A 72,089-nucleotide genomic window follows, 5' to 3' on the forward strand; every position below is an offset into this window, starting at 1 on the left:
GCCAAAATGTATTAGATTTTATGTTCAGATTGTCTTTCTCCTTTCTCAACAAAACAAAACAAAAACAAATACATCCCTCAACTTGGGCTGTTGCTACATCTCAGTAGACCAAGAACTTGCTTGCCTTGCTAACACAAGGATTTAAGTTTGATTCCCAGAACCCATTTCTTTTCCGGAAGAAAGGAAGGACATATGGGGCTCTTTGCTCCAAGAGCACTAAGATTTTTGTTTTTGAGAAAGGATCTCATGTGATCTTTAAGAGTTTTCAGAGAGTACCCTGTCATCCGCATCCACATCCACCAGAGAGTGCTCCATCATCCACATCCACCAGAGAGTGCTCCATCATCCAGAGAGTGCTCCGTCATCTACATCCACCACCAGAGAGTGCTCCATCATCCACATCCACCAGAGAGTGCTCCATCATCCACATCCACCAGAGTGCTCCATCATCCACATCCACCAGAGTGCTCCATCATCCACATCCACCAGAGAGTGCTCCATCATCCACATCTACCAGAGTGCTCCATCATCCAGAGAGTGCTGTCATCCACATCCACCAGAGAGTGCTCCATCATCCACATCCACCAGAGAGTGCTCTGTCATCTACATCCACCACCAGAGTGCTCTGTCATCCACATCCACCATTACAGAGTGCTCCATCATCCACATCCACCACCAGAGAGTGCTCCATCATCCACATCCACCACCAGAGAATGCTCCATCATCCCGAGAGTGCTCCACCCAACCACCAACATCTGTGTGAGCAGCCACTATACCAACCTCATGATGGAAATGGATGGAATTTATACTGTGATGAGCCATCAGTCACTGGTTGCTTGCCATAAAATTTATAAACTACTCCCCATCTCCCAGTACTAAGGCCTGAACCAGTGCCCTGTATGCTAGGCAAGACCTCACCTCCCAGCTACAGGCCTCTACTGACTTTTGCTTTTACAGAGGGTCTCACCGAGTTTCCGGGAAGGTCCTGAACTTGACACGACTTCCTGAGTACTGGAATGCAGGCTTATATAACCAGGCAGGGCTCACATCACTGTGTCGGTGGGACCTCCCACGGCTCCCCGCCACTCCAGAATTTGACCTAGGCTCTACCTTCATAGAGAAGGTAGCTTTGGAGAATTTGGTTGTACAGTTCTTCATGTACAGTTATGGGTTACAGCAAACAGAGTAAGACCACCCTGAACTATCTTACTGCCTGAAATCACACTGTCCCCAAACAGGATTCAACACTAAGCTCTCAGCTTCCAAGGAACTTCCCTGCCACCTCTGCTTTTGGGAGACAAAATTCTGCCTTGCTGTGTGGTAAGCGACAAGCCCTGCTTGGGTGGGCTTGCCGATAGAGCTCTGGGGGAGGAGGGGTGGCTGTGTGTATGAGTCTACATCTGGGCAGAGTGGGTTCACATCCAGCTTCAGCTCACAGGAAACATTCTAGAATGTCAGGCTGTTTGCCTGGGTGCACACAGGCCCACAGCCCTTGGCAGAGGGTAGAAGGGAGCACGAGACATCTTCTTCTACATCCAGGACCATGAACACACAACACACAAACATTATCTGAATTCTTTAAACAGAGACCCAAAATAATTTTAATGCAAATGACAAACATGGGTTAGTCTGTCTCTGTCACATGCCCCACCCATGAATTACAGTACTTTATAAAAATGTTGTAAGATGCGCAAACTAAAGTTCCTTTAAATACAGTGATGGGTTTGGTCCTAATACATGCTTCTTGGATATCCCGGCTGACTTTGTCATTGTTCTTTGGTAACTAGTGATAAGCACCAATTTAGAGCTGATCCTACATAGGAGGAGGGTGGATCTGTTCTCCCTCGCACCTTTTTCTCTTTTTAGCACTCCAATGCAGGGCACAGAGCGGGAGAGGGCACCTCTCATGTCACAGGGAGATGTGGGCACCGAATGCTGGCCAGAGTGGCAAGCAGCCAAGACAACCCCCATCCTATTCCCATCGCATCAGACGGTTTGCTTCTGCAGGCCTGGGCTTTCTGAGGTGGAAATTCATGTTTCATGCCTGTGGTTTGGTCTGTTTGTTTCTATCGTGACTACCAGAACATTATTACAGAAAAGTCCCCAAGGGGAAGGTGTAGAGGACACTTTAGACAGGCCTCAGTGAGCCGGGGGAAGTTCTCCATCAAGGCAAAGGGTGGTCACTTGCCCTATCTCTGCCCCATGCCACCTTGGCACTCTCCCCAAGGGAAGGACGGAAAGAAGGATAGGAGAGCCGGAGGGAGGGAAGCCAGTCTTGTACTGAGGAGGTGTCCATGGTGGCTCTGAAGCCACTCAGCCCCAACAACCCCAGCTCCACTGGAACTAAGCTACTGATAAATGGCCCCTCACAGAAGCCCACATGTAAACGTGTCTAAACAACGCAAATCTACACACCCCGCCCCAAAGTCACCTCTCCAACTTGATGCTAACAATGGTGAAGGGAACCAAAGGGAGAAGGTTGCCATCTTAGAGTCCTTGGATCTCTGGTGGTATGATCTTCTCATGGCCACATTTAACAGGACATTCTTACTGACTGGATTCTTACTTACAGCTGGGTTCTCCTCCTCCGGTGCCCATCTTGAGAGCCATGGCTCTGGGAATCCTTTTCTGCTGTCTCAGTGTGGGACATGTGGGATCCTCTACTAAAGTACCCTCTGGGGAAACCCCAATGAATGGCACCTGTTGAAGCTGAGTGGAACTCTGCTTGGAGCAGTGCAGGCACGCCGAGAGTGGGTTTCCTCTCGCCCTGGGAGGTTTTGACTGGTGACGTCGCTGCTGCTCCTTCACAGGTGGCAGTTTTTCTGAGTGGTTCTGGCGTGTTCTTCACTGGCCCGAGTCTCACCAGGAATGGTTTGAAAGGTAACCTTTGCACCTGACATGTGGCAAAACCCATTCATGTTGAATGATGGGTAGATGAACGGATGGAAGATGGATATGAGTCTCCAGAAACGGGGGCCAATGGGAGCACCCACTTTAGAAAGAACGGCAGGAAGGACAGGGCAGGGAGGAGGCTGCCCAGCCCACCTCGCGGGTGGAGGCTTATGGCCTGGGAGTAAGGCACAAGCGGTCCAGATATAAGCAGCTGTGAGAGAAGCAACAGGAGCCAGTGGGGGCCAAGATGTGGCTGGCAGCGGGGCCATCTTAGAGTGATGAGGCTGCTAACATTTACAGGGCGATTCTGCTCCCCTGGCTCTAGGACTCTGACCCCCCCCAGTTTCAGTGCATCTAAGCATATCGCAGGGAGAGCATCGGAAATTCAGACATACAGGTTCGCCCCTTTGATGGATTCTGAGGGTCTTCGAAGTGGATCTGAGACTCTGCATGTAACAGATGCCCTAAGGAATTACCTACGGAGACTCAACATGACCCCTCGGTTAAGGGTCACTATCCTTAAGGCAGACAGGCGACTGTCAGGAAGTCTGCATAATGACCTAACTCACCGCAGGGGGACTGGGGCTCTGGATCCCGGACAGACCGAAACCAGGGCTACTCTTTGCCATCTGCTTACATGAACTAGGGGTTAATATCTGAGGATATGTACTCCCTCACTTGGGCCCCTCATCACCCCACCTGTGGCTGCCAGAGAGGTGTGGGCAGGGGAAAAGGGCCGGGGGAGAGGGGCAAGGCAGAAACCTACAGAGAGCCTGTGCCTGAAAACAGGCTTTTTCCACCTTTGGCCACACCCCACCCCAGGTCCACCGGGGAGAAGCATCCTGCCGATTCCACATTGCTGGATCTTGCTGGGTCTTGCTGAGACTCTCGGTGGGCTTGCATTCTGAATGCCAGCCTTTGTGGTCTGGTCTCAGACTCCAAGAAGGCAGAAACTCCTCTTTCTCTCTTCTTTTTTTATAAAAGCTTTTAAAGGAAACAATATGTTTGCTAGAAAAACCACAAAAATGATTATATACAAAATGGTTATGTGAATGTGTATGCCATACTGTGGGGAGAGAGGCTGGGCTTCCGAAGCCTACTTGCGCTTCCTCAGGATCATGTACATGAGGCCGCTGATGAAAGTGAAGGAGAAGGATACCCAGGCTAGAATGAAGGAGTAGCCATAGCTGCCTTCCTGCGCCAGGTAATAGACTTTGTAGTTCTGTTGGTGGAGGTCTTGGCGCCGGTCTGTATAAATGGAAGCCCCGATCATGGCGCATAAACCTGTCAGGAACCAAGCCAGGGGTCAGATATATTGCAGACCACGGTGTAACTTGGAACTAGCCTAACACTTGGTAATGTACTCCCACCAGCTTAAGAGTCAGACCTCAAGTTCCTTCCCCAGCCTCCGAGAGCCCGTCTGGTCTGAGCCTGCACATTCTAGCCCTCACAGTTCCGGGCTCTTCATCTGAGGCTTCTACCCGGCACACTGCTCCTTCCGCTGTGTACCCAGACAACACACTGTAGATTGTGGTTGTCGTGCTCAGAAAACCCACGCTCCTGCTTCATGCTTCAGGGACACCTCCCCTTCCCCCCAACTAAATCCAAACTCCTCCATAGTAAGTGTGTGGCTCACTTCTCCCTTCTGGGTGTTCCCCAACTTCTCTCCTCCAGTCATTTTGATGGAGGCGCAATGCAGGCACAGCATAAGTTACATAAGAAGAGCACGTGTGTGCTCCTTTCTGCAGGATGGAATCTGCATGTACCTGCTGCTAATGGTCTGCTTGTTCTGAGTTAACCTTAACTCTAGATCTCATCCAAATTGCCTACTGAGAAGAAACGCAAGACTTGCTGGCCTTGGTGCCTGCAGGAGAGCTGATGAAGTGGGAGGAGGAGTCTTGGAAACAGGAACTACCCCGCAAGAAGGAGCCTGGGGAAAGAACCAGAAGGCCCGCTTTGCTCCGGCTCCCAAGACTGCCAGCTACTGGAATAACATATGGTTTAAAGATTCGGTTCTCTGCTGCAGGCAGTAGCGACTGCTTCCAGTTCCACTTACACGACATGAGCTGGATGATGGCGGTCAGGATGAACCTCTCTCCCTGCTTGAGGCGGAAGAGCTGGAGCAGGAAGATGAGGAAGGAGAGGCTGCAGAGAATGGTGGAGAGGATCATGGTGGCCTGCACGGCCTGCATGATGGAGTAATCTGTGGGCAGAAGGCGAAGGCATATCTGAGGACCGAGGCATCACAGAGGGGTCCCAGGACTGCTTACAGTCAGGCATGTCTGCCCAACCTTTGGACATGGCAACACAATATTGCCGTCTATAAACCACATTGAGATCCGCACAGCCAAGGGAAAGCTCACGTCTTAAGGAAATTTACAGCATTGATTGGACCCCCTCAACCCTAGCTGTGTGCTACAGGCTGCAGATTGGATACACCTGGCCAGCGGAACGCTCCCGCTGCTGTGGAATCTTGCACCCAGCTCCCTCTAGTGTCCAGCCAGGCACTTGACCAAAACACCAACTTGGCCAGAAGATGGAGCCAGAACTCATTACTCTGACTTCCTGCTCTGGGTCGAACTTGACCTGTTTGGCTCAGGAACAGAAGTACAGCCCCGGAGCTCAAAGGGCAGCTTCCTTGCTTACCCGAGGCTGGCTGGAGGGAGCGCCGCTCACTGAGGCCCGAGGAGAAGTTTACAGCAGTGGAATTTAATGCATCCCAGCTGCATGCACATCAGGGGCCAGCAGAGGACGCCTGGCTCAGGTTCCTTATTTTTTCTGGGGGACAAACATACTCTCCAGCACAAACGCATTGCCTGACTCCACTCCTCAGGGCCAAAATCAGGTGCAAGGAAGCTGTGGAATGTGTGTGGCAGGGCTGCCTGGGTAGAAAGGACCTTGTGGGGTGTTAAGAATGTTTCCTAGTTAGTTTTCAATGGTGGCTTGCTAGGAAGGAGTATATAAAATTGTCAAAACTCATTGAGCCCAGGAGCCCTTAAGAAGTGTATATCCCCATATTTGCTAATGACAACTCTGTTCTAAAATCAATTACCAAACTTCACCGGACAAAAAGAACAGGAACACCGGACACTGAAAACACTCATCTGGGGGCTTCTAGAGCCTCCTGGGGAATTTCAAAGTGGGCCAAGGCTGTGACCCTGTGGCTCTGAACATCACTTATTAAATTTTCCATGGAGCCACCAAGAACAGCTTGTTTGAGCTGCTGTTACTCTGGGGTGGGTGCCTAGAATCTGTATTTTTAGCAAGTGTCCCAGGTGATTCATGCCTGGTGATGAGGCAAATGTAGAAACTGGTTTTGTGAGGAAAATGACTCTATACTTTTAGAATAGGCTTTCTTGGCATTGGATTGCAAAGTGTGCCACTGGCAGCTAGCTGTCAGTACAGGCGAAGCTCAGCAAGGCACGGAGAGCAGAAACTCAGTGTGTGTGTGTGTGTGTGTGTGTGTGTGTGTGTGTGGTGTTGCCTTGCTGTGGCTTCTGCATTCCTGGAGGCCTCAGGACCTGGCTCATGCACAGGGTTAGCGCCTCATAGCACCTGCTAAGAGCCCTCCATATGCAAAACCTTCTGCATTTCTGGACTCCACAACCATTTTTGAGGTATGTGGATTGGGGGAGAGCCCAGAAAGTTCCAGAAAACAAAATTTGAATTTGTCATGTACCAGACCGGATCCACACAGATGAAATGACATACAGCGATTGTATCCAATGTCATAAGTCATCTAGAAACCAAAGCATAGAGGCGGGCATGCATAGGTTCCATGTAAATTTGTGCCATGTTACATCCTTTGGGATCCTTGGGGAGGGGCAGAGGGCGTCTCAGAGCCAGTCCTGCAGATTCAGAGGCACAGCTACAACTGCATGTCAGGCACTTATGTTTCTGTCTTAACACAAAGAAAATGGGGATGGACGGGCTGGAGAGAGCTCAGTGTGTTACAGCGTCCGCCGCCTTGCTAGACAACCTGAGTTATGGAAGGCAGAGAGAACTGACTCCCACGGATTGTCCTTTGATGTCCACGTGTGTGCCATGCCCTTTGATGCAGCCAGTGTGGTCAGACTTCACCGAGGGTCCCTGGCTTTTAGTCTAGCATTTTCTCCTGCTTTCATATGACACCAGTTTACCACCGATGGTAGGACCAGAATGAATTAACATATGGAAATAAATTTACGTGTGGAAAAAGTCTGAGCTGGCATGATTTTCTTTTTAGTCAGCAAAGAGTCAGGCAATACATAATTCAAGCTTCTGGTCGCATTTCTTCTTCTTTTTTTATCTTTTTTTTGCGGGGGGGGGGGGGATTTTGTTCCTTTCACAACTCTTAAGATGTCAGAACCATCCTTAGCTCCTGGGCCACACTAAAAAGGCCTTGGGCTGAGTTTAGCTGGCAGGACACAGATCCCTGCAATAACATGGAAATAATCCCACATGGAGAGCAAGGAACACAAACAACAGAGGCCCAAAACCACTGTCTCTGGGCACACAGACTGTCCTGACAGACCCTGGTTCCCACCGCAGCGAACTCTTCCCAGGGCTCATGTCAGCATGACATTCAGGGACGGAGGGCAAGAGCAGCGCCCTAGGTCTGCTGAGGTGGGCCTGCCTGGGCCTGCCTGGGCCTGCCTGGGTTTGTTAGGGGGGCACCAAAGCTCTACTCACCTGTGAACTCATCGCTGCCACTCAGGTCATTGATCTCTGTGCAGTTTGTATTGTTGATGCACACTCTCCAGATGTCCGCTGAGAAGTCTTCTCCAACCCACCAGGCCTGCAAAGGCAACGGGAGCTGCTGGTTAAGATGCAGATGCCCAGTGCTGCTGGCCTGAGGAGTAACTGAGGGCCCTTCTCAGAGGGCAGAGCACAGCGAGTCTCCTGGAGACTTCATTCAAATGCACACTCCTAGTCAAGAGGCCTCAGGTCAGTTCTGGGTCTGTACCAAGTCCCTTGGGATGCCAGGCTGCAAGTCCTCAGAAGGACCTGAGGTGGCCCATGTTCTCATGATGAGTTAGCAGCCATCAGAGTAAATGGAGACCAGTTCTACCAGAATGGCAGGGGCAATGTGTAAAAGAAAGGATAACGCCAAGGCATAGCCTGCTACAGTAGCAAGGGAAAGGAACCAGGCTGGACGTCTGGAGGCTGAAAATGTGGCACATGTACAAAATGGAACTGAAATAAAATCATGACATTTGCAGGAAAATGGGTAAACACACCAGGCTCAGGGAGACTGACACTCACGGTTTCTCTTAGATGAAGAACCAGATTCACGACTGTGTATGTGTGTGTATTATGTGTGTGCTTATAGGTCACAGGACTAGGACTGGGGTCAGAGCCCGGGAGAAGACTTTAAAAAGGAGGGAAATAGAAGGTAATGGAATTCAAATGATCAGACAGCTGAAGGGGCTCATTGGGGAAGAAGGAACTAGCTGGAGGAGGGGAGCCAAGGAAGGGCGGGAGGGGAAGGGAGCCAATGAGAACAAAGGATGACATCACACCTGTATGAAGATGCCATGAGAAAACCCATTACTCTGTACATTAACCCTAAAAATCAGTTCAGAAAAGCATCCAAGGCCTGGCAAGATGGCTCGGGGATGAAGAAAGGCTCTTGCTTCTGAGCCCGGTGACCTGATTTATTCCCAGGATCCACATGGTGGAAGGAAAGAATCAGCTCCAGAAAGTTGTCCTCTGACCTCTACACATGTGCCCCGCCCCCCCCCGAAGCAAGGAATGAAAAATAGAAATGCTTAAATTTTTTAACATTCAAACAATAAACCAATTAAAATAAAATGAAAGGGGGCATCCTGTGATGAGCAGAGGAGACTCCGCCTTGGCCCAGTGCCTTTATTTCCCCTTGTACTTCTGTTCCTGCCCCTTACCTTTGACGGTCCACCTCTTACTTTCTGTCCCTCAAAAGCTGGGTGCCTCCTTCCCACCCACTGGGCCCACAAACACCCCGTGTTCCCACTTCACATCCAGCCTCAAGGGCAAGCACAATTTCAAGTACATACCAAGCACAGGCTGACTCACTGGCTGGCACACCTCTGTCCATCATCCTAGTGCCATGCTAATATAAACACCTGGGAGTGGGAGCGCATTCCAGCGCTCCCCCCCGTACCCCCTCTTCCGTGCCCATCTAACCCTTTCACTAAGCCTGGGAAATCTCTGGGATCCTAAAGGACTAGCTGTAGGAACATACGTGCACACGCGCGCGCGCACTTGTACACACACACACACACACACACGAAGAACCTTCAGTTCATTTTTTTCACACTGTAGGCCCTTTCCTTGGAGGCTCGGAACACTTCAAACCAACACATCTATGTGACCGCAGCCTGGGCCACTCAGCAGCTTGGCAAGACCCTCGAGGAGGCTGTGTCCACATCCTCCGGCAGAGCCTAACAAGAAGCCTCTGGGATGGGTCAAGTCCTCGCTCTCCCTCTTACTACAGAGTACATTCTGGCAAGGGCCAGAACTGACTGAAGGTTCAGTCCATCTGGGAGCTATCAGAGGCAAGCCCCTGCCTCCCAGATAGCCCAAGATGATGCACACAAGAGGGCTGAATCCTGCCAAGGAGATCACTGGAGTGACGAATGTGAGACTTAATGGTACCACTGCTGTGATTAACCAGGAGGTAAACATGCAGACAGCACTGGGGGCCATGTGCACAGTGCACATCAGCTCTCGGGATTCAGGAATGTGGCTGTCCACTTGGTTAGACTAAGGGATGACTAGAGGCTAAACACACCTCTGGGTGTCTGTGAGGGATTTCCCAAGAGAGCTGACATGGGAGAGTAATGGGAGAAAATAGATGCCCCCGCATGGGAGGGGGGTGCTATCTAACCAATGAGCTGGGGGCCTGGATGGGAGGACATTGGAGGAAGGGCTGTGCAGTTCGTGGATGTGTCTGTCTGGTGTGGTGTGTGCGTGAAGGTGCTTTTCTTCATGAGTGATGCTGTCTGTCACTACCACCATCCTCCACTGCCATGGGAATGCAGTGTCTTTGGCTGTCCATCACGGGCTGATGACCTGCTCTCCATTTCTCCACACTTCAGTGCCAGCCTGGGGCTGCTGAGGCATCCAGCCTTGGGGACTTAGCAGCTCTGGGGCTCTTGACCTCTCCAGTGTGAACACTGCTGTTGGACCACTCTGCTCATATCAGCCGATCTAAAGCTCACATACACACTGCTTACACAACAGACAGACGCACAGCATGCACAAACACACACACACACACACACACACACACACCAGACAGAGATACACCATAGTAGACATACATCACACATACCAGACAGATACACACACCACACATACACCTACCAGATAGATACACATATACCACACATAAACACACACATACATATCATATAGATATACTCAACACAAACACACACACACACACTCCTATAGATGCCCAACTGGTTGGCCTTCTGAGCAGTTTTCTTTCTCTTAACAGTCTCTTTGGTTTGAAATGACCAGATGAAGCCAGGCATGGGACAAGACCAGATCTCCATTAGAAATATCACCTCCTGCCTGGGACAAGGGGCTATCAAATACTCTCTTGCTAATACAGCTGCCAGCTGGACCCTGAAGGAACAAGTTACATGTCAGGGGCCTGTGGAGAGTTTGGAAAGTTCCACTCAGGAAATTTGATGGGGAGTCTATAAGTGGGCAAGTAACTCAGGGCCTGGCTGGGAACACAGTGCTTGATTAGTAACATAGTGGCTAGTTAGTAACACAGAGCCTGGTTAGTAACACAGTGCCTGGCTAATAAGAAGATGCAGGGGACACGGAGGAGGTGGCTGGATTGGTCATCCAGGCTGATTTTGCTTCCTGCAGGACAGCTACGAACATCTGGAGAAAACATCCCTTCAACTATGAGTGGATCACAACGTAGTGATGAAGGCCAGGGATGTTCCTAGACCACTGCAAGGTGCGAGATGGCCTTCGGCATGAATGATCATGCCATTAGCCACCATGAATAGAGCAGCAGAGATCATGGCTGTGCAAGCAGCCCTGAGGTAGGATATAGGCCTTTGAGAATACACCTTCTGGGTATGTAGTATGGTTAGGGGAGTACCAGTGCTAATTTTAGTAAAATTTTACCTTATTTTTTTTAAAAAAATCAGGTCACACAGCATTAGGTGTCGCTCTGCCACTGTCAAAGTAAGTTTGTTCTCCCTGTTCCTCCTCCCCGTCTTCCTGCTCCGCCCTTAACCGTGCCCACACCCATAGCCTCCTTTCTCTTGCGCCTCGCACGTCCTGCCATGCTCCCTCCTTACCTCCTTACCTTCGAGTGGGTTGTTGTTTGTTTTTAAAAAATACTTTGACTATTTCATACATGTATACAATGTGTTTGGGGCCCTTTCGCCAGCATCACCGTCTCCCCTCCTCCACTCACACAGAACCTACTTCCTCCAGCAAGTCCCATCACGCTGTTGTGTCTTTCCCACTGAGTTTATCTGGTAGTGCCTGTGTGAGCATGGGTCACGGTTATTTGCTGGCACACAGGCACCTTGCCAGCAGCTACACCACTGAAGAGAATGCTGTCATTTGTTTTCTTGATGATAGTCACTCTGATAGGGGTGAGATGGAATCTTATAGGAGCTTTAATTTGCATTAATGATGCAATTAATGATCCTGATGGCTAAGGATGTTGTTGAACACCTTAAAAATATTTAAGATTTTAACTCCTTGTCTAAAGCAAAAGAGGCAAAACCTTAGAAAACATATTTTGTATCCTAATTTTAAAAGCAAAATAGAAAAAAAAAAAAAGCAAAATAGTAGCCGGGGAGATGGTTCAGTGGTTAAGGACATTTGCTGCTTTTGCAGAGGAACCAGGTTCAATTCCCAGCACCCACATGGTGGCTCGCAACCATCTGTAACTCCAGTTCCAGGGGTCCAAAGTCCTTTTTCTGATCTCTTTAAGGCACCAGACACTCAAAGGTGGTTCATAGACAGGCATGTAGGCAGATATCCAAATACACAAAATAAATAAGTTTAAAGAATAAAATAAAAACACTGAGTAGAAAAAAGGAATTAGGGTGCTGGAGAGATGGCTCAGAGGTTAAGAGCATTGCCTGCTCTTCCAAAGGTCCTGAGTTCAATTCCCAGCAACCACATGGTGGCTCACAACCATCTGTAATGGGGTCTGGTGCCCTCTTCTGGCCTGCAGGCATACACACAGACAGAATATTGTATACATAATAAATAAATAAATACTAAAAAAACAAGAAAGAAAGAAAGAAAGAAAGAAAGAAAGAAAGAAAGAAAGAAAGAAAGAATTATCTAGCTCTGAATGACAATGGTCCCGAGGCTGAGAACCACAGGGAGTGGGACTTACCCTCAGGGCTGCTGGAAGACACACACACCACATCAGCTAGCCCAGGCTAGCCCCAGCCAAACCTGAGCACAGGATGCTCCCAAAGTTCCATGCGTGCCCAGGATGAGAGCACCGAGGCCTGGGCTGGGGAGATGCCTTAGCAGAGAGGACACCCACAGATCCCAATCACACCCTCCCGTTCTCCACCCTGCTGTGTGGTCTTTACTGCCCCATGACTTCAGGGTGGTTGATGAGGATAGGAACTCACATTGTTAATGGTGGAAATAAACAGCAGCGCCGCACAGATGATGTGGAAGACGATGATGAAGGCCAGAATCACCAACATGTTCACAGGGCAGTGAAGGCCAAGGGGCAGCTGGAAAATCCAGAGAGGGATGAAGAGCCAGAGGATGGCAGAGGAAAATCCACACCTGCCAACGACAAGACAAAACTCACATCAACGACTTTTAACAGTTCTTCCTGTTTTCCTGCCTTGAAGCCCAGAGGCTCTGCACTGCTGGACCCAAGTGGAACAGGAGGGTGAAGACGGATTAAAACCTCACATTCAGAGCTGGGACAGTAGCTCAACGTGTAGAGTGCTTGTTTAGCATGCATGAGGCCTGGGTTCGATTCCCCACCACTGCATAAAAATGGAGGCATATGCCTATTATCCCAGCACTTCGAAATGGAGGAAGCAGCACAGTGAGTTAGAGGCTAAAGGCCAGGCTCAGTTGCATGAGAAACTGTCTCAAGAGCAACAGGGGCCAGACACATGGATCTACAAGTCCCTGCCGCATCAACATGCTAGTCTGATGACCTGAGCTCAATCCCGGGAAGAACTACTCCACAGAGTTGTCCCCTGACCACCACATGTGTGCTGTGGCATGCATGCCTACACAGAGCACACAACAGACATGTACGCATGTACATTTTGGTTTTTTTTTTTTTTTTTTTTTTTTTTTTTTGAGATAGAGTCTCACTATGCAGACCAGACTAGCCTGGAATTCATGGAGATTCACCTGCCTTTGCATCCCAAGCTCTGGATTAAAGGTATATGCTACTGAGTTCAGTTTACATATACATTTGAACAGTGTTGGCTCCTGACAGGTGTGATTTCATTTTCATCGCTGATCCCACAGGAAGGCTTCACCTCCCAGAATCTCTTGCATTTAGGGTGGGCCAGTGGAGCTAGGTGATGTTGAAGCCTCACACCTTGGACTGAGATTATGATTGACAAGACTCTGGATGTTCCTGAGATTTCTAGATAATTTTTATAAACTGGAGTAGGACAATCTGAATAGTATAGAACACGAAGCAGCTGCAGAAGAAATGAAAGCCGTGTGCCGCGCTCAGGAAAGACAGACCTGCTCAAGGGAAAGCAAGACACTCGGCGTGTGAGAACCTGTCGAAGCCAGGCTGCTTCATGCAAAAGAGGGAGAGTGGATACAGGTGACGTGTGAGGTGGAAAGAAAAACAGCATTCAAAGGAATGATTTGAATATTCCAGAGTTAAAGGTCACATGCAGGAAAGTCCATGAGACCTCTGAAGTGTTTTACAAATGTGACCATTGTGTTGGTCGACAAAACCCAAATGTTATGTGAACGTGTCACATTAATGGAGTTGGAAAAGTTCACCCCTAAATCAATACACGGCTCCTTTCATGTCAGTAATTTGCAACTTAATTCTATTATTAAAATCTGTAAGAAATAAAATTGACTTTTAATCTCTCTGTTTAAATACAATGCAGACTAGGCCTTATTTATGCTGCGATGAAATCTTAGTTTTTAGTGAACATGTGCATATCTGCACACAGTGTTTCTGAAATACTTGAAAGTTGCTTAAACCCAACCTTCTTTTTATCTAAATGCTTTGCTGTGTATTTCTGAAAAATGAAGATATTTCCTTACATAGCCAAAGTGTAAAATCATAATTAAGAATTTAATACAAGGGCTGAAGAGCTAGTTCTGTGTAAATGTGCTTGCCAGGCAAGGGTGAGGACCTGAGTTCGAATCTCCAGATCCTAGTCAGAAGCTGGACCAAGTAACACAGTCTATGCTCTTCCTGGGAGACGTGAGACAGAGACAAGAGAAGTCCTGGGGAAGCTCAGGGACCAGCTCCTGGCTCACACAGCGGAAAAGCAACCAAGGGGCCCCAATGGCAAACAGGGTGGAAAGCTAGCACTGACCGCTGAGGTCCTCTGACCTCAGCATGCATACTATGGCACATGCGAGTTCACTTTCACATACACAAATGCATGCATGTGCATGCGCTCACCACCAAATCTACCATGACACAATGCCAGCATCTCATTTATCACCCATATAATAACCTCCAGAGAGCCCGTGCACACCTCAGTAATTTTTCTACTCCGAGATGATAGTCTCCATTTGCCCCTCACTCTCTTCACTCTAGAGTGGCCCCTCACTCATTTTCACAACAGTGACGGGATTTGAGAGCGAGCATTGGCCTTCTTTGTGGGATGTCTGCATGCTGGTTGCTGTGGTCTGAGTATGAAGTGCTTGGCTGCCAGCTGGAAGGCATTTGGGAAGTGACTGGGTTTTAAGGGCTCTGGCCAAAGGAGTGGATTCATCCCTGAGTGGATTCATAATATGATAGCACTGGGATGTGGAATCTTTAGGAGGCGGGGCCTAGCTGGAGGAAGTAGATCTCAGAGGGTGTGTGGAGTCCTTAGGCCTCTCTTCCCTGTTTCCTGTCTCTGGGAGATCCTCTCCCTCCATAGATCCTTACTGCCACAATGTTCTGTCTCACCATAGGCCTAGAATCAGCAAAGCCAGATAGAGCCCAAATGAAGCCATTCTCCTTCAGGATGTAGTCTTGGTTACAGAAACAGAAAGCCTGACCAACATTCTCAGTGCTTCTCCATTCCTTCCCTTTCCTGTTGCTGTGCTAAGGTAACAAAAGCAGTTGATGACGGCTCACAGTTCAAGGTTGTAAGCCACCACACAGGGAAGCCAGAGGCAGGAGCATCTGAGGGATGGGTGCCTGAGGGAAGCCACAGTGGTAGCAGCATCTGCGGTGAAGACACAGAAAGGGATGGATGTTGTGCTCAGCTCACTTTCTTCTTTTTGTGCAGTGGAGGATACATCCCAGGGAATGGTGCCACCCAGAGTGGATGCCTCTTCCCACATCATTAGCCTAGTCACGATAACACCACAGGCGTGGCCAAAGTCTGTCTCCCCAGGGACTCTAGATCTCAGCAAGTTGCCAGCCAAGACTGTTATCACACCCACGATTCAATGCAGGCCGTTTTCTTAGCAAGAATGCTATATAATGGGTGTGACTTTGGTACACCTCACCAGCAACCCCAGAGTGTCAATCTGTCCCATGGGTGATGTGACCAGCTGCTAAGCTGGTTACGGCTGCCACATTCACTTACCTCTCCTTTGTAATGGCAAAGCCATCTGGGGCTGGAGGTCTAGCTCCGTGGCAGAGTACTGACCTAGATGTGCCAGATCCTGGAGTTTGAGCCCCTAGCACTGTGTGTGTGTGTGTGTGTGTGTGTGTGACAGAGAGAGAGAGACAGAGAGACAGAGAGGCAGAGACAGAGACTGACAGAAACCAAGAGAGACAGGAGAGAGATAGAAAGAGACAGGTATAGAAAGAGAGCAAAAACAAGAATAAGGAGAGGAAAAGGAGAGAGAAGAGAAATACAAGGCTCCAACAGTCGTCTATAGGCCAGGGAGCCATGCAAACATGAGGATTTGAGTCCAGATCTACATAAAAGGTTGGGTGTGGTGAAGCACACCTGCTAACTGCTCCCACACCCCATGCAATGGGGAGGGGATGGCCAGATCCTGAGGGCTTCTGGGCCAGCCAGACTAGCCAGAATGGTGGACTCCAAGTTGGTGAGAAACCCTGTCCTGGAAAAATAAGGTGGAGGAAGACAGCTGATATTGACCTCTGGCTAATACATGTGTGCACATACACCGGTGAGTGGGTTCACATACATTCATGCACAACACACACAATTATTTTCAGGGAAAGATGCTTTATTGTGGTAAAGTACGAATAAAATGTAATTGGTCCCTGGTGGCACTTTGTCTAAACACTGTATATCCATCACCACCACCCAGTTCTAGCACAGCCCGTGACTCTATCATGAAACTGTTACCCGTTACACAGTCATCCCTCCCAACTCAGCCCTAAGTCTCTGGATGCTCTCCTGGACAGTGACAGTCGAAGGGACAGCTGCTGAGCTTCTGTGCCTGGCTTCCTCCACTCTGCCATTTGTATTTTCGACATGATAACATGGTCACAGGGGTTTCCTGAGATGAAGGAAGGGCCCAGCTGTCATGAAGCTTTCACCTCAATAGTCTGAGTGCCCGCAGGTATTTGTGAAATGGAATTGTTCAAGATTTTGTGGCACCAACTGTCCTGCCACCTCCCTCTGGTGGACACGCCCCTTGGACAAACCCTTTACCCTTCTCTGCCAGCTCTCCTTGCTGATATTTTACCACTCCTCCATTATTCCCACGGGGACTGACTGAGGCTCATGGGCTCACACGGGCGGGCTTATCTCTGAGACCAGGACTCAGCACACGAGCCAGGAGCTGTGCAGTCACAGAGCACATTGAGGGAGGTCCAGGCAGCCATTCCTGCAGCAGCTGGCTCACCAACTCAGATTCCTCCAATTCTTTACTAGGGGACAAGCTCCCCTTTGTTGATGCCTGCGTCATGCCCAGTGTCACCACACACTGCCTCCAAATAACTGTACTTCTGACCTTCCAATAAAAGCGCACCCGCCAGGCTGAATGCCGCAGCACTGCCAGACGCTCAAAGCCCGTTCACCAGGACAGAACTCGAGGACTGGACTGGTGTTCTTCAGCGTTCTGCTCACATAACACAGACATACACACGAAGCTGAAACTCCTAAAAAGGAACAAGAGCTGTAGCCTGAATCCTTTCAAATAAACCCGTTCCGGTTCTAAAGCAATTAATTGAGGAAAATGACAATGTTAAACTTTTCGTTCAGATGAAGGTGGGAGGACCAGGAATTCAAAAGCAGTTTTGGCTGCATAGATAGTGAGTTCGAGGCCAGCTTGGACTACAAGAAAACCTGTCTCAAAAACAGAAAAAGAGGAGGAAGAGTGGGGGGGGAGGAGAGGGGAGAGGAGAAGTGAGGGGAGGGGAAGGAGGGAAACTGCTGAACACTGGGATTGCAGCTCCTAACCGGTTCCCCCGTGGACTCTGAAGAGCTGAGCTCAGTTCCTCACACTCACAAGGCAGACATTTTATCCAAGCTGTGTCCTCAGCCCCATTATTAACTTCCTTTGAAAAATGCTTGTTAGCTTTATCTATTTATTTATTTTATGTGCGACTGTGGGCATGTTCATGCCACAGTGTGCTTCTGGAGGCCAGAGGGTAACTTTGGTAGCCAGTTCTCTTCCCACCATGTGGGGCCTGGGGCTTGAACTCAGGGAGTTAGGACTGGAAGCAATCGCCTTTACCCACAGAGCCATTTGACAGCCTGTTAACTTCTTTGTGTTGATGTTGTTTGTCTATTTATTTATTTATTTATTTAGCATGTTGGATGCACATATGCTGGTCAAGGACATATTTCAGGAGTGAGGTGAGTCTGCCTCCTTTCTGCTGCACAAGGCTCCTCCTCCTACACATACACCCGTATTAACTCCATGCTTAGAGAAGTGTTCCCTTGTGATCAATTGCCTCTCCCTTTCTCTGTCACCTAAGTATCTCTATGTAGGTGACAATCATCATTGTCTGGTCATCATGCAAACATCCTGCTCTCTTTCCTCCCAAGAATGCTACCCCTATCTCTCTGTCTCTGTTCCTCCATCTTTCTGTCTGTTCCCCCCCCCCCCGTCTCCTCTCTCCCTCACTCCCTTTTCTCTCTCCTCTCCCTCCTTCCCTCCCTCCTTTTCTTCTTCCCTCCCTCCTCTCTCTCTTTCTCTCTCTCTCTCCTCTCTCCCCATGTTTCTTCCTATGTTCTTTCTACATTTATTTTAAGTCACCCCAGGGCCTGGTTGCAGAGCCCAGACACGAGTCCACCCCTTGCAGAGCGCATTCCCATCCTCTCTGTCCCTCTCCTGGCTCCATCCTCCTGGGCTCCCTGCCATTGGGAGCCTCAGCAGCTGCTGCTGCCGAGGGCTGAGCCATCCACACACAGCGTTTTTCAGGGAAGACCAGCAAATCTAGGCGGCTAGAACTCTAAGATCTGTAGGAGCTGGAGCAGATTCCAGGAGATGGGTGCCCAGAGGGGCCACTCCACATGAAAAACAGACTCACTGGGGTGAAGGGTGGAGCTGTGTTTACACAGCATGTCTTGGTGTCAAGCCTCGTGAAGCTAGCTGAGCAAGGGCTCATTATCCCCATTTCACAGATGACAAACTGAGGCTTCAGAAGAGGGCCCAACCCTTGGTTTTACCATCCTGAATCCAGGGCACTTTTCTGTCCTGTCTCCTGCTCTTTCACATATTCAAGGTCTTAGACAAGCATAGAAGGGCTGCTGACTCAGTGGCCCTCCCGTGCCCAGACACCACACTCATCTTGCCAAGAATTGTGGGATATTGCTAACAGGGTTCTGACGAAAGCAGCCTGGGCTCCTCTCCTGTTCTTCCTTCACATAACCCAGGCCACGGGCCCAGGACTTTGGCTTTCGCCAAGAGGAAGTGGCTTTGGCATAGGCCGCAACCGTGCATAGGAACCAAAAGTCCAGAGATGTCCTGCTGATTGGATGACAGCTCTGTCCATCCAGCTCCATCCCACCACACCTGACCCCCAGGACTGGGCTAGGCCCATCCCCAGAAGGACAGGCCCAAGGGCAAGGCGGAAGTGGGGGGCCTTGCAAGGAGACCTGAGCTACTTGATGAGGTCTGGGCAGTCCTCCAGTCAGAACCCTCCACCCACAGTCCTGCTTCCTGGGCACTGGCCTAGCTGGGGAGACGCTAGGCCACACTGATCGAGGAAATCTGGTACCCACCCTGGAACTGGTGCCTCCACACATGTCTGGAAACCCAGGCCTCTCCTGCTCCTTCAGTATCCAGCCAAAAGTAACTTCGACCTCTGTTTTCAGGAAGACAGAGACCAACTCTGCCTCCTGTCTTGGAGTTTGGAAACCCGCCAGAAGGGAATATTGAGGCTTCCGGGATGCACTGGGGACAGTGGAAGCCCATGGATCCCGGGCAGCCCGGCTTCACACTCTGGCTTCACTCTGGGGCTCTGGGCTAAAGGCCAACACTTGGCTCTGTCCGGAAATGGCCACAGGCGGGACACTGGGATTTGGCAGATCCCCAGTGCAGAAGCCATAGAGAATGAATGGCTTGTCTGCACCCCTGCAGGTCTTTCAACCCGGCGGCATAACAACCATGCCATCAACGGTAAAGGTAACCAATGTGTATTGCCTACAGTGTACCAGCCTCCCGGAAAGGGGTCATTATACACACAATGAGCACGGGTGGAGCCGCCTGCTGTGCTCTATGCCACTGAGAGACACGGATACCTGAATCCAGGGGCTCTGTACATCCTAGGAGCATTTGGGTCCAGGAAGTTCAAGGGTGTTTAAATATACAGATATGGCTTGGCAGGCATGTGTAGTGGTATGGCAGGCCTAGGTGAAAGAAAAACAGTCCAGCGTGGTCTCCGAGGTGAGCAGTACCAGGCAGAAATATAGAATACCCACAATGCCAAGATGTATCCATGCAAGGGGAGCATGTACCCAACAGGAAGTGAGCCTTCTGTTGGCAGAAGCTTAATAGGTCTGAGGAGTCATGAGGCAGTCACAGGGAGAAAACTCTGGGCCCAGAATTTGGCAAAACATTAAAGGGGGATAACGCCAAATCCAGGGGGCTGAAGAGGGGTCCAACAACCCTCCCTACCTTCACAGTCAGTCTGTGAAGCCAACACAGATCACCGACCAGACTAAAACATTACAAGAATGATGAGCCCTTAAAACATACATACAAGTAAAATTGTATGGGATGAACAGGTTATATTTAAGAATATATATGCATATACAAATACGAATACAATAACACTGGAAAAAAAAGGCTATGAATTTGAAAGAGAGTAGTGAGGGATATATGGGAGCGTTTAGAGGGGGAAATGAAAGAGACAAATGTTACAATTAAATTATAATCTCATAAAGGTGGCAGACCAGAATCCCTCATGTGCATGAAGGGAAAAGGTGAACATTTCTGTTCTGTGATATTTTGATTTCATTCTGATGCTCCTGAGACTGACAATAAAGCTTGTTTTGACTCAGAGGACAGAGATAGTTACTAGCTGACCAAAATTAACCATGGAGGTTTTAGAGGACTGAGGACAGATAGAGAGACGGGCAGTATCAGGGCAGGATTTAGAGAGGACCACAGCCCTTTTGGATAGAGGAACCAGGGAAGGAGGTCGTGGGTCACTTCTCCACTGCTTCTCTGATCATTCAGGTTCTTATCCCATTATCTAACTCCTGGGTTTTTATTGATAAAGAATAATTACATAAGCACATGATCTGGTGTTCAACTCAGGTCACAAAATCACAAAGGAGATGTTCACTCCTGGCTTTGCAGCCATCTGAGCTCCTGGTGTGGCTGGCTTTTCCTCCCTCATCCCAAGTCCTCTGAGCAAGCCTGGGATATTCCTGTTGCAGCCACTCTACAACAGCCCACAGGTGCCTGGGCTCCAAATCCTGCTGGAGTTAGGCTCTGACTGCCACCGCAGGCTCATGCCCTCACTTCCTACCACACATGCATCTTCCACACGTTCCAGTGTCGGCTTTTCAGGCAGCTGACTCCCTCTCACCATGGGTTGCGAGCTTTCCCTGGGCCCTCTCTTCATCCCCTACCACACCAGATCAGTTGCCTCAACAGCTACCTGGGCTTCTATTGTTCTGCGACTGCTACACACTCTCACCCCCTTGCTACATGCGAGCTGCTGCAGCTGCCCCTCGGCCAGGCTGTGCTCCACCTGTGTTCTCTGACGGCCAGGCTGTGCTCCACCTGTGTTCTCTGACGGCCAGGCTGTGCTCCACCTGTGTTCTCTGACGGCCAGGCTCACAATTCACTGCTGTCAGCAGATCTTGTAAGACGCCTGAGAAGTCTTAAAGTGGGGGGGGGGGCACATTTGTTTTAAAAAAAGAAAAAAGTTTTTCCTCACATTGAAAATGGGGAACAATATTACGATGCAGGGAGGTAGACCTCTCTAGTTCTACAGGGGATGGTTTGAAAATGAAACAATTAAATGAAGGGATAATCAACTTAGCTGGGATTGACATAATTAATGTCAATTATAATCATTATCAGATTGGTGATTCATGTTTTGTTCCCTAAATGTGGCTTGATATTGGTACCAAATATGAAAAATTGACTGATAAGACAATACTGAGAAAGATAAACTAATGAAACTAGGAAAAATATTCACACAGAGACAGAGGTGTATAGAGCAGAAAGCTACTGCGCCACTGCATTATGAAACTGAAGAGGAGAGGCCCAAGGTTATCAGAAAAACCAACCTAGTTTATCCAATTGCCATTCAAAACCACCCGAGGCTATGCATAAGTTAACTGGGATTCTGTGGAGATGTTACTTGAAAGGTTTAAGGAAGCAATAATTTCATATGGTATGCATTCAACTTTTGTAAAGCAGATGTTAAATTCATGGGCCACTCACAACAGAATTACTTCACAAGACCAGAAAGGTTTAGTTACAGCAATATTGGAAGCTGGTCCTCAGTTACAATGGAAAACATGGTAGAGAGAGGAAGCTAGGGTCATAGAACAGCACGGTAGGGCTAGAGCTATGGAAATTTTCCAAGAAGGGCTTCTTGGTGAGGCCCAGTTTAGATCTGATGATCACACCTTGGTCCTATGTCATACAGCAGCTTGAATGCTTGGGACAGGGTTGAAGAATCTGCAAAGAGGACTGAGTTGTTTACTAAAGTTATACAAGGCCCAAAGAAGCCTTCACTGGTTTTTATTTTTTACAAAAATTTACTTCAGCTGTAAATAGAATGATATCAGATCCAGCAGTCAGACAAATATTAATTGAATCCTTGGCTTTTGAAAATGCTAATTCAGAAAGTAAAGGTGTGATTAGGGCTTTCAAAGCAAGAACAGCACTAATAGAAAAATGGATTAAAAATACAGCTGATATTGGATCTCATGATTATGATAATACTTGGATAGGAGAACTGATTTATAAAAATTTTAAGAAAAATCAAATAGATGTTTATCTGAAAAGTGATTGTAGGCAAGGCATGCCTAGGAACAATATTTTTTTCCTAGAGATAGTCCCAAAAAAAAAAGCCCTAGCCTTGTGGAATATCCAGAAGGTGTGGCTAAGGCCAACATTGGACTAATGAATGCAGATCAACATGAGACAGGCAAAGTCACCCTTTGATACTGGGAAACACCTTAGGGTTCCTCTTGCAGGTCCCTGTGTCAAATTTGATTCATCTTTCTCTGTCAGCACTGGGGAAATTCCTCCAAAGAGCAATTAAAACATAATGCCTATTGTAAAAACCATACTTCTCTGGATGACAGAACAACTTCATTTGATAAAACAAAATTTTCAGGAAAGACAATAAAACAAGTATTTTGACAAACTTCTATAAATGATCAAAGACTAAAGTTAAAAATACAAATCAATGGCAAGGAAATTGAGAGCTTAGTAGACATAGGGGAAGATGCAACAATAATTGCAACAAAATCTTGGGATCCAAATTGGCCTCTTCAGGAGGTAAATTTCAGCTTCTAAGGATTGGAACTTAATCTTGGGTAAAACAAAGTGCAAGATGTGTTGAGTGTATAGGGCTAGAAAGACAGAGAGGAAAATTAAAACCATATGTGGCTAACATAGTAATCAATTTATGGGACCATTTATTGTTAAAGCAATGGAATGCCCAGATTAGCATTCGTCCAATCTCAGAAACAAACCATAAATAAAATAACTATGAAATGAACTAATATATGTTTCTGAGAAAAATATTAAAATGTATTATCAAGAACAGTCACCAACCATTCAGGTTGTACACAGACATGGCACAACAGCTCCTGATTTACCAAAGGTATCAACAACCATACCTTTAAAATGGTTAACTGAAAAACCTGTCTAGGGGAAACAATGGCCTTTTAAATCAGAAAAATTGCAGACATTAGGACAATTTGCACAGGAGCAGCTAAATGCTCAACATACTGATGAATCAACCAGTCCTTGGAATTCTTCTATATTTGTCATTAAAAAGAAACCTGGAAAATGGAGAATGGCAACAAATCTAAGAGCTATTAATAAGGTGATTTGGCCAATGGACTCTTTATAGCCTGGAATACCCTTGCCTTCTCTATCACCTAAAAAATGGTCTATTACAGTGATTGATTTAAAAGACTTCTTTTTTACTATTCCTTTACAAGAACAGAATAGAGAAAAATTTGTCTTCACATGGCCTACTTATAATAATTCCCAAAATGTTAAAAGGTATTAGTGGAAAATTCTCCTGCAAGAAATGTTAAACAGCCCTATCTCGTGTCAATATTTTATACAACAACCATTGGAAATAATTTGCAATCAGTTTCCTTAACCTATAATTTACCATTGTATGGATGATATCTTACTGGCTGATTCAGATTCAGATACCTTAGAGAAAATTTTTGAAGTAAAGACAATTATTGCCATGTTGGGGATTACAAATTACTCCTCAAAAAATACAAAGAGGAGATTCTTTAATTACATAGCATATAAGATAGAGTTACAAAAATTTCAACGACAGAAAGCACAAATCCAGAGAGCGCAATTGTGAACTCGTAACGATTTTCAAAAATCCTGGGAGATAGTAACTGGCTACAGCCCACAGCTGAATTGGCAACTCAAGAACTAAGTAATTTATTTCAAACCTTACAAGGTGATAAGGACTTAAATAGTCCAAGAAAATTATCAGCTGAGGTTGAGAGAGACTTGGCTCTGAGTAAAAACCATTACACAATACACATGTGGATCATCTAGATTCAGAAACTGGATTGTATTCTGGCTATTTCACCTTCTACACAAGTCTCCAGAAATTCTAATGCAAAGAGAAGATAATATTTTAGAGTGGATATTTTTACCACATAAACAAAGTAAAAAAATTAAGACCTATGTAGAAAATGTTTCTGAATTTATCCTGAAAGGAAAATTAAGACTTCATCAATTAGTAGGAATAGACTCAGCAGAAATTGTGGTATCTTTTACTAATGCCAAATTTCCTCATTATAGAGAGAAAATGTGTAGGCCCATATTTCAAATATTTCAAATACAAAATATTTGCACCAGGCTCTCTGGCCATGCTACAATCCTGCCAGACAAGCTAGCCACTTAGCAAAGGCTCAGGATATATGGCTCCTTCTCTTTTGTTAAATATGTAGATTGCCTGGAGAGAGATGTTGATTCCAAGCCGGTGACTTAAGTTGCAGGTGTTTTGGTAGTCTCGCATCCCCCAGAAAAAGAATATTAATGAGTTTCCACCTTGGTTTACGGGGGTGGGGGGGTGGGGGGGGATAAAAGGTGTTAAACGCGGGTAGATCTTCATGAATGGATGAAGCCGGAGATGCCCTTCTGATATTGCTGTGTGAACTGTGTCTCATTATTTCCCACGCCTCCGTATTGGTCCAGTTAGGGAAAAATAGTTTCTATGTTGAGACTATGGACCCCGACAAAAATGAACATTGGCAAAGACCTTGCAGTAATTTTTGGGGGGAGAGATCAGCAACAAATATCCCCAAAACAAGAGACTGCATTTTATAAAGAGAACTAAGTGGATCCTTCCTCACATTGTACACAGAATGCCAATTTCTGGAGTCCTGGCATTCTATATTGATGCAAACAAATCAGGAAAGGCAGGTTATAAGTCAAGAAACTTAAATAAAGTGGCTCAAAGCCCTTATTACTCAGTTCAAAAGTCAGATTTATATGCTGTTCTCATGGTATTATTGGATTTTGCAGAACCTCTCACTATAGTTACTGACTCTCAATATGCAGAAAGAGATGTTTTATATATTGAAACTCCTGGATTTATTCCAAATGATTCAGAATTAAATTTGTTATTTATTCAATTATAAGGAATAACCAGAAATAGAAATCATCCACGTATATAACACATATCAGATACCATATGGGTCTACCAGGCCCTCTAGCACAAGGTAATTATGAAATTGATCAGTTATGTGTAGGAAATATGCTAGAAGCCTCAGAATTTCAAAAAGAAACACCAGAATTTCAAAATAAATAGGAAGAGTTTGAAGAAATATTTTTTCATCACCTGGCAACAAGCCAAGGAAATGTCCTACTTATTTTTTGTATAACCAAACTCCACTACCGGCAGGAAGCAACCCAAAGGGTACTCAAAGAAACGAAATTTGGCAAATGGGTGTACTTCATTTTTCAGAGTTTGGAAAATTATATTATGTCCACCATACTATAGATACATATTCAGGATTTCAATGGGCAACTGCTTTGCATTCTGACAAGGCTGATTCTGTAATTACACATTTATTAGAAGTTACAGCCATCATGGGAATACCTGTACAAATTAAGACTGACAGTGCTCCAGCATATGTCTCTAGTAAAATGAAACAGTTTTTTGCATATTACAACATAAAGCACATTACAGGTATGTATACCACACAATCCTACAGAGAAAGTAGCTATAGAAAGATTTAATTGTACTTTAAAAGATATGCTTAATAAAAAATAAACAATAAAATGGGTAATAAAGACCCCCCAGAGATAGATTGAAAATGCTCTATTAACTTCAAATTTTTAAATGTTAATGAAAAGGAACAGCAGCTGCAGAGAGACATTGGATAATAAAAAACTGCGGAGTTCAATCAGCCTGTATACTTTAAAGATGTGTTGACCTCAGAATGGAACCCAGGATATGTGTTATGTTGGGGAAGAGGTTTTGATTTTGTTTCCAGAGGAGAAGAAAAGCTATGGATATCATCAAAATGGATAAAGATTAGATTTGAACAGGAGAGACCTCTTAATTGGAAGAGGTAATAGTTCATCAAACAGCATGGCCATTAAATCTAAACTAACTTAAAAGACTAACAAACATCTTTCATTTGATCAGATATATCCTGCCAAAAAGAAAACTCCCCAGTGTTAGGGTTGGAGCAGCATTTTGTTTTTGTCTTTCCAGGAGAATGAAGGCAGTCAGCTAAGGAATCTGAAGATGACTGGACAAATGAGACACTTGAAGAAAAAGGATGAACCATTCAGAGAAAATGTCCCGAGAAAAGAGTAAATTGGCCTAATGGTATAGCACATTTCCAATAGGATAAAATTTCATAAATCTTCCCAAATGTTTGTTTCTGCTGTTCTTTACAGATATATGTAGACGTATAGAAGGCAAATGGTCTTTTTGTAGTCCCATTTCAATTAAAGATAAAAGTTGGCTTTGGAGTTGGAGTGTGGCTCTCTCCTCTAAACCTAATCATGCTTGTTAAAGGAAAATCAAAAATCTCTGTCTTATGTCAGAAGAGTTATCTAGTATGGTACAGAAGAAAACCAAAATTAAGGGAGTCTATATATCATGATCTCATAATCTTTGGTTTTATTTTGACTCATTAAAACTTTTCTTAAGATATAAATATTATCTCAAAATTTACAATAATAATATGCATATATACTTAAGCTTTCTGTTGTGGTATTACTGGTCACATAGAGTACTAATCCTAGAAAAAGTTTAATTTGGCTTCCTGTACATGATTTCAGGCTTGAGTAACAGGTAACTAGGAATTAAGTTTGTGTACTCCAGATGTACTTAGCAAATTGTGGTCCTTCAACTTCTCTGAGATCTGCTCTATATGACATTTAAAACGTTTAAATTTTCTACAGTGAACGATAACTATTCCTAATAGCAACTTTGAAGTCTCCAAAAGTATGATGGGGCCCCACAACCACAATTCCACCTGGATTGTGGTAAAGCCACTAGGATGACAAATACCACCCGAAGATCAGCTTTGGACTACAAACTGCTCAGGATAATCTCAAGGTGGCTAGCTAAGATGGTCCAGCCTCACAGACTACTCCAGCCAGGACTTCAGGTAAGCCCTACACTTTCCCATTCCACAGAGACTGGCAACAAATGATACAGCTAACTCTCCAAGGACTTGACCATTATCTTAATTTTCTCAGGATCCCCTAGAAAAGCCATCACCCCCTAGACAACAGGAAGCAAACTAGAAAACACACAGCCACATTTCCAAGAGGTGGAATGAGTGGTTTTTGTTATTCAGTGGGCTATGGACATATGTCATCATTTAGGGGGTTGGTTACAAGTTTGTTATTGGTAATGGTCAGTAAAAAAAAAGATGAGTGCAGGAGATTAAATTCGGGGTCTTGTTCTGAAAAGAAAAAGGGGGATATAGGAATGACAGGATAAAAGGGTAGATTATTGAATCAACTTTTAAACCAAAAAAGCAACTACTAGTCTTAAATATTTTAAATATTTGTATGGATTTTTGTATATTGATACAAATTTAAGGCTATTTTTGTTAGAACATACTGTTCATATGTTTCTACTCTTGTTTAAGGTATTATACCTCTGCAGCTCATTTAACAATGTAATTTAAATTTCTAGTCCTTGAAAGTTATTATTACAAACTATTTAGGATAATAAAGAAATGCATGTTAGTAGTTAGTCACCTTTACAATCAAATTTGTAGTCATGTTAGCTTTGTTTTAAGGTCAAACAGAGATATATTTTAGATAGACAGGTGGTTTTCAAACACTTCAGAGATCTATAAAAGGTGGCATTTAAGATGTTTTAATTACATAAAGCTTTTCATTACAATGAGACACATCTGCTCCTGGCAGCACCAATCTACTTCAGATGAGATAATGGGTACTGAAGAAACTCCATATGGAGTTTTCTTTCTTTGTGGCAAAAGTCACTGGGCAAGATACTGCCCTTGCCTCAACTGCTGACAGTGTGCTGTCCAAATTGGACAAGGAGGGCACAAAAGAAAGTGATTTGCTTTGCCAAGACAGGGTAGGACTGTCCTTCAAAATTCCTGCTTCACAGAAAAGCTTGACAGATATCCTAGGCCTGTAGGTTGAAGAGGAATGTTACAGAGCAACCTTGGGTGATTGTCCAGCAGCTGGCTGTTTTTGTCATTTCTGTAGTCATGGAAGTTGTTTGCTCCGCACTTCCTGCTTACTCGATTAATACTTTATTCTTCTTGGGTCTCTGATGGAGATTGAAGACTAGATAGTTATAGTTTTCCTTGTTACCAATTTCAGAAAGAAACTCACAAAAGAGGTATAATGTGAATAAAATAAATTGAGAGAAATAAATTGTTTATCTAAGAAAATGTTTGAGGTCTAAAACATCTAAAATGTTTTGGTTTGGCAATACAAGTTAGGATCAAAAGTGAATTAGGCACAAAACTTTGGACTCACCAAGATAGGATAGATAATGGAGTATTTTCTCTGAATTTGCCAAATGCAAATGGACTGAACATTGTGAATCTAATTCTTACCTAATAATTGTTCTTTTTGTATATAGTTTTTCTATGTCTGAGTTAACACTTTCTGTTTTAATTTAGACAAAAAGGCAGAAATGTTATGTGATATTTTTATTGCATCCTGATGCTCCCAAGACTGACAGTAATGTTTGTTTTGAATCAGAGGGCAAAGATAGCTACTAGTCGACCAAAATTAATCATAGAGGTTTTGGAGGACTGAGGACAGACGAGAAACAGGAAGTAGTAGGTCAGAGCTTATAGAAATGAGAGAGAGTTTTTTTATTGATATAGAATAATTAGATAAATGCATTGCATTTCAGAAAGCTGGAAGTGTGCTGGGGCTACAGCCTGGCTGCTGGAGTGCTTCTGAGCATGTGCAGAGCCCTGGGTTTAACTCCAGCACTGCATCACTGTACCAGGGGACACCTCTGCAACCTCCGCACTCCCAAAATGGCAGTAGGATGATGAAATTACTCTGCCCCCATGAAAAAATAGCACTATTAATTTAAATAAAATGGCTCTCAAAAGCCCTTGTTGTGAATGCTTGGTCCTGAGCAAGGGACATTGTTTGGATGAACTATGGGGTGTTCATTCATTCATTCGTTTGTTTAGGTGGGGGGTGGAGGGAGGTGTTTTCATGTGTGTGAGTGTGTGTGTGAGTGTGTGTGTGTATGAGTGTGTGTGTGTGTGTGTGTGTGTGTGTGTGTAAGGGGTGTTTGCATGTACCACAGTGCATGTGTGGAGGTGGGAGGACAACTTTTGGGAGTCAGTTCCCTCTTTCCACTGTGTGGGACCTGGGGATGGAATCAGGTCACCAGGCTTGGCGGTAAGCAGCTCCAACAACTGTGTCATCTCACTGCCCCAGCTGTGAGCTTTAGAAGGTAGGCATGCCTAGAAGTAGGTAACAAAGGGTGAGCCTTCAAAGTTGAGAGCCTTGCCCCTGGTTCCTTCAATTAATACTGAGAAGCCCTGCTACACACTCCTACTGCTATGCCCTCCCCATTGCCACAGGTCGAAATCACTCTGACATCATGGGCCAGACCTTTCTCCCCTTAGATTGTTGTAGCTCGTTCATTTCCCAGTTTCCCAGACCCAAATAATCACACAGAAACTATATTAATTACAACACTGCTTGACCTATTAGCTCAGGCTTCTTATTAACTAACTCTTACATCTTAAATTAACCCATTTCTATTAATCTGTGTATCAGCACAAGGCTGTGGTTTACTGGTAAAGGTTCGGTATCTGTCTCCTTTGGCAGCTACATGGTGTCTCCCTGACTCTGCCTATTCTCTCTATATATCTCTGTTCAGATTTCCCTTCTGGCTTTATTCTGCCCTGCCATAGGCCAAAGTCACTTCTTTATTAACCAATGGTAATAAAACATATTCATAGAATACAGAGAGAAATCCCACATCAGATTGTTTCTGTCGGGAATGCAAAAGTAGTGAGACAGGTGGGATCTTTCCCACCACTGAACCCTGCTGACTTTGTGACTTGCTTATAGCAACAAAGGGTGACAGAAAGCATGCTGCCCCAGTTCTGACTGACAGCTTTGAGAGGTGCATATGTCCCTACCCCTTGCCTTCTGTCCTGAGACCACATGAACAAGACCAGACTGGCCAGTTCACAGACAGGCTACTCCAGAAAAGACTACCCAGCCTCTATTTGAATACAGAGACTCAGAAACTGCCCCTCCCCAGAGCTGCCCAACTGAACACAGCCCAAAGGGTCCACCTGGGGAATCATAAACTAACGCCATGTTCTGTTGAAGCTGTCACTTTCCGGAAGATTTGTATATAGCAAGAGTTGACTGATACACTCGAGATAATACTGCTTCATTATAGTCTGAGTTCCTCAAGGAAAGAAACCACTTTTTATCTCCCCCAGTGTCAAGGCTGCTCAGTAAATACTTGCTGAGCCTGTGTGGAGGTCCTAGCAGGGAGCATGCTCTAGCACATTTTAGCAGGTTCTAGCAAGGAGCTACACTAAACCCTTGAGTGAAGACCAGCCTGGACGAGTGGCATGGGCTGTGAGGGAGGAAGGGGCCCAGCAATCCGGGATGACCAGTGTTGCAGCCAGATGACATCACACACAATACTTGTCGAATGCTGGCGAGTCTGCGCAGAACAGCTAATTACTGTTATTCCACCAGTGACTGCTTCCTGCCCAAGACAATGACAGAGCTCACTCCTGGCTGTGATCATCCAAGGGGCTCCCTGTAATTAACAGTACTCAGTAAATTCACCAGGCAGCCCAAGAGAGGGTGCTTATAGCACACAGTGTGGGGAGGGAGCTGACTCAGAGTAGGCTACTAGGGGTGAGGAAGGTGTCAGATTCAGGGAGCTCCCATTCTGTTTCCCCATGAACAACAGTCATTTCTTCCTAGAGCATTTTGAATTAGTGACTTGGAAGAAATCCCAGGTGACCTCCATTTAATGGCCACTTCCTCTTTTGTAACAAGACAAGAGCTGTGTCACTTCTGTAGATGGATTTTTCAAGCAACTCATCCAGGAAAACAAGGATCCATCTGATTAACTAGGAAGTTAATAGAAGACGGATCCTCTATATGACTGTGATCATCACTAGTCAAGGAGTGGACCTTTGCAAGCAAAGGTGCCCAGAACAAGGTCATGCCTGAGGTAAAGTCCCACGAGGCTGACTGATGATGGCATTGCGAGTGTAGAGTCAGAATGCGGCAGGTCCAGAGCCAAATTGCCTTGCTCTATCTCTGGTCCCCATTAACCACTGATTGCCACCCTCTGTGCTGGACATCACATCCTGTGACCATCAGATAAATCCTTGTGGGACACACAAGCTTACAAAGCACTAGCACAGCCACACAAGCTAAGACGGCCTCCAGACAGCACCTGAAACTTCTAGCAGAGATGAGCCACTATCACCTACTTGCTGCCCTAACTTCACCCTAACTAGTGCATGCGAAAAATGCCTTGATTTGAAAACTGACCTTTTCTTCTGTGACTAGAGAAAGCTCACCTAACCACTTCCGTAGGAGAGCATTTTGTGCAGGGCAACCTAAGTCTGTGTTCCCTGGCTCCGGTTTCCTTTGACCTAGAGCTGTGTTTTGCAAAGACTCCTCAGAATCCCCCTTCCGCACACCACCCCCGACGATCTCCCCACTTGTCCACCCACCACCACTCTTGCAGGGCAGGTACCAGTATACATAAACCCCTGAGCTGTCTCTAGGAGGAAGAGAAATGGGAAGCTGCTGGATATAAGGGATGTTTAGGAATTACCCCAGCTGGGATCCCTGTTGTCCCAGCGCAGCCGAATAAGCAGTCATTGGCTCACGTTTAAACCTGCAGCCTTAGAAGTGTTAGCTCACTGGAGAGTCAGCCTCTGCCCCAAAAGTCACACGGAAGCCACCTTATGGGTATCTGATCCAAACACCTTACTGTTGACAGTTCCAGGTGCAAGGCCAGCCGGTTCTCTATCTTATCTCAAAGCCAAGATTCCCTCTTAAAAGGGTCAAAGGGGAATTGGAAAAAAATAGCTTTATTTAATGCTAAGTATATGGTGCCATTGAAGTGGTGTTGGGGAGGGGACGACAAATAGCTCAGTGGGTAAAGACACTTGCCTCATGCCTGACCATTCGACTTCAGTCCTCAGAACCCACACAGGGAAGGAAGAAAACTGACTCTTCCAAGCTGTTCTCTGACCTTCACACTGTACCTTGGCAGACATGCACCCATCAACACACATATAAACAAGTAAATGTAATCAAAACAAATTAAGTAGTCCGTGGGGATTCAGTTTCTTATGTTATTTTGTGGTACTGGGGACTGACTTGACCTTATGCAGGCCAGGCAAGCACTCTACCACTGAGCTACACCCTCAACCTCCTCTCCCCATCACCCCGCCCTTTAAAACAATTCTCAGATAGGGTCTTGTGAAGCTACTTAAGTTAGTCTGGAGCCAAACCAGTGCTTCTCTTGCTTCAGACTCCATAGTGCAGAATTCCAGACCTGAGCTACCAGGTCTGCTGAGAACATGTTACAGGTCAGTCAGGCTGCTGTCCCTGGGACAGTCCCTCGGATGAGACCCATCGCATTGGAATCCACGGGCTATGGAGCAAACAGATGACTTTTCCTGATATGTGTGGGTCTTATCCAATCAGCTGAAGGCCTGAGTAGCCCAAAAGGCTGACCTTCTCCAAGAAAGCAGGAAATCAGCCAGCAAAGAGCCCTCGAAATCAGCCAGCAAATGCGCAGACTCCTCCCTGAGTTTCCCACCTGCTGCCTCACCCTGCAGACTTAAGCATCAAGAGCCAGAGCCTTAAATAAAGTCTCCACCTCTCTCTTTCCATACGTACATACAGTATACATACAGTAAGGCCTCCCTTACCCATAATCCCACTTCTACTTGCAACAACTCCATCAAGAAACCACAGCCTGAAAATATTGAGTGGGAAATTTGAGATATAATTCATGTATTTTAAACTCAGGCTTCCCTCTGAGAGGCTTGTTGAAATCTCAAGCCCTGTGACCAATCGCCAGTCATGAAACAGCAGAACTTCTGTGAGTTCAAGGCTAATCGAAGCTGCGGAGTAAGACCTTGTGTCCATCCCCCACCTTAATATTCCTAAACAGTAAACATCCATTGCTACTGTCTTATTCACTGTGATTCGCTTCTTCTGGTCCTGCCTCTCTGGCCCAGGAGCTCCCTAAGGGTGATACTCACTCACTCATGTCTGTCTGGTCATCGATGAGTCATTCCCCAGGGCTTCACACACAGCACATGGTCAGGAGCATTCTTCTTTCCACTCATGCCTCCCATGAGGGAGCCTCATGGTAAGGGAAGGTACTGCCCTAAGAAGCCCACAGGCTGAGACATGCCATGGGGTGTATTCAAACACCCTCCACCAGTGCTTGCAGATGGCACCAAGGTGCACCGGAGGGGTAAGGGAAATGCGTGGGGCCCCAGACAGATGTAGCGCACACCAACGCCAGTCCACAAACAAGCTGTAAGGTTAGAGCAGCAATGGAGGTTCCAGGCCTCTGCTTAGGATGGGGCCTTAGGGGTCTGAATTCCTGTGAGGACAAAGATGAGTCATAGAAAGGGGGCTGGGCTCCCGCTGGAGCACCACAGGCTGGACCCACAGCAAGCAAGGACCTTTGTTCATCATCATCATCATTTTATTTTATTTCAAGACAGAATATTATTTTATCTTATTTCATTTTAAGGCAGCTGGCCTTAAATGCACAATCCTGCCTCAGCCTCCCAAATGATGAGATTATAAGCTCTCATCACCTCAGTTGGTTCATAGGCCTTTTCTTTCTTTCTCTTTATCTTGAGATAGTCTTATTATATAGTCTAGGCAGGTTTCAGCTCTCACATTTGTGGTAACCCTTCTGTTTCAGCCTCCCAAATAACCTTACAGGTTACAGGTCTAAGCCATCATGCCTGACACTCAGGAATTTTTATTATTATTATTCCATCCTGATGCTTGCCAGGACTGTATGTGGGCTTCTTCTGTGTCTGGCATGAAAATCCAGAAAAAACAAAAGGCAAACAAAGAATGAAAGCTCCAAAGATACTGTTGAAATTGGAATCTCCTGGGCGTTCAAAGATAAGAAACCACATATAGTTCATAGATAAGAAAATGGAGAGGTGTTGGCGATGGGAGCCCGAGATCAGGCTCGGAAGGTCTGCGGTTACGCAGTTATACCTTGAACCTCCACCTCTCCAACAGAAGCCATAGGAAAAGAGAAAGACTCAGAAGACAGCAAGGCCGGGACCCAACCAACATGTGATCAAATATGAGTTATAGGAAAGCCAGGCCCACTCCAGAGAGAAGCCACAGCAGGTAGGGGCCCTGCCACCAAGCCTGAAGATCTGAGTCTGATCCTCAGGAGCTGCAGGCTGAAGGAGAAAACTGACTCTCACAGGTCATCCTCTGCCCATACTTAAAAATTTTTATGTCATTAATTATCGTATATGTGTGCACACCACAGCACACGTGTGGAGGTCAGAGGACAACTTTGTGGAACCAGCTCTCCCCTTCCACGTTTATGTAGGACCCAGGGCTTGAACTAATGTAACCAGTCTTGCTCAGCAAGCCTCTCTACCCACTGGGCAATCCCACTGGCCCTTATGGGGTAACATTTCTAAGGCCCAGTTGCTCACATCGTGAACTGAGGTTGAGCTTGAATGTGCATACAAAAATAAACAGACTCCATTTCCACACACTATATATGAAAAGAAATCTCACTTTCCAGGCAGTCTTTAGACTCAAGGAAAGAATGCTGCCTTCCGGGAGAGGAAATAGGTTTCTTTGTGCAATGCTGAGGGTGGAATTCCGGGCCTTCCCTTGCTAAGCAGGTCCTTGCCTGTATCCACAGCTCTCTTCTGTTGCTTTACTACATCACCCAGGCTGGCCAGGAATTTTCTCTGTAGCCCAGACTGGCCTTCAACTTGCAATCCTCCTTGCCTCAGCCTCCTAAACAGCTGGAATTAGAAGTCGGTACCACCAGGCTCCACTTGGTTTATGCCTCTCTTACCAAGACCTACGGATAGGATGGTGCACATCACAGCATTAACACTGTCAGGGAAGGCAAGCTCTTTATCTGGGCTTTCTTTACCTTCTTTTCCCTCCAGCCAGCTCTCCTCTGATCAACCTGTGCAGATTGCATCTGCATGTCCGTGTGGCAGCCCCTGAGGGCAGCAGAGACTGAGTGCCACAGGGTAGCCTGTGAGATTTTTCTGGTGGTGCCTGACTCTTTGGTGAGAAGCGACAAGAACTGAGGAGGTACGGTGCACTTCCTGAAGACCCACCTTGGCCAACCCTGCAGGGGGCTTCAGAATGTGAGAAGCACCCACTGTCTGTCCTGCCCTGAGACCCAGGGCCTGGGCCTCGCTCCCATGTCTCCCAGCAAGTTGTGGAGGGTAGACCCGGGACCAGAGGGCGGATGGCAGGGAAGCCGTGAGCCACAAGCAATCAGTGCTTTTAGCAGCCACGACCCTGCCTATCGTCTCTTAGTCTCTTAGATCTTCCAAGCTGTCCCCTGCTCCTTCTCCCACCTCAGACAGGAGTCTCTTTTGAGACTCCTCCCCAGGGGCCTGACCTGTGATAGCTATTGGGGATGCAACAGTGAACTCAGCAGACAAGACACAAGGTCCCTGTGCCAGATGTCCCTAGCCATTCCTAAACAATGCCACTGAACCAAAGAACGGGTCTGCCTTGACCCCCAGGGAGGAAGCATGCCATAAGGACGGTGCCCTGAAAGGAGAACACATCGTCAGAGAGAGGAAGGGGAGGAAAGCCAGCAACAGTAGAAGAATGCTTGAGGGGATCAAGATTTGCAGAAGGGGCCTACTGGACAAACACCACAGCTCCCAGAGCCACTAGGACAAATGAAGAAGGTGTTCAAGGGGTGGGGAAAAAGGAAGATTAAGGTGCTTTTGTTTGTTTGTTTTTAATTCATTGGGGGCAGGGTTCTTTTGGGAGGGGATGCTGCAGGGGTGAGGGGTGGATATGGAGGGACTAGAAGGTGAGTGGGATTGGGGTGCATGATGTGAAATTCCAAAATAATCAACAAAGAATTAACAACAAGAATTAAAAACAAACAAACAAGAAAAGAGTTGGAGCTAGTGGTGGTGGCATATGCCTTTATTCCCGGCACTCGGAAGGTAGATGCAGATGGAGCTCGGAGTTGGAGGCCAGCCTGCTCTACAGAGCGAGTCCCAGGAACAGTCAGGGCTATTTCACAGAGAAACCCTTCCTCAAAAACAAACAAACAAAAAACCCAAGACAAACAAAAAGAGTTGGAGAGCCTGCAGGGACCTGTAGGGTCTGGGGATGTGGCTCAGTGGTTGAGTGCTTGCCTCATTAGCATATCCCAGGTATGGTGGTACAGACCTGTAAGGCTAGGGCTCCATGGGTGGCAACAGGAAGATGACAAGTTCAAGGCCATTTTCAGAGTTTGAGGTCAGCCTGATCTACAGTTGAATTACTGACATCACAAGCTATGGGACACCTTAAAGGTTGGAATTTATTTATAATCTCAGCTCAGGAGTCTGAGGCAAGGGACTGGCAGTTCAAAACCAGCCTGGGGAACTTAGATCCAGTGTCAACTGTTTAAAAAAGTAGAACAATGGCTGGGCATGTAGCTCAGTGACAGAGTGCTTGTCTACCATTGAGGAGTGCTGGGTTCAATCCCGGCATCACCAGAGTGAGAGGAAGTAGATAGGCCAGGTGGCCAGAGCAAGAAGAGGGTCTGGGGCGGAATGATAACAGTTGATGAGTTTGGGGAGGGAGGCAGTCCTGTGCCCAGCCACACTTGGGGGACCTGAAAAACTACCTGTGAGTGACCCCACCCTCCTGAGAGGCTGATGTCATTTTCTCCAGGTGGGGACTGGGAACTGCATTTTATCATGACTCCTTGGGCGGTTCTGATGGGCAGCCAGCCAAGGATCTTGGCGCCAGATCAGGCAAAGCCTGAGATGCTTTTTTTTTCTTTACTTTAGGAGCAATTGAAACCACTGAAGAGTCTTTGCATAGTGTAGGTGAGAACCACCTAGCTAGCTTGGCCTCTGATCCTTCTGCGTGAAAAATGCACTTGAGGGCCAGAGTGAGTGGCTGTGGGGACAATGGTCAAAGCGTTTGGATGGTTATCAGTGAGAAAGGCCATGGTGGTCTGGGCCAAGACGGTGCCCTCGGTGAAGAAAGCAGGGATGGTTTCAGAAATAGGGCCTGCAGGAAAAAGTAGAGGGCGTGTCCTGGCGAGCTGAGATTTTTAGCAGGCTCACAAGGGCTTGGACCTTGTTCTCAGCCACCTCCCCAGGCACTTGGGTCCATATCCATCTGGCTGGACTCTGGAACACATTCTACAGTAATAAGAGGTTTTCCTACCAGAAGGGCACATCGTCTAATGACATTAAATATATTCACAGACATACACGAAGGAGAGGCTGGGGGATGGCTCCATTGGTAAAGGGGTTGCCTTGCACAGGAGGACTTGAGTTCAATCCCCAGAATTTATGATTTTTTTTGCTTGCTTGTTTGTTTGTTTGTTTGTTTTAAAAAGCTTCGAATACTGGTGCTTGCTTCCAATTCCAGTGTTGGGGAGGCAGAAATAGGTGGGTCCCTGGGGTTCTCTGGCCATCCAGCCCAGCCTACTTAGGATGTCTCAATCCATTTAGAGACGCTGCCTTAAATTCAAGGTGGAAAAAAAAGCAACAGCAATAGTGGAGGCTGTCTTCTGGCCTCATGCGCACACGCCAACATGAACCACACACTTTCACATACAGAGCACGCTAAGGAGCAGGGAAGAGATGGCTCGAGCCATCTTGTCATAGAGTGCCTTGGAGGATTCAGACCACCTATTCTGGAGGAAGCATATTTAATATCCAGGATACCCATAAGGACTTCTGAACCAAAAGAACATTCTGGACCCAGAAGACCAGGATTATTTCGAGGAGAAAGCATATGTTGAGTTTTGGCAAGAACAGAAGGGGGTCGGTGTGTCTAATGGCACCCAGGAGCCCCAAAAGCGGATCCTAACTTGCAAGCTGTGAGATTGGAGCACGTTCCTTAACAGACTCATTCATCTCTGAGAGCAGAGATAATAACAGTTTCTACTTTTAAATGAGTGCAGGGAGGAACTGCACGTGGCCAGCAAACTGCTCTGAAGGCAGCGATGGTAATTACTGTCATTACTACTGATAACACTGCTAAGTAGGGGCCATTTTCTCCTGCCCTAAGTAATGTCAAGCTAATACATGGTGTGAGACTCAGGTCTTCACCCATTTGCTCGAGTTCTTTGCCAAGCCCTGGATACCCAGGCCTGATGCTATCACCTGCTTGGATGACTGCCCATGACTAGCTGGTCTTTCTTCTCCAAACCAGTGCTAGCATTCACCCACAGCACCCAGAATAGAACTTATTTCACTCATTGGCATCCACTGTGTGCCATTCCACAAAGATGCCCGTGGGGCTGGATGACACCTCAGCTCACCATCTTGCTCCTGGATGACTGTGACTGTCTATGGTCCTTCTGATGCCCCATAGCCATGAACACCCTGTGAAGCTCCCATCCTCACACCTGCGAAACCTCCCTTCCCTTCCCTTCCCTTCCCTTCTCTTCCCCTCCCTTCCCTCCCTTCCCCTCCCCTCCTCTCCCCTCCCCTCCTCTCCCCTCCCCTCCCTTCCCTTCCTTTCTTTCCAACTAGCCTGAACTCAGTAGACTGGACTACCGGCAAGCCCCAAGGGTCCACTATTCTGTCTGCCCAGTACTAGGATTGCAAGAACACTCAGTTTTGTTTTATTTTTGTTTGTTTGTTTCTTTTTTTCACTTGAGTCTTGGGGGTCAAACTCAAGTCTGTTTTTGTTTTATTTTTTTTCTGACCGAGCTATCACTACATCCCAATAATTAAAAGAAGATTCAATGATACAGGCCAGAGGCAGCTCACCTTTCCCCATTCCATCCTGACAGCTCGAACCTTGTTCTTTTAATGCTATAAAGCCTTCTTGCAGAATGACCGAAAGACAGTCGCCTTCCCCAGAAGCATGGCTACTGGGAGAACACTAAAGGGCTTTCCAAGCCCAAGTCCAGCCTTATAGACTTAAGAAAACCCTTGCCCACCATACTTCAAGTTTCTCTGAAACGGAATCCAGCAGCCCTGCAGCACGTACACTTGGACTCAGCACCCCTGACGAGAGGAAACCCCCCTCCAGGATGCTCATAGCAGACAGTTGCTTAACAAAATTCGCTAAGACTGAAGTGCGCAAGCCCATCTCCCTCAGCCTCATGTCACGTCAAGCAAACCCCAAACGTTTTAAGCTACTTCCTCGGACATCTACCATCACCTCCTCTGACCCTCAGAACAATCAGTGAAGGTCATGGAACCCTCACTGAAGATGAAGAGAGTGTCGGGCACCAAGTCGGTGGTTCCTATCTGAAGCTGAGTGTGGGCTCTGCTGAAGGGGAGAGTGTGTGGTAGCTCGTGGGTGTGTGTGTGTGTGGGGGGGGTTGGTTCTCTCATCAAAAGTGTCTCCAAAAATATAAACAAACAGCATAAAAATTTGTGGAAAAAAAGTGTAAAATGGGGCTGGTGAGCTGGCTCCCTAAGGGGCAGAAACACTTGTGGTACAAGTCTACTTTATCTGAATGCGATCCTCAGGGCCTATGGTTGAGAGACCCAACTCCCAAAAGATTTCCTCTACCACAGGCACATGATGATATGTATATGCCTTCACACACACACACACACACACACACACACACACACACTAATAATAATAATAATAATAATAAATTAGTTATTTAAAGTGTGAAATGATCAAAATACATTGCAAGCATGTACTAAATTCTCAGAAAATTAATACAAATGTTATATTAAATATGTGTGAAATGTGTCCATTTCAGTCCCCACTAGAAAACACCTTCCTAAAAGGCAATCACCCTGCCACTAAGATTTTTGCCAAACTTGAGATCACCTGTGCTTATTGATTACTCTAATTAAAAAAATGTTTCAGAGTTTAAAAAACATTAGCTATAAAAATTTGACCCCACACAGCAATATCGGTGAAATTATAAGTTCATATGATGTTTGTAAGTTTTTCAAATGCCAATTAAGGAAAATAGATAATTAATCTTTCTTCTTTTTACATCATGCCATAGACTTTTAATTTTAGAATCAGCTTGGGCACTAACAGAAATGCATAACGCTTGGAGGAAAATTCATTAATTCAAATTAATGAGATCATCTCACACTGCATTTTTTTTTTTAACTCAGTGAAATGTTTAAAAATTTTCAAGAAAGACAAGGTCAGATGAGTTTATGACAGCATATCAGAAAGGAAAATTGAGGACCAGCAAGATGGCTCAGTGAGTAAAGGCACTTACGAGCAAGCCACGCTCGACGACCTGAGTCCAATCCCCAGGAGCCACAAGTAGAAGAAGAGAACCAAATTCTGCAAGTTGTCCTCTGACCTCCACATATACATACGCCATAGTATGTGTACATGCCAACACATAATGCATACACACACAAAATACAGTGACATTTTTTAAAGGGAAGAAAAATGTTACCTGAGGGACCCCGCTATGGGGGAAATCATCTTGGACTATCAGCAGTTTGTGGTGCACCTGCATCCCACGCCGTAACAGGCATCCAGCACCCCTGATTTCTGAGGGCAGTATTCACACCAAACACCACACTGGTGACTCCTCACTCAGCTCTGAACCCTAAATACTAGGAGCCTTCTAAAAACTGCTGCAGTCAAGACTGGCAGGAATGGAGCAGCCAAAGTGGGTGGTGGTGACACACGCCTTTAATCCCAGCACTCGGGAGGCAGAAGCAGGTGGATCTCCAAGCTTGAGGCCAGCTTGGTCTACAGATCAAGTTCCAGAACAGCTAGGGATACAGAGAAACCCTGTCTCAGAAAAATAAACAGAAAAGAATGGTACCGACTTCTGTTCCCTCTAGAGCTCTCAGCCCCCATGGAACAGAAGCCTGGCTGCCCCAGGAGGGTGACGGTCCGGGAGCTCCATTCAGCATCTGACAGGTACTTACTTATTAACGAATGGAGCCAATAGTACCTCAGCTGGGAAGAGGAAGGACCATCTACTTGGTTTTTTTTTCCAGCCTCCCTCCTCCCTACATCCTGCTCCAAGATGAGCCAGCTTCTCTAGAGCCTGGCAGCTGCATCTGAAAGATCCCAGATGCTCTAAGGAAAGTGACCCACTCCTTGAGAGTGTTGGCCTAACATTCCTCTGCCAGAGTACTAGACATACGACCTATGTTACAAGACTCCCTCAACCATGAGGCTGCAGTCCCACTGACTACTTCCTGGGATCTAGGTCTGCCACCAACTGGCTATGCAACCTTGGACAACTCAGACCACCTCTCTCAGTTTGTGCCTAGCTCTCAAAAAAGGAGTTTGCTAGACTCTTCAGGTTCCGAAATTCTCCAGTTTTTACCCACGCCAGCGAATGCAGAGAGACTCGCCCTTTGCGGCATCTGTCCCCAGGTTGGCTAGCCTGGAGGAGTTCAAGGGACAGAGAATCCAAAGGCCTGTGTTGTCATCACCATCTGTCACAGCCACCAGCCTCACTGGGGGTGTCGGGTTACGAGTGATCACTGGCTGGGTGGCAGCCCTGACTCTGATATTTTTAGAGTCCTCCTGGGCCTGGCCCTAACAAGAGTCAGATGTGTTCAATCCCTGACTGCCAAAGGCCTGTCTACATCCTACCTAACTCATTCTCCTAGGGCAGCACCTCATCAGTGATGGAGTGAGGAGGGGGTACCTCTTCTTCCCACCCTCTCACAGGTACCCCGCCCCTTTCCAGGCACACACTCCTGTTCTTTCTAGTACATAGGAACAAGCATTCCTGCACAGCCTCTCTCTGCCGACCTTTTGAGAGGTTTGCTCCCCAGTCCCAGAATGGGGACCCAAACCCACCTTTGGGTCTCGATGCCCAGGTCCATTTGAGTCACCCCTGGCTTAAACACCTGCCCCACTTCAGCTTTTGAAACATGCGTCAGAGACCCCACCTGACGACAGGCATGGGCACCAGCCACATACTGCAACAAGTGCATATACAATTAATTAGCTGTCCCCCAGGAAGTGACTGCACTCCAGGTCAGCCTCAATCCCAAGCCTGGAAAGGTTTTTATATAGTTCTGTCTCCACAGACTTCCTTCCCTGTAGTGTCTCTTGGAGTTAGCTCACGGTGACAAAGAACTGCCTTCCGTTGCTCCTCATGGATGAGCAGGGAGGCTCTGGGAAGAGGAGAGGGAACCATGGGCAGCAGAGTGTCAGTTTGTACCTGCACATAAGCAAAACACTGGCAAAGGGGCCTTCCCTGCACTTAAGATAAGACAAAGGGAGAGAAAGAAATCTGGATGCCATTACCTGTAAGGAGGGTGTGTGCGTGTTTAAGTGTGTATGTGTGTGTGTCTACGTGTGCGTGTGTGCGCATGTGTGTCGGGGGCTGCTAAATAGATATGCTGTGTATTTACAATTAAATCCTCCCTTGGGGCAGTGTCGGCTTGAGAGGGGCCTCCCCTGTAGGTGGGGCAGCACCACCCAAGCTAACGTCTTCTTAGGACTGTTTTGCCCAGCCTTGCCCTCCTCTCTCCCTCCCTCCTGGCTCCTTCCCCAGCTTCCCACACAGACACCCTTGCCCAGATTGCAGGCCAGCCTCAGCTTCTGCATTTGAGGGACAGAGAAGGCTCTGGGCTGTGTGTGACCGGCTCTTTCTGCCTCCCAGCCTGCTTCCTCAGTTCCTGTGGGGGTGTTGGTGGTAAGGATCCAAAATCCCTCGGAGGAAAAACAGGTTCGGCACCTTCTGGCCACCCCTAGTGCCTCCCTAGGCTGTGGGCTGGGCATCTATCTGCCCACATACGTTGGAGGGGACCCACACCTCTTAAAGGTTCTCTCCCCATTTTCTGCAGCCCACTGAGGTATCTCCTGGTGGGAATGGGGGAGGACACAGAGAGACAAGGAGAAGTTCTGGCCCCACAATCTTGAATTCCTAACTCTACCAGGTTTCTCCACCTTAACAGGAGGGTATTCTGTGCTGGGGACAGGAAAAGGCTCTCTGGGAGGTGAAGGCACGTGGAGCCTATGGCACACCCCCATGGGTTTTCCACATCCTCTTCCCTTGGATTCCCCCCCCCCCCCGGAACCTGCACCTCTACCCTAATTTGAAAGAGACATCCCTGGGAGAGGTGGGCAGGTTTTGGGGATTTCTCGTCTCTGATTCAGAAGGACCAAGCAGAGGCTAGAGGTGTCTCTCGTATCTTTCATTGTGATAAAATACACCTAGTATTTATGATTTAAACCATTTGTAATTGTACAAGCCGATGGCCCGAAATGAACCAGCAATGTTGAGCAACCCTCACCTATCTATTCTCAAAACATCCCATCATTCTCAACCAAAACTGTACCTGTTAAATATTACCAAGTCCCATCCATTCCCATCCCCTGGCAACCACCGCTTCCCACCATGTTGTCTTTGAAGTTGTGGGTTCAAGATGCCTCCTAAGAGTGTGGTTCTCCTGAACTGAGGCTAGAAGCTTCAGTCCTTCTCCAAGCCCGACATGTACATTCTGTGGGGAATCATGGGGGGCATGCCTCCTTCCCTTTAAAACACTCAGATCTGCCACCGTAGGTAAGAGTAGGCAGGGGCATCATCCTTGGCACTTCCCCCCAGGCTGGGACACCGTTAAGAACCCAAGGAAGCTGCCCCTCGCCGCCGTGGGGCGCCACGGAACCCAGGTCCGGAGGAGCAAGCGGCCCACGAGGACCCATGACCTAGCCTGGGCGCCGTAGATCCTGCCTAATTAGCCCTGCTTGGGGCTCAGACGCTGAGTACCACAGGCGAGAAGTGAGCTGGCTACCCTGGACTTTCAGAGCATTGGGCCAGAGGGGGCGGACAGGGGGCCGCCCTGATTCTTCCCCAAACTTTTCCCGCCCGTTTGGGCGCAAAAGGCGACGGATGCCATCCAGGGGTGGCACGGTGGCCTTGGGGACCAAAAAAGGGAGGCCTGCGCCCCAGGGGTCTGGAGAAAGAGCAGCGGGGCTGCCGCACAGACCGCACCCCGGCCCCTCCCTGTCACCCACGAATCCCCGGGCCTGTCCCGGTGCCTAAAGAGTACGAACCGCGCCTCTGTCAGCCCGGAACCCGGACATCACTGCTGTCCCCAGGCGCGCCCCCAACTCACCGGACGCGGGCGTCTGGAGGCAGGGGCAGGCTGTGCGCGGGGTGAGGCGCCGGCTGTTTTGAAGCTCCGGCTGGGACGGCTCGGCCTCCTCCGCCCTCCGGGCCGACGAGCCTCCTCCCCGCCGCCCTCTCCGGAGCCCGCCTCCCGGGCCGTGATGTCAGGAGCCGCCGATCCAGGGGGCGGGACCCGGGCAGGCCGGCGGGTACCCCCCCAGCTCCAGCCCGCTGGCCGTCCTGCGACACTCGCAAAGTTCAAGGAAGCTGAAGTCTCCCGCTGGAGACATCGCTCCCCTCCTCGTCTGTGTTTCCCGCCTTCTCCTGACTTAACAGGGACCCCAGATTCCCACTTTCTTCCTAGCACCCTTCTCTTTCTCTTAATAACTTAAGCTAGTTGTTAATATCTCCTGCCTCAGTTTCCTCTGATGAAAACGGAAGGCATGGTGGGATCTTGTTCTGAGGCCTAAAAGCAATACTTACACAGTGTCTGATTCCTGGAGAGGCTGGGTAGCTGTAACTGGAAAAAATTAAGAGTTCCTCTCCTGAGGTAAGACCACCATCAGGACCAGTCTTAAGATTCTGCCAAGTCAGGCTGGAGAGATTAAGAGCACAGGCTGCTCTTCCAGAGGTCCTAGGTTCAATTCCCAGTCACAAATATCCCCGAGGTTCTGACACCTTCACACAGACACACATGCAGACAAACCAATGCACATAAAATAAATAAATCATTTTTAAAAATATTACTCACGCCTGTAAATCCTAGCTACTGAGAAGTCTGAGGTAGAGAGTCCAAATTAAAGGTCCATAATGAATTAAAAGTCAACCCTTGATACTTAGTAAGACCCTGACTCAAAAATGAAAAAGAAGGCCAGATTCCATGGTTTCCCGCTTGCCTGGCACGTGGATTCCACTCCAATAGCCCCTCCTCCAATTCCTCCCTGCAACCTCCCCAAACACATACACCCTCACACAAATACACATACACATACACCCTCACACAAATCATTCCCCAAGTCCTTCCAACTCCTGGGAAAACGACCATAAGACACCAAACCACCCTTTCCCTTGTCTCGCTTTTCTCATCTGAAAACAGCAGAGGGACAGTCCAGAAGAAGGCTCTTAGGGGGCCAGGGCCTGAGAGCCGTCCAATGTGTTGAAGGGAATGTTTTAAAATTGAACACACTCAGACCCAGGGCCCAACATATTACAACATCGTTTTAGACTCCGAATTCCACAGGTCTGTGTTCCTTGTACAAACCAAAAATAAAAGGCACCTGCTTGTGCCTCTAACTACCAATGGGAACTTATGCACAGTTGTGTGGTCTCAATTGGGCACTGTATTCTTTCTTTCTCTTTTTCTTTTCAGCACAATTTAAAAGTATTCTCTCTCTGTCTCTCCGTTTCTGTCTCTTTCTCTTTCTCTCTCCCTCTGTGTGTGCGTGTGTTTATACATGTGGAGTAAGAAAATGACCTTGTAGGGTTGATTTTCTCCTCCTTTATGTTGCTTCTAGGGCTCTTCAGGCTCGGTGGCAAGTGCTGAGCTGTTTTCCTCGTTCACTTATTTCTCCCTGTTTACAACATTTTTATTATCTTTACTTATTTATTTATTTACTTGTGTGTGTGGATAGCACACATGGAAATCGGAAAGAACCGCACAGGTCCTGGGTATAGAACTCAGGTCCTCACACTTAGTGGCAAGTGTCCTTAGCCTGTCGCTGTGATAAACACCAGGACCAAAGACAACTTAGAGAAGAGAGGGTTGACTTCAGCCGACACTTCAGGGACACAGGAGTTCCGTGGGAACCTGGGGGTAGGAACTGGGCAGAGACCATGGAGAAACCCTGCTTACTGTATTGCTCAGCTGCTTTCTGTAGCTCTCAGGCCCAGCTGCCCAGGGATGGCCCCACCCACAGTGGTGGTCAAGAAAATACAGCCCAGCATGCCTTCAAACCAACCCGATGGAAACAATTGTTCAGTCGCTAGGCTCTCTTCCCAGGTGTCGCTGGGTTTGGGTCAAGCTGACAGCTGAGCTAACTATGACTACCATCTTGCCAGCTCTGAATTTATTTTATTTGTGTATTTATTAGTTTTTGAGACAAGGTCTTTCTATATAGCCCAGGATGCCCTTAAATTCTTAACCCTCCTGCCCCTCCACCTTCCAAGTGCTAGGGTTACACAAGGCAAACGCCACCACCTCTACCACACTAAGCCATGTCGCTATATTTCAGTGATCATGGGCCTCATTTTAAAATCTGGTTGCAGAGTTCTGTAACAGAAGCTCTCACTGGGTCTAAGTTAGAGATTCCTTATGAGACACGAGGCCCCACATACTGTGACCCCCTCAGGCCTCCAGCTGAGGCAAGGCATGGGCAAGGCAATTCCCCAAGTGAGAGTCTTTGCACAGGGCACAGGAGGCGCTATTTTGAGCTGAGGCCTGTCTGTCCCACGGTCATCCGGAAAACAGAAAACCCAAAGGTTTTGCCAGAAGGGAGAGTTCCTGTGCCTACTACCATTTAATAAGCATTAGCCATGTGTCAAATACCTTACCAGCACTAGCCTATTATTATTGTTATTGAGACAAGATTTCCTGTAGGCCAGGCTGGCCACCAACTTGTCACTATGTAGCCAAGGATGACCTTGAAGTTCCAATACCCTTGCCTTTACCCAACAATGATAGGCGAGCACCCCAGAGTCAGTTTATGTGGTGCTGGGGTGGAACCCGGGGCTTCAGGATTTGGGCAAACCTTCTACTAACTGCCATGTCCTGGACATGAAAAACATCAGCTGGAATGCAACACAATAGACCTTCAAAAGACACCCTCATTTCATCCACGAAACTGAGACCCAGGGCAAGCAAGCTATGAAAGAACCCGTTCAAAGACCCTATAGGAATGACATTGTGAATTTGAATCCAGGCCAACTGCATCAACCCCCTTTTTACCCTTTCCTTGCCAAATAACATAAACTGTTTATTTGAATATATTTATTTGAAAGGAAACTCCGTGTTGCCAAACAGGAAGCTAGTGGCATCATCCAAAAATAGAAGACAAACTTAAAATATAAACACCACCAAAATAAAAGTGTTGGCAAACTGTGTCCAGATGGTGTTGACTGAAGGAACGACAAGCCCAGGGCAGTGGGAACAGTGGCAGCAGGCTGGCATAGAGAATGCTGCTAGCTGAACTCAGGCAGAATGGATGAAAATGGACCAAGACCTCACCCCGAGAGAAAGTTGGGTGTTGCCTCCTCCCTGTATCTTCTCCCAGGCCTCCTGCTGATGGGTGTGTCCCGAATTGGGAAGGAAAGAATGGGTGGACTGAGTCTCTAGCTTTTCCAGACCCTCCAAGGAGCCCCACCCACCTGGTCCCTTCACCTGTAGCTGGTTAGTCTTTATTTTCTCTGAACCTACCTGGCTCTCTTCTGGGGTGAGGCAGAAGCTTGCCTTATCTATGCTGTATTTTTGCTCTGGGTATTTCAATAATAAAATACCATGGTGTGTGTGGGGGGGGGGAGTGAAGGTGTGTTCCAGAGAGTTCTCACTCCCAACACTTTGATGACATAGGACACATGCCCACTCTTGCTGCCTTAGGTGGGTAGGGCACATTCTCCCACACCTGACTTAAGCTCGAGCCCCAGCTGGACCACGTGATTTACTTCAGCCAATGAGCAAATAACAAGGCACTTGGGAGAGCTGGCGAGCCTTTGGGCAGTAGTTGCCTCCTGTCGCACTTTTGCCATTTCCACGAGTAAAATAGCATTCTGGTACCCAGCTGGCTCCAGAAAATTTAAAGCAGCTTGGAGCATAGCTATCCTGGGTAAGCTGCAGGGTTCTCCACTGAGGCCCAGAGCTGCAGAGAGGTGGGTGAGATTCACATGACCATTTCTGTACACCACGGTAGCCTCTTGGTTATTTGTTGAGAGCTAGTTAATAACAGGATCATCTAGCTTGGAGACAGGGCATCTGAAGATGTGGAGAGCCATGGAGAATGATACGGGAGCCCACAGAAGTAGATCTGTTCCACCTTGATCAAAGGTCAGAAAATAAAAGCCCATTCCTGCTCCTTCAAGGATACGACAGGTTTGAGCCAGAGAGTGGCTGCCTACAGGATGCTTGGTCTAAGATGTGCTCATTGTGTGTTCTGCCTAAACAATAGACTATTTAACTCAGGATATAGTTGCTTGATGCTTCATGTATCGAAGCACACAATCTCCCCCAACCCCCACTTTGAATTGGGGTATATAAGCATATGGAAAATAAACATGGGGGAGTTCAGTATTCACTGGATTGCCCCCCCCCCCCGGTTCTATTCTGTGACTCTATCTTTTTCTTTCATATCTCTGTTCTCCTGCCTGATATTTCTAATCCTCACACCCCTACCCTGGAATGTGCGAACCCCATTGAGACTGGACTCCGACAGATGGCACCCGACATAGGGCCACGACAGAATGGCAACATGAGGGGTTGTCTTAGGGGTTGGGGAAAGAGATAAAGAGGCTATAGATATGATTAAATAGTTAAAATCACTTAATCCACAACTAAGAGGACTGGAGTTTAGGTCCCAGCACCCATGTAACAAGCTGGGTATCCCTGGAAACCCCTATAGCTGCAGCTCAGAGGGTCAGAGACAGGAGGATTGCTGGGGGTTGTTGGCTTCCAACCCAGTGAAAGCTCCAGAGGACTAAGGGGAAAATGGTAGAGGACATCTGACACGCTCCTCTGGTCTCTATCTGTGTACCTGTGCACACGTGCACACACACATCAGTGTGGGAAATCCTTCTGTATAAGTGTTGCTTTTATTAGTTAATGAATAAAGCCGCTTTCGGCCAATGGCTTAACAGAATAAAGCCAGGTGGGAAATCGAGACAGAGACAGAGAGAGAGAGAGAAAGAGAGAGAGAGAGAGAGAGAGTAGGCAGAGTCAGAGAAGCCACATAGCTGCCACAGGAGACAGACGTCTCTGCAGGAGCCTGAAACTTTGCCAGTAGGCCACGACCTTGTGGTGATGAACAGGTTAATGGATTAGTTAGTTAGGATATAAGAGCTAGCTAGAAATATGCTTAAGCTATTGGCCAAAAAGTATTGCAAATAATATAGCTACTGTGTGATTATTTTGCTTCAGGAATGAACAATCAACCACCGACCACACCACATCACACATATTTCTTCTTAAAGAAAGAGACCAATTGGGCTTGATGGTTCATGGCTTACATCCCAGTTCACAAGAAGTAGTCTCTATGATTCTGAGACCCGTCTGATCTATGTAACATGTTCCAGGCCAGACTGGGCTACACAGTGAGACCCTATCTCAAGAGAAAGAAAGAGAGCTAGGGAATGCAATGGTCTCTCACTAGCTGTGTTCCAGCTGCCACACTGAAGAGTCCTGTCAGCTTCTTGCCAATGTTTCTGTTGGCTCCTCTTTCTCTCAAGAGGAGTGCAGAGAGTTAGCCAAGCCTGAAGCAGACTGATCATGGCCTGAAACAGCCATGTGTTAGTTACTCGTCTAATTATGGTGACAGTATGTGACAAAACAACTTAAGGAGAGTCTATTTGGTTCCCAGTGTGAGAGCACGGTCTGTCATGATGGAGAGTCATGGCAACGGGAGTGGGAGGCAGCTGCTCACACTGAGGTCACGGTCAGGAAGCAGCAAGAGGTACACACTGGTGCTCAGCCCCCTTTCTCCTCTGTATTTGGTCTGGGACCTCAACCCATCAAGAGGTGCTGCCTACAGTCAGTGTGGGTTTTCCCACCTCAGTTAACACAGTCTAGAAAGTCCCTGACAGGGATGCCTAGGGATTTGTGTTTTCGATGACTCTAGGTTCCATCAGGTTGATGATGAATAGGAGCTGTCATATGGACTAGCAGAATGGGTCTTGAGGAAGACAGCCTAGGTTCTTGCCAAAAAGGAAGAAGATTTTAAAGTAATTGTGATTTAGGTTAATAACGTCACTAGAAAATAATCAAATATGAGTGTGGTTCAAGCATCATGGTTGGGGAGCTGAGTTCTCACAGATGCTTACTGCTTTCCGTCCAGGGACCATTTCTTTGGAGAACAGTTTGGTGTCTAGGCTGCTTGCTGGCCTCTAATGCCCGAGGTGCCTTGTAATCGTATCTGTGTGCATCCGTCTTCCCCAACAGCAGACTGGATATGAGGACTTAGTTCTAGTAAGCATACTAATAGTTAGTGTCACTTGACTAAGCTGCAAAGCATTGTGCCTGCTGTCTCTCCAGCCAGCTTTGTTGCCTTCTAGGCTTGTATGCTTCTGAGCTAGCTTGTTAGTGATCCCTTTTGGTAGAGACTGACAGATGCTTCAGCCAACACCCAACCAAGAATGGAAACCTTTAGCCCACTGCTCCTTCCCTTTATGTTTTTTGTTTTTTTTTTTTTTTTTTTTTTTTTTTTGAGACAGGTTTTCTCTGTGTGGCAGTAGCTGTCCTGAAACTCACACTTAGATCAGGCTGGCCTTGAACTCATAGAGATCCACCTGCCTCTGCCTCCCAAGTGCTGGGATTAAAGGTGTGTACCACCATCACCCAGTCTGCCCATCCTCCTTAAAGCAGCACAATGCCCCAACAGCATGTGAGCTTTGGAGTAAATCCTTTCCCACCTGAAGTTGAGGCCAACATCTTGATGGAACCCATGAAAGAAACTTGACGGACCCCATGTGAGAGGGCCCAGCCAAGTTCTGCTCACATTCCAGACCCACTCAAACTGTGAGATAACGAATCGCTGTTGCTTGGGAAATACTAGATTGTGGGGCAATTTGTTATACAGCACTACACAACTGGCACATAAAGAACAGAATAAACCCTGGTGACTCAGATCTGGAGGCTGAGCTCTAGCTGCTACCCTTGCACCCATTTTCATAAGCAAGATTGTCCATCCCAATCCCAATGACATCTTGCATATGTCACATGTCCATCAAGGATTGAATGAGATGCATGGTCCCTGTCATTTTTACTTGGGAACAAAGGCTGGTTTGTCCATTACTTTCTCTTTGCTGTAATGAGATATCTGACAAAGCAGCTTAAGGGAGGGAGGGCTTGTTTGGCTCACAGTTTTAAGGTATGGTTCATGATGGCTGGACATAAGCTGGCTGCGAGTCATGCTGCATCCACAGTCAGGAGTGGGAGAGATAAATGCTGCACTTGGCTCCTTTCCCTTTATAATCAACTCATGGGACAGTGCCACCTACTTTAAGGTGACTCTTCCCACTTCAATGAACTCAGTCTAGAAAGTCTCTCATGGACATGTGCAGAGGTCTGCCTCCTGGGTGATTCTTAATTCTGTCAAGGTGACAACTGATATCAATTATCACACAAGAGAGCTACCTCTCTTTGAAAGCTGCCCAGTCTCAGGGAAGAGGAAGGCTGAATTGGGGGGCCACCTTCTACAGACTCGCATTTCCTCAGCCATGCATGGGTTTCCCACTAGCTCTGGCTTTGTTGTTGTTGTTGCTGCTGCTGCTTTTTTGAGTAGAGACCCACATAGTCCAGGCTGGCTTCTAACTCCCTCTGTATCCAGGGATGACATTGAGCTTCTGATCCTCTTGCCTCTCCCCCTGAGTGCTGGGATTGTAGGCAGGCATCAGCATGTCCAGTTCCTGTGGTGCTGGGTATGGAACCAGGGTCCTGTGCATGCTAGGACAGCTCTCTACCATCTGAGCGACATACTCTGACCCCGGCCACCAGCATCATTAAGGACCAATCAGCAGCAGGGAGGGATTCGAAAGCTGGCAGTTTAGGGGACACTTCGTGGGAATGAGGTGATGTGGGGGCTTAGTTCTGACAGGCTGTCTTGTGATTCTCTCCCCATCCCATAAAGTTCAGAAATTCAACCAGAAAGATTAATGGTATGATATTGTCTGTTTGACTTATGACAAAGAGGTTTGGTAATTTTCAAAGACAATGATCGCAGAATTTTCCAGCCCCTGGAGACGTAGCCTCAAAGCATGCTGCCTTGGGCTGACTTGTGCCTTCTAACGCTATGACAGTAACAGATACAGGATACACATCTACTGTGAAATACAGGGTGTATCCAGGGCTTTCTTGCTGTCATCACTGGGCAAATGTGCCCAAAACGCCTGCTGCACTGACTCTGGCTCCCACATTTATCAGGATCGTTGGCACCAAGAGGCCAGAGCTTAGACTTCTCCCTGACTTCAAGTTCTCTGAAGTAAAGAGAATAGCAGGAAGCAAGAGGTGGCCTGAGGTGGCCTGTCCACCACCATTGACCTCACTATGGCCCACACAGCTGGAGACCAGGATGGCTGAGGGGAGGGAGCCCCAATGTGTCCCTCAGTCCAGTGAGGAGGCTGTGTCTTTGAGAAAGAGAAGAGTACAGTGTGATATTGAGAAGTCCTGAAAAAGAGAGAAAAAGAAAAAAAAAGCCTAGGCTGGGAATGTGGCTCTCTAGTAGAGTACTTTGTCTAGCTTGCACGAAATGCTGAGTTTGAGCCCCACAGCCTGTGAGCTGTGTGTAATGGTGCATGTCTGTAATGGCATCCCATAGGCTGTGTGTGGTGGTGCATGCCTGTAATGGCATCCCATAGGCTGTGTGTGATGGTGCATGCCTGTAATGGCATCCCATAGGCTGTGTGTAGTGGTGCATGTCTGTAATGGCATCCTGTAGGCTGTGTGTGGTGGGGCATGCCTGTAATGGCATCCCATAGGCTGTGTGTGGTGGTGCATGTCTGTAATCTTAGGACTTGGAGGTGGAGGCAGTAGGATCAGAAACACATAAACATTTTCTGCTACATAGTGAGTTTGAGTTCAGCCTGGGATCTGGAATACATGAAACCCTGACCAAAAAAAAAAAAAAAAAAAAAAAAAAAAAAAAAAAAAAAGGTCTTGTTACTAATGTTCCAGGAGTGAGCAACGCCATCTAGACATCTTTGGTACCATCATGAATGTACTTCCTTCAGCCTGTGAGAGCAACCTTTTGTGCTCTCTAAATATTTCTAATTTTTCAAAACAAAATCCTTCCCTCTGTCAAACAATGTCTCAAGGAAATGATCTATTTTCTGCAGTCATTCACTAAACCTAGTGTAGCTCCTCTGTGTACCAGACACTGAGGCCCTGGGACTGCAGCAGCGAATAATGCTTCCCCGCATTTCTCATCTCGTGGAACAACGTAACCAGTGCCGGAAAGTTCTACTTGTTACCTTGCTGGTTGCTGAAGGTTTACTTTCCATGATCACTAGGGAGCTTGGTATGAGTGAGTGTTATCTCTTAGGCTCTAAGGCCATGGAAATCCCCCTCAAACATAAACCTCAGGTCTAACTGTAAGAGCTGGACTGGACTCATGAATTCCAATGAAGTTTGGGGTAAGGGCAGTTGACTAATGAGTTTTAATTGTCAACTTGACACAATGTAGAGTCACCTGGAATGTGGGAACCGAAACCGCAACTGAAGGATTGCCGCCATCAGAGTGGCCAGTGGCATTGTCTGTGAGAGAGTGTCTTACCAATGATTGATGTGGGAGGGTTTGGCTCACATAGTTGCCCTAGGAAGGAGGGTCTGGGATTTATAAGAAAGCCAGCTGAGCGTGCTCCATAGAGCTCAGTAAGCAGCCTATGCGTCTACCTTAGTTCTTGCTCTGACTTCCCGCGATGATGACCTGTGACCTGGAAGTGTAAGCTGAAATAACACCGTCCCATCGGCTGCCCTCATCACAGTGTTTATACTCAAATCGAACTAGGGCAGGCACGTGTCCCTGCTTTTCAACAGGAGTAACCCTTCCATCCCATTTGAGAGTTCATAGGTCACACACAGCTTTACAGGGCTAGATGAGGCCTATACATCCTCAGCTCAGCCATTCTCATGCTTCTACGCAGAGAGCTACTGAAGTCCTGGCGGCTAACTAAACTTTTGATCCACAAAACATATCAGTGGTCCATGCTTCATTCCTAGATGGGATGGAAATGCTTCTGTTTGCTGCCTGCTTTCTTTCCTTCCTCCCTCAAATGCTTCCCCCAGGCAACCCAGAGGTTAGGGATCCAGAATCAGACACCCTTGGCTTCCAGACCCTGACTTCTCTCTCCAGCAGCTAGTACAAGTAGAATGCTCATTCAAAAGACTTTTCTTCTGGAACACTTGCATTCCTCCATTTTCCACAACTGTAACAAAATTCCTGAGGTTGGGTAACATAATGAAAAGGTGGTTTATTTAGCTCACAGTTATGGAAGCTCAGGGGCACGTACAGGTATCAGCTCAGTCCTGTGAAGTCTTCTGGGCTGATGCTACTGCCGTGGAGGCAGGCTGAGCCAGAGGGTGAGAAGTGTGATGAGAGGAAGCCAGCAAGCCGGTGGGAACCAGCTGTGCTCTTTTGCTACATCTCTCTCATAAGAACCGTCAGTGCTCCCAGGAGAAAAAAATCTAATTGCTGCCAAGGGCACCAAACACCTTCTCCAGGCCCTGCCTTGTACAGGTCCCACCAACTTCTCATATTGCTACACTGGGGTTAGAACATCTGACGCTTCATCCCCCGGGGGTACAGACCACATCTGAACCATGACAATACTGTTCACATGTTCACAGTCTGTAATTATCTATATGATGTTTTACACACACACACACACACACACACACACACACACACACACACACTTTCTTATGTACCTTCACGCCCCAGCAGAAAATGCACTTCCTGAAAGCAGTGCATTCATATTTATTTTTATCTCATTCATATCTGATGCATGGTGGGCATCAAGATCCCATTCATCTTTGGATAGAAGAATGATGGATGGATTGATCCATGATGGTGGATGGATGATGAGTAGAGGATGGATGGTGGATGGATGGATGGATGGATGGATGGATGGATAAATTGATGGGTGGATGGATGGATGGATGGATGGATGGATGGATGTGGGTGGGTGGATGGGTGGGTAGATGGGTGGGTGGATGGGTAGATGGGTGGATGTGTGGGTGGGTGGATGGGTGGGTGGATGGATGAACAGGTGGATGGATGAGTGGATGAGCAGACAGATGCATGGTAAATGGGTGAATTTCAAGTCCTTGGGAATATGTGAGTGTTTTAAAACATGTCTTCAGGTTCTCTGACACTCATACTATTGAGAGGTATGCCATCAGTTGGCTTCTGGTCTACCAATAGAGTATGGTTGATACAACCATATGGCTCTCCAAGACTGAGTAATAGGAGGTGAAGCAGGCCGATCTGGTTCTCTGGAGGACTGCTTACTGGGCACTTGCCTTCTGGCACCAACCCAATTCTGAAACTCAGACAAGGGTCCCTCTCCTGCCTTCGTAGCTGGACCTGACATTGGACCGCAGGTGTATGTGGAAGTGTCCAGGGAAGCTGAAATATGTTGTCACCTCAGAGGTAATGAATGGTAATTCCTTAGCTAAGCATGAACATACACAACAGCGTGCCATAACGAATGGAGTCAGTTATGGTCTGGCATTAAGGGAATTTCACTCCCTGTGGTCACTACTTGTCTCACAGCTGTGATCAAATACCTAACAAAAGCAACTAAAGGAGGAAAGATTGGCTTGGGCTCACAGTGGGAGGGGAGTGTCCATCCTGACAGGGAATCCACAGCAGCAGAAGCAGAGGCGACCGCTCGCATTGCATCTATGGTCAAGAAGAAGACAGAAGAACACTGGCACTCCTCTGCCTTTCTCTTTCTATTCAGTCCAGGACCCCAGCCCATGGAATGGTGCCACCCAGACCTAGGGTAGGTCTTCCCACCCTAATTAACCCAGTCTGCACAGCCCCTCCCAGACACGCTCAAAAGTCTGCTTCCTAGGTGAGTTTAGATCCTGTCAAAATGACAATCAATATTAGCATCAACCGCCACCCCCACCCTGATGGGATATCAGGGCTTCCTCGAGACAGAAGTGCTGGAGGTTAGATCTGGAGGTGGGAGTTGGTTCAGCAAACAAGACACTGTGGGTGCAAAGGCCCCATGTGAAAGAGTGTGGAAGATAGACCACAAAGGGCAGAGCAGAGATGGGGTGCAGACATGATCAAGAGAAGGGAAGGTGGGTAGCTTGTGTGATGGATCTTCACTGAATTTTTATGTAGAGAAGGCTAGAGAGGGTGAGCCCGGACTCGATGGAAAAATCTGGATGTGTGAAACAACCCAGAATTCAAGAGCCATTCATACTTTATTTAGTTTACTATGTTTAGGTTTTTATTTTGTTTTGTTTCAAGACAGAGTCTCACATATTCCAGGCTGATCTTCCTACTCTCTGTGTAGATGACAATGACCTTGAACTTCTGATCCTGCTGCCTCCACCTCTCCCAAGTTCTGGGATTATAGACATAAATACATTGCCACACCAGGCTTCTGTGGTGCTAGGACATGAACCCAGGGCCTCATGCATACGAGGCAAACACTGCACCAGCAGAGCTATATCCTTAGTCCCCACTCACACTTTGAAGTGATTCTAGGTCTGGGGGAAGAAAAACCCAAAGAGATTAAAAGTCCCCAGTGACAGGGATGTCTAGAGAAAGGCATATTATTTGCTGGGGGTCAGATGCAATGGACACTTCTCTGGGCCAAATGTGAAGGCGTGGCTGTCATTTGGACATGTCTGGTGGTATAGGATGCTTCTTGGATGCAGGTCTCAAGACCCACTGGCTTAGCTGAGGCACTAAGGATGGATTCTCTGAACACCTATGTACTGAGATGTGCTTTGCTGACAGGAATATGCAGAGTGCAGGGTGTCTCCCTGCAACACCTGATCATGTGAGAAGCTCATGTATTCACTCCTCCTATCTAGATCCAAAGGGAAGCTTAAGGTAGCTTATGATCAAAAACAGAGACACAATAGAGTGGACACAAAGGGAACACAACCTGAATAGAAGGAAGAGGAAGAAACAAATACAAGCCCTATACACCTACAAATGCACCTGCAGGTCATCAGCCATGCAAATTTCTCCGGCCTCTTTCCAAGGATGCAGCTGAACTATCCAAGAGTCTGGGGTGGAGCTCAGGAACCTGCATACCTGACAAGCCCTTCTCTGCAAAGAGTGCCTGCACTTGTGTGTGTGTGTGTGTGTTTGTGTGTGTGTGGGGGGGGGGGGTGCGTGTGTGAACAAGTGTGCATGTGGAGGCCAGTGAGATCTGTGTCTCCCTCAGTCATTCTCCGCCTTATTTCAGCCAGTGTCGCTCAGTTAAGCTGAGCTCACTGGTTCAGCCAGACTGGCTGGAAATCGAACCCTAGGGATCCTCCCAGCTCTCCTCACCCCCACAACATTGGGGTTACAGGCACATGGTGCATCCCTGGCTTTTTGTGGGGTGCTGGGGATCCAAACTCTGATCCCCATGCTTGCATCTTCCCTGCCCCTAGGAACCACATTGGAGGAAACAGGAGTGAGCACAGCAATTGAGCATCAAACGTAACGTGGGTGGATTAACACAGAAGCTAAAATTCCATGGAGAAACGTTTTTTTGGAGAAAGAGAGGTCACCAAACATTCTCACAGAGGTGGTGATGGGGAAGGGGCCACGTCCTCAGCCGTCCAGCTACCTTTAACTTCAGCTGTATGTCGTTGCTGCTGGAGAGAACTGCCTGAGTCTGGTTGGGGTGGGGACAGGAGGTGGGCTGTATATAGCAGGCACTGGGCTGTGCACAGTGACCTGGCACAGGAATGAAGACGACCTGTAGAGTGAGGGGAAGCCATATGGTCCAGCCCTGGGAACAGCTCGTCTTCCTCCATGCCGGAATAGGACAGCTCAGTTTTCAGGGTCTCTGTGCTTTGTTACTTGATTAACTCCATTTGGGTTTCAGTAGCCATTCTGGAAATCCTAAGTCTTCTGGGCAATGAGAAGGGAGAGAGGAGGTGACGAGGTGGCTGGCCAGCTAGGACAGAGTTCACCCATGTCATACTACCAGAGTTGGGACCTACAGGTAAGAACAGCGTCGTTCCCAAGCCCAGTTATGCTGAATCAGAATTTGCATTTTAATAAAAATCTCAGATGGCTAGTGTGCATGCAAAGTTTAAGAGATGCTGAAAGTAAGTATTTCTTTACCCAGCATCTAATTAGAGCTTTATACGGTCTGTGAGGTGTGTATGGGTGCCTCCAGGAGCCAAAAGAGTGGCCGACATCCTGGAGTGGGAGTTCCAGGCTGTTGTAGACTAATCGCTGTGGGTGCTGGGAACCGAACCCGGGTCCTCTGGAAGCACAGAAAGAGCTCTTAACTGCAGAGTCATTTCTCCAGCCCCCGCTACCATTTTTGTTTTGAGACAGGATCTCTCTTACCCCAGGCTGGCTAGAAACACACAATGTAGCTGAGGATAACCCTAGATTTCTGATTCTCCTGCTTCTGTCTCTCAAGGACTGAAGTTATGGGTGTGAGTCACCACACACAGTTTTTGTAGCCCTGGGATTGAACCCAGGGCTTCTGGCCACTGAGGACTCTACCAACACAGTCACATCCCTAACTGGTTAGTTTTGAGGCAAGGTCTCAGACTCTCACGCTGGCTTGGAGCTCCCGCTGTAGCCCACACGGGCATCAATTTCCTGATCCTGGGATCACAGGTGTGTACAACATATGCTACCTAACAGCAGCTGCTTTGTGAGGCCTCCAAGACTCGGCTTTGATTTGTGCTCCAAGTGCCATGATGAAGGAAAACAGCTCATCTCTGGCTCAGTGGAAGGTGAGGGCAGGAGGGCAGGCAAGGGACTTTGGACAAAATAAGTAAAGAAAGAAACGTACATACGACTGCAAGAATGAGTTGTGATGAAGGTTACACGGTAAACATTGCATGATAAACAATAGGTGGAGGAGATGTTTCTAGTAGGCGGAATAGCTGCAAGGTTAAAGGGCAGGAAAAGACTCATGATGTTTAGGGAAGGCCTCTGGAAGGCAAGTCTTTTAGGCTTGGAAGGTGGATTGCCCTTGAGGGAGTGGTCAGAGGATTCTAGAATGGACACCTTAGTCTCATCCGTGTTGAACTGGAACCTGAAATGACAGGCTCAGGGCTCAGGTAGAGATAGTTGGAGAAGGAGACAGCATGGGGCTGTTGGCCCATGACTCTACCCATACGGAACAATCCTGTGTTATACCCGCTGCCCCCTGTCATGAGAGTGTTGATGACATCTGCACAGGCTCCCCTGACCACCCACTCCTAGTGCAAGGATTCCCAAGGATCAGACATGAGGAAACAATGATCTTTTAGTTAAAGATAAAAGAAACAGTATTGTTTTGTTTCCTGAATTGCCTTCTGAACACTCTCGTTCCTAAGGGTCCTGGTAGCTTCTCCAAGCACCTGCTCCAAGGGTAGAAGGTGTGTTTTCCTGTGTGTTCAGATGCATGCATGTGTGCTGGTACAGTCACACGTGTGTGGAAGTCAGATGACAACTTGGAGTCATTTGTTCCTTCCCACTGTATGGATCTCTACCCAGGACTAGAACTCAGGGCATCCGCGTGGCAGCAAGTGTCTTTATTTGCTGAGTGTTCTTTCAAGTTGTTGTGGATTTGTTGTTTGATTTCCAGTTTTGGTTTTAAATGTCTCTGACACTGAGTAGGCCAGCACAGCTGGAAGACAGACCTCATGGAGCTGCCTGTCTCTGCCTCCTCAGAGCTGGGAACACTGGCACACACTGCCACAGCCAGCCCTTTCCATATGTGCTTTGTAGGTGAGGTCATCTTCTCAGCCCTGGACCAACTGCTTTTTCATCCCCACGCCCCAACTCTGGCCATAAACAGCCCAAGGAAGCAAAGATTCATTTGGGGCCATAGTTAGAGAGGAATTTCAGTCCGTCATGGCTGGAGAAGACATGGTTGAATTCACGGCAGAGGGACTGTGTGATAGACCCTCATCAGCAGAGAAGCCAAGACTGGCCGGAACTCAGCAATTCTAACCCTCAGAGAAGGCCCACCCTAGTGATCTACTCCCAGAAGGCCCAAATTCTTAGAGGACCCACAGCCTGGAAACTAAGCATTGGAGACATGAGCCTGTGGGTGACACTCTATACTCAAAGAATAATAAACGACATGACAGGGACCAGGGCACCTGCCATCTTCTCTGTACCTAGATGGAATCAGTTCCCTCTCCGCTTACTTCAAGTCCCCTGCCCAGAATGACAAGGCAGTGAGGTTGAAGGGGTGACAGGCAAGATTCTAGAGCCCACAATGAAGGGTGACCATCTGGATAAGGCTGAAAGGCAGAAGTGGTTACAACTCACCTCCCACATCCCAGGATTGCCAAAGGCAGGCACCAGCAGTTACCATTTTTACAACTAGTACATAAAGTCCCGGGTGACCCTGTGACCAGGTTAGCTGGATAAACATTAACATGGAGGGAGCAAGCCCAGAGACAGGGCTTCAGTCGCTCAAGGTTGCAGGGCAGGACCGGGGTGAGAGCCCAGGACTGCTGCGCTCCTGAAACGCCCTGGCAGCTTTTCTCCGAAGGAAGGACCCACCAGCCTCAGCTCAGGAGCCGGCTGGCCCGTGGCCTGCAGATGGAATCGAAGCTCATTGTTCTGCTCTGGTCGTATTTACTTTTCTGGTTTCCTCCCATTCAGGCTGGATTTCTATGTGGAACCGTGATGAAAAGCTTCAGAGTTGGCGAAGTGGCTCAGAGCAGAGCATGGCAAAGCCTGGGTTCCATCATCAGCACCTGTGTAAAGAACAGAAAAAGGTCCACTTTAAGGAAAGCTAGGGCTAGACAGATGACTCAGTAGTAGTGCCCTTGCTGCTCTTATGGTTGTGTTCCCAGCCCCCACTTAGATGGCTCACAACCACCTGTAACTCCAGCTCCAGGAACTGATGCCCTTCTGGTCTCTGTGGGCACATGCACACACACATGAACACATACCTACAAGCAAAATAAATTATTTCAAATATCCTATCAATGGATAGTAGAGGGCTGTTTTGCTTTGTTTTCTCTTGGTTCAGGATGGTTTCTTGAGGCAGCATCTCAGGTAGCCCAGGCTGGCCTTGAAGCTGGTATGTATCTCTGGATGTCCTTGAATTTCTGACTATCCTGCCTCTACCTCCCAAGTGCTGGGATCAAGTTACGTGTTCCACTCAACTACCTTGTGTTGTTTTTGTTTTGTTTTGAGACAAGATCTTGCTATGTAACGCAGGCTGGCTTTTAATTCTTATCCTTCTGAGTATGGGAACTACAGAGGAAGCATCGAGAAACAACTACTTTGTTTCTTCAATGAAGTAGAACTAAGCATCAACTCATTTTTTTTCTCTGTAAAGGGCCAGAGAGCAAAACCACAGACAAGCTATAAGGAGTGGGGTGGTTGCAGCCTAATAAAACTACTTATACAGCCCGAGGATGCAGTTCATTTGGTAGAGCGCTTGCTTAGCATGCAGGAAGTCATGGGTTCAACCCCCAGCACTGCATAAAACTGTGGTGGGACACGCCCACAATCCTGTGTCTTCATTATTTTCTGTGGCTGTGACACCATCACAAGGCAGCTTAGTAGAGAAAGCATTCAGTTGGGCTTATGGTCCCAGAGGGTTAGGAGTCCATGATGCTGGAGCAAAATCATGGTAGCAGAAACAACTGAGAGCTCATATCTTGATCTGCAAGCAGCAGGCAGAGTACACCGGGAACAGCTCAAGTCTTCGGGAACCTTAAAGCTTGCCTGCCTCCCGTGACACACCTCCTAATCTTCTCCAAACAGTTCCAGCAACTGAGGAACCTAAGAGGACCGTTCTCATTCAAACCACCACATCCTGACACTAGGGAAGCAGAAATAGGAGAATCAGCAGTTCGAGGTTATTCCTGGCTACATAGTGAAGTTATGTAGTCTGGGCTACATGAGACCATGTCTCAAAAATAAATAAGTAAAAAGTTAAAAATCCAAAGCTTTCTTTACAAAAGCAGACATAGGATCAGATGTGGCTTGCAGGTCAATTTTGCAACCTCTGAAGTTATCACAGAGGCAGACGGTTCTTGGATGTCACTTTCTGCAGCGTCTGTTTATAGTCACTTCAGATAGTTACAGTATTGTCAGACCAAAGAAACCATTCCATCCAAGTCAAGAATGGGCAACTAATGAACTTCCTGGGGTGATTTATGGGAACATGCTGGGTTTGAGCATCTGCACCACCAGACCACACTCTACAGCATGGGTAACAGTGCAGAGGCTGCATGCAGCTGCCTGGGTAAGAGTGCAGAGGCTGCATGCAGCTGCACTACCCAAGAGTCTCCTTTCCTGCAGTTGTTCCCTACTCTTGCATCCTCAGGGAGGGGCTGGTGAGTTTTGTGAGGTTCATGAGTGGTGGGCGGGGGTGTTTCAGACTCAAGAAAACAGCTACACAACAAGAAACACAAATACAGGGGCCTGGGAAATAGTTCAAGTGGAGACCAAAGTCTGGATTCCCACTACCCATGCATGGTGGCCTTGCCCGTAATCCTGACACTCCAGAGACCAAAATAGGAGATCCCAGAGCAGCTGGTTAGTGGAGCCAGATCACAGAGATGGCTGAGACCCTCTGTCAACAGATGGGTGGAAAGTGATCAGGAAGATACCTGACATGAACTTCCACATGTATGCATGCACACTTGCCCATGCACCTACAAATGCACATGTGGGCTCACACAAATGCACATACAGCCCTCCACACACAAGTGTAGACAGTGCCCAGGATGGTGGTACTGAGAAGAGCATATTCAAGAGTCCCCTTCTAGATACATTGTAAGAATCAAAGCCAAAACCACAGAGGAACGAGGTGGGAACTTTGGGATCTCTTCCCATGCAGAGCCCCTGGTGACCCCATCCCTCTACAGAAACTGAAGAGGCAGTCATATGATCACCAAGGAGATGTGAGGCTTTAATCCCCATCATCCCTCTTTCAGGGTGTCCAACAGTGCTCCATCTAACATAACCACGGCAGAATGGAAGGGCCATCAGGAGCGGGGCGGGGCGGGTCAGAAAGCCCCTTTAGCTCAAACTTCCTTCTCATACTATACTCCCCTCCACTTTTAGGCTCTACAAAGAATGTTTCTTTGGCTTCTCAAGCTAATTCACTGTTCTGTTAACTGCCAGACAGCCATGAATACCTTAGCTTGAAACATTCTTAAAGCTTGACTTAACTTTTCTGAAGCAGGATCTCACTGTGTAGCCCTGGCTGGCCTGGAACTCACTATGTAGACCAGGTTAGTCTTGAACTCACAGATATTCACCTACATCTGCTTCCCAGTGCTGGGATTAGAGGTATGGGCTACCACACCGGGCTTGCTAATGCAATTCTCAGTCAGCTTTTGAGTTGACACAGCAGATGGGGCTGGAGAATATTGACTTATCTATGCATTTCCTTTTTTTTTTCTTTTCTTTTTCTAAATTTACCTATGAGAGAGGTCAAAGAACAACTTGCAGAAATAGGTTCTTTCCTTCCGCCATAGGGAGCCTGGAGATCACACTAGGTCTTCAGGCTTGGTGGTACGTGTCTTTATCCACAAAAGCATCTTGCTGGTCCACCATCTCTGCGTTTTCTAGGAAAGTGAGACTTAGCAAGTCCACATGGAGCAATGCAGTCCTCATATAGCCACTTAGCTCCTTCCTTCAGGTACTAAGTACTTTACAAGCCCAAGTTCTCACATCCTGACAGTCACACTAGGAAGCAGATTCTATGATCTGAGGAGACCAGGATCCAGACAGGCTAATTAAATGGATAATAAAAGCCAGGACTCAAAGACTGTGGCCCCTACATTGCTAATGACCACACCCACCTCTCTTACCCCTCTTCAGGGATCTTCTGATTGGCCCCAGGTCCATTTCTCTTGACCCAACTTCTGCCTGTCTAGCCCTGGGCACCTGGCCTCCCTCTCCCTGAAAAAGATGACGCTGTTTAAAGCCTTTGGGAGTGACTTCGCCCCTGGCACCTCCCTGGGACTTGGAAGGATGCCAGGACTTTGTGGGGGCTCTGGAGTGGGTCACCCCTATCCCAGAATCAGTGCTGACAAGAACTAGAGCCAGGGTAGACAGAAGACAGGTGTCTGCACTGGCAGCCCTCTGTCTTCACAGAGAGCTTCTACTCTCACCAGGCCACACCCTGCACTCACCCGACCAGTCAGGCCATACCACCCACATGCCAGCCTGATCTGTTTGGACGGGCATGAGGCATGACCCAACTTGTCTGAGACCTGGGCCAGCTGCCACTCCCTGCCCTTCTCCTCCCGGGCCTCCAGGTTCAGGTCTGTGAGGGCACACTTGTCCACTCTCGGGGGTGCTCAGGGCACTGCAGAAAGACAGAAGCACAGGCTCCATTCTGAAAGCACTGTGCGGGAGTGCAAGACAAAGTGTGGCTTACCAGGGGCCTCCCTGACCCCTCGGTTGCCATGGCTTGCTGTGGAAAGTCACCCCAGGAGCCTAAGCACGCTTGCCCCGGGGGCCCTGAAGAACCGTCCACAAGGAAGGCAGGCCAGGAGGCTTGTTTCTCCACTGCAGAACAAAACGCTGAACTCCCTCACTGTCACTCAGACAGACTCTGTAGAAAGATTCTCTGAGCACTCTGTCATCTGTTCATTCGTTTATACAACCCACCCCATATCAGCCAAATGCCAGGAACTCGGCCCAGCCCAGGCAGGCAACAGAACAGAAGGCAAAACTCTCAGAGGACTGTCAAGGGCTGGATGTCTATGCTAGTAATTTTATGTTAACTTGACACAAGCTAAAGTCACAAGAGGAGGAAACCTCACTTGAGAAAACGCCTTCATAAGATCAGGCTGTAGACAAGCCTGGAAGGCATTTTCTCAATTAGTGATTGATAGGGGAGGGTCCAGCCCATGGCAGGCTGGGCCACCCCTGAGCTGGTGACCCTGGGGTCTATAAGAAAGCAGGTTGAGCAAGCCAGGGGAACAAGCCAGTAAGCAGCACCCCTCCATGGCCTCTGCAGCAGCTCCTGCCTCCTGTCCTGACTTCCTTCAGTGATGAACAGTGATGTGGAAGTGTGAGCCAAATCAACCCTTTCCTCCCCAAGTTACTTTGGACATGGTGTTTCATCACAGCAATAGAAACCCTAACTAGGACAATGTCAAACAAGAGGGATCAGTCAACATAGCCAGTGAGATGCTTCAGTGGGTAAAGGTTCATGCTGCCAAGCCTAATGCCCTGAGTTTGATCACCGGAAACCCACACAGTGAGAACTGGCTGCTGACAATGGTCCTTTGACCTCCACACACAGGCCATGGTGTTCACGGCTACACATAAAAGCACAAAAGATTTTCTTTTCTTTTCTTTTTTTTTTTTTTGAGACAGGCTCTCACTATGTAAACCAGGCTGGCCTAGAACTCACAGAGATCCTCCTGCTGGGATTGAAGGTGAATTCCGGCACATGCAGCCAATAAACAAATTTTTGAATCATTCAACAAAATGAGCTAAGCTGACTTGAATGAAACCCAGCCAAGGCTGTGGTGGCCCTGACCTACAGGGCCTTCTGAGGACACCTGCAATATGCAATGTCAGAAAGCCGCCACGGAATGGAACTTCTGGCTGTCCCAGCTGGCGAGAGGAACACTTGCAAATGTCCTGGGGTGAGAAATGTCCTGCCCAATACAGAGAGTGGTAGAAAGGGGGGTAGTAATGGGGAAAGGGAGAAGAAGTGAGGTCAGTGGAGGACGTAGAGAAGGCTGAAGGAAATGCCCTCCACAGACAATCACAGCAAAGGGGGGCTCTCAGCCCTGGCAGATACAGCACCTGGCAGGCCCAGGAGGGGCCCAGATGCCAGGTTATGGTCCTCCCTCTCTGCTGGTTTCCTAGGACTTTTGGAGTGTCCCTCTGTTCTGGAGAGTAGTGGGGAGACAGCAGACCCCAATGGGCAGACCGCATGGCATGCAGGGCTGGGCAGGAAGACAGATCCACAGATGGACACGCTGCACTACAGTCCAGCCTCCGTTTAGATTCCTGTCTCTACGACAACCATCGCTCCTCCTCCAGCCCACAAACTTCTGTGACGGTTTAGTGTCACCCATTTGCCACTCCAGAGAATCACAGCCCTATCCTGTTACTCTGGTGGAGGAAGAGAAAGACCCTGCATTTCTTCACATAGGGAAGTTGTCTGTACCCAGATTGGATGGACTGTATGACCTTGAACAGGTGGTTTAACCTCTCTCTGCCTTCACTTTCTTGCCTGTAAAATGGGAATATTCCTGACTAGCTCACAATTAGGCCCCCATCTACGAGGCATTTAGAATGACCTTTGACACATATCATGTTCGGAATAGTCAGGCATAATCTCTGAACCCCTTCACGGACGTGGATTTTCTGTTGTTAAAGTGATCTGTCCACTTCTTTTGTTCATTCATTCATTTAACAAACACTAACTGTGCTCAGCCAGGCCCAGATGAGGAAACAGATGTACCCAGGTGGCATGTGAACAAGACACCCCGATATCCTCAGTAGCAGAGCCCTGCTCACGGGCCGGCATCAGCTCCAGAGCTTCTCACAACCCGGCAGTTCTGGGAGGACAGCTGCTGCCCTTGCTGCCCCACCCACCTGGAACTCCAAGCCAAGACCATCCGGGCTCCGCCAGCCGTGCCAGAGCCCAGCCTCAACCCCACGGGCTGGCCCCCTTCCCACCTCCGGGGAGGGCCCAGGACAGAAATCCGGCCCTGCCCACCTGGTTGTGACCTGATAACCCCTGTGAAGGGGAAACTGGTTGTTTGGAAGGAAATGGTGCAGAATGAGCGCGGCCGAGGATCAGACGGGCTGTGCTGAGGGTACAATGCGGTCCTGGCCTGGAAGCTGTGTAGCCTGGCTCCTGTCACATCGACACTAGGACACAGGATGCTTCCCTCCCCAGTCCAGCCAAGGCTTCGGGGTGGTTGTGGGCACAAGCCCTCAAAGCACCAGACCAAACCAGACCGTGGTCCTTCAAAATTCCTTATAAGAGAGCAAAAGGCCAGCATGGCCGTGCCCACCTGTAACCCCACCGACAACAGGCCGGTCCCTCGATAGTCAGCCGGTCTAGCTGAATCGAATTGTTCAGATCTCAAATCAATAAGGTGGAGAGGTGATTGAAAAGGCATCCTAATGTCAGCGCCTCTACTTGCACCCACACAGGTAAGGGCACCCGCATGCGCACGAAAACACACACTTTCTTTTCTTTCCGGGAACGGGCCTTACAGGGAAGAAAGAGTAAGAGAAGAAAAGACAAAGACAGCGGAGGGGGGGGTTGCAGGCTGAGGTTCTGTCTTGCTTTCGTTTTCGGTCTTCCTCCTAACAGAAAAAACTCCCCCCCCCCCCCCCCCCCCTCTCTCTCTCTCTCACACACACACACACACACACACACAGACACTAGGAGCTCAGACTGGCCTTGAACTCACTCTTGAACTTTTAATCCTCCTGCGTCCTTCTCTCAAGTGGTTGGTTTACAGGTGTGTGCCCACCTACTAACTTTCTCCTTCCTTCCTCCCTTCCTTCTTTCCATTCTTTCTTCTCCTCCTCCTCTTTTCTTTTTTGCTACTATGTATCGTAGTTCAGACTAGTTTGAAATTCATAGCAATCCTCCTGCTGCAGCCTCCCATGTACATGCCTGGCTTCTTCCGGGCATTTTCTTATCCCCAGTCCACAGGAGTTGGGGACTTTAACTCCCTGGCTGTACACTGGTAGCACATAGGGGATATTGAAACAACAGAGCTGTCAGAATGTCTATCAGGCCCTGGTGGGGGGGGGGGTCACTGGGTCAGAGCCTTAGCAATGATCTCCCTGATGCCTCTAACGGCACCCCTGTTCTAGCCTGGACGCTTTAGGGAGTCAGACACCTGGAAGGCTAGGACCCCGCCTAGGACCCACCCTGGAGTAATGGAGCCTGGGCTGCTATGGCTTCCAGGAGTGACCACAGTGGAGAAGCTCCCACAGTCCAATCTCCCAGGTGTACCACTAGGGAAACTGAGACGGGGGGGGGGGAGGGGGGAGGAGTGGTAATTTGTCTAGGGTCTTGTGGTCAGTTACTGGACATGCAGAGTTTAAAGCCGAGATCTGAGATTCCCAGGCTAGTGCAGCCCTGATGGGGTGGTGTCAAACAAGGACAGTGTGAATGAGGGAGGGGCACAGCGGCTAGTCGGGGAGGTGGAGCTGTGAGAAGACCCTCCCCGCCCCGCGCCTACTGACACTCTGGATAGTCCTTGGAGTGGTTGGAGCTTGTGGGTAGGGTGGAGGTTGGGGCTCTAGGGCAGAATGTTTTAGTGGAAGGCACAGAATAGTGCCCAGAGGTTGGGTGTCAGAGGGGAGGATGTCTGGGGAGCTGTCAATCACAGAGTACATGACAGACAGGAAGAAGACAGCCAAGAGGTCTGTGTACCAGACCTGGGAATGGGCCTCAATGAATAGAGTGCTTGCCTAGCATACACAAAGCCCTGGGTTCCATCCTCAGCACTGCAGAGATGGGGGGGGGGGGGGTTGGGGGGGATGGGCACACTTGTGAACCTAGCACTCTGGAGGTAAAAACAAAAGGATCAAGGCCATCCTTGGTTACTAGCAAGCTCAAGGGCAGCCTGAACTATGACAGCTCCTGTCTTAAAAACAACAAACAAATGAGGTCTGTGGTACAGAAGGGCAGCTGGTTAATGAAAATATGTTGTTGGCTTTTCCTCTCTCTATATAAAGGAGAGAGTAGAGGAGGAGAGAGAGAGAGATGCAGCGAAGGAAGAGAAGAGAGCGAGAGAGAGAGAGAGAAACAACCGAGAGGGAGAGGAGAAGAGAAGAGGCGAAGCTGAGCAGAGAACAGAGAGGAGGCGCGAGAATCTGTGCACGCTGAGGAAGAGCGGAACGCAGCGAGAGTCAGTACGCCTCGTTTCAGCTATGGATAGCTCAGATCCTGATCTCTTGCCTGTCTCTCTTCTCTCTCTCTCTCTCTCTCTCTCTCTCTCTCTCTCTCTCTCTCTCTCTCTCTCTCTGCTTTATCTCTTCCTCAGTGCAGAGACTGAGTCCAGGACCTTGCATATAGTAGGCCAGGGCTCTGCTATGCTCTTAGTCTTCTCCCCCACTCTCCTTTCTAACATCGGGAGGAGGTCTCGCTAAGATGCTTGGGCCGGCCTTGACTTCATTCTGTAGTCCAGACAAGCACTGACCTCTGATCTTTCCACCTAAGCCAGGAATGCTTGTGTCAACACAGTGCATTACTGCAACATGCTGAGAGAGGCCTGCTTCAGCATGGCGCATTACTGCAGCATTCTGACAGAGGCCTGCTTCAACACAGTGCATTACTGCAGCGTGCTGACAGAGGCCTGCTTCAGCATGGTGCATTAGTGCAGCATGCTGACAGAGGCCTGCTTCAGCATGGTGCATTACTGCAGCATGCTGAGAGAGGCCTGCTTCAACACAGCTCATTACTGCAGCATGCTGAGAGCGAGTGTTGTTTCCACCACAAAGTCAATGCCTCCATGAAGTTAATAGCTATATTTTACCATTCTGATACATACATGCACTTCAAAATATAGGATAAAGTATGGACTATTTTATGTATCAGTTAAGTGAATAAATTTGGGAGGGGAAAGGTAATGTCTTCTCTGGCTGGTGGCAGAAGGAGACGTGAGAGACAAGCTCAGCAGAGAGTTAGGCATGGTGGCTGTGTAATACTAGAGGCCGAGGCAGGAAATTGAGAGCATCTGCACCTAGAGAGGAAGAAGGGTAGGAAGGGGGGAGGGAAAAAGAAGGGAGGGAGGGAGGGAGGGAGGGAGGGAAGGAGGGAGGGAGGGAGGGAGGGAAGGGGGAAGAGAGAGAGGAAGGAAGGAGACAGGAAGGGAGGAGGGAAAGAGAAGGGAGGGAGGGAGGGAAGGAGGGAAGGCAAGAGATAGACAGGGAGAGAGGAAGGAAGGATTTGAGAATGGAAAAAGCCTCTTTGGGCTCTTTGAAGGTGGTAGGTCCACATGAGAAGAAATTCTAAAAGGTTCCAGGAATAGAGAGTGGCTCCCACTGAAAGGGAATGAGGAAGTAAGATCTTCAACAAATAACTGTAGCAAAAGGGAATCTGCCAACCAAAAAATTTATTCTTTTGGTTTTTCAAGACACTATTTCTCTATGTAACAGCTTCAGCTTTGCTGGAACTCTCTTTGTAGACCGGGCTGGCCTTGAACTCACAGAGATCCTCCTGCCTCTGCCTCCCAGGGGCTGGGATTAAAGGTGTGCACCACCACAGGCAGCTTTTATTTATTTGTATAATAGTAGTAATTGAGCCCAGGGCCTTGCATGTGATGGGCAAGACTCTGCAACTGAGCTGCAACCCCAGCCTTCTTTCCCTTTTCTTTTTCTTTTGAGACAGAGTCTCATTAGGTTGCCCAGTCTGGCCTTGAATTTACTCTGTGGTCCTGGTGGGCCTTGAACTTGCCATCCTCCCACTTCCCGGAGGCAGAGCTGATGAGTTTGGGCTCTAATGGCTGCTTTTGGAAGCAGATTCTGCCCCCAGATCCAAGGACTAGGAAGCCCGGTGACACCCTGAGGAGCCTTGTAAGGGAAGAGCCGAACTCCTAAAGCCAGTGCTCTGACCTTGGGCTTACAGAGCTGTTAGCTAACGTGAGTGTTGTAAAAGCTGTATTTTGTAGGGTCTTGTTGCAAAGTGACTGACACTATGCTTGTGTGACAGCTGAAGAGGGTTGCAGGGTCACAAGCAGAGTCCCCCATCTACCCAGAGAGGATGGAATCCCCCAGACCAAAACAAGCTGAAGCCTGGTTACCCATGGGTCGAGGCTGGCAGAGCTGCCTAGGGGACAGGTATAGACAGGCGGATCAGAGAATACAGCAGTGCCCTACGCTGAGCCGTGCAATGGCATCCTCCCTCCTGCCACTGCGCCGGTCCACCTTGTCTGGTATATCTGAGAGCCCTCATTGGCTCATAGCATACAGACAGGGTTCTGTAGGCAAGGGGTGAGGACTGAAGAAAGACATTTGGACTCTTGTCATAGGTCTGTCACAGGATCCCAGTGGGCAAGGCGTGGAGAGTAATATGTGACCTCTTGAAACTACTCTGTATGGTATGAAATGGTGGCCTTCAAGATGTGTTTTGCCAAGGGTGGCTCTATTTTCCAAAGCAGCATTTGACTTGAAGCAAGATAATTCTGCCTCTTGTGTGCACACAAACAACAGCACCTGTCCAGCACCTCCCATGAGGCTCTGTTGTGTGACACCACATCTAGGGGGACATGTCAACCCAGACAGGGAGCTGATGACAGACTAAAGTAAGGGTCCTACCAAAGCCCAACTTCGTGAACCAGTTAGTTTAATCAGGGTTACTTAGCAGAGCAGAAATGGCACAAAAATGGTACCATCATCAAACACCACAAAAGCCAGGAATCTGGAGCACACCACACCACCTGCAGGCAGCTGGGCAGGCTGAGGAGCATCTGCTGTGGTTTGAATGAAAACGGCCTCCATAGGCTCATAGGGAGTGGATCTATTTGGGGGAGGTGTGGCCTTGTTGGGGGAGGTGTGGCCTTGTTAAGGGAGGTGTGGCACTGTGGGAGTAGGTTTGAGGGCTCAGATTCTCAGCTCAGTCCCAGGGACACACAGTTCTTTCCCTCCTACCTGCCGATCCAGTTGTGGAACTCTCAGTTCCTTCTCCAGCACTATGTCTGCCTACTGTCAGCAGTTGAGGCAAGGGCACTTTCGTTCCCAGTGGCTTCACTGCTGAGAAAAGTCTAAGTTTTTAAAACCTTTAAAATGCCATATTTTGTAGGTCCTTAGAGTGCTGAAGATCACCTGTCTTTTTTAAATGTATCTCTGTTTGACCTTGAAAACATACTTAATGTGACTACAAATTCAATTGTAATGGGGACTAA

General features: G+C 47.8%; 1 protein-coding gene across 2 annotated transcripts; it reads right to left on the bottom strand.

The window, feature by feature from the left end:
- Positions 1–1,570: 1,570 nt before the first annotated feature.
- On the bottom strand, positions 1,571–44,499 carry Emp2 (epithelial membrane protein 2). 2 transcript variants are annotated; one of them, XM_038326749.1, is made up of 6 exons: positions 44,385–44,495; positions 16,963–17,110; positions 12,489–12,651; positions 7,564–7,669; positions 4,949–5,095; positions 1,571–4,176 (listed from the first exon to the last, which is right to left on the bottom strand). In XM_038326749.1, the coding sequence occupies exons 3-6, from the start codon at positions 12,564–12,566 to the stop codon at positions 3,989–3,991; spliced, it is 519 nt and encodes a 172-aa protein (XP_038182677.1). In that variant the 5' UTR covers positions 12,567–12,651; positions 16,963–17,110; positions 44,385–44,495; the 3' UTR covers positions 1,571–3,988. The 2 variants fall into 2 exon arrangements, with proteins under 2 accessions (XP_038182677.1, XP_038182676.1); XM_038326748.1 differs by lacking the exon at positions 16,963–17,110 and having other exon boundaries at positions 44,385–44,499.
- Between the last annotated feature and the right edge of the window lie 27,590 nt (positions 44,500–72,089).

This window comes from Arvicola amphibius, chromosome 4, assembly GCF_903992535.2.
Source record: "Arvicola amphibius chromosome 4, mArvAmp1.2, whole genome shotgun sequence".
Classification (NCBI taxonomy): Eukaryota; Metazoa; Chordata; class Mammalia; order Rodentia; family Cricetidae; genus Arvicola; species Arvicola amphibius.

Bases quoted from the DNA above. Each gene is read 5' to 3' on its own strand.
- Emp2 (XM_038326748.1), bottom strand. From the start codon at position 12,566: ATGTTGGTGATTCTGGCCTTCATCATCGTCTTCCACATCATCTGTGCG. The intron at 7,670-12,488 runs GTGAGTTCCTAT...TTGCCTTTGCAG, and splicing joins TTATTTCCACCATTAACAAT to GCCTGGTGGGTTGGAGAAGA. The intron at 4,177-4,948 runs GTAAGTGGAACT...GGTTCCTGACAG, and splicing joins CATCATCCAGCTCATGTCGT to GTTTATGCGCCATGATCGGG.